The 72,089-nt window shown below is 37.2% G+C and overlaps 1 long non-coding RNA gene across 1 annotated transcript; it reads right to left on the bottom strand.

The window, feature by feature from the left end:
- Positions 1 to 18,711: 18,711 nt before the first annotated feature.
- On the bottom strand, positions 18,712 to 69,222 carry LOC122910575. Its single transcript, XR_006385244.1, has 3 exons — positions 69,206 to 69,222; positions 32,090 to 32,186; positions 18,712 to 18,767 (listed from the first exon to the last, which is right to left on the bottom strand). It is a non-coding gene; the product is annotated as an uncharacterized LOC122910575 (long non-coding RNA).
- Positions 69,223 to 72,089: the final 2,867 nt, after the last annotated feature.

Here is a 72,089-nt window from a genome sequence, read left to right as displayed (position 1 = left end):
CTAAGCTGATTTCTAAAACAAAAATATCAACACTCTTTAGAAGAATATAACAAAATTTAGTCTTTCTAACATAATATTCAGAATGTTAAAGATAGAATCCAAAACAATAAAAATATACAGAACCAAGAAAATATAACTCATTCTCAAGAGAAAATAAAGTCAAAAGAGGAAAACTCCAACACAATTCAAATGTTACAATTACTAAGTAATGAGATCAAAACCTTTACAATGGATATAAGTAAAGGTACAAAGGAAAATATCATAATGATTGAAAATATAGGACATTGAGCATAGAAAAAGGAAATTTATCCAAAAAATCAAACAAAAATTCTAGAAGTGTGTCTAAAACAGAAAACTCATTAGTAAAATTGAAATGATTTAACAGCAGAATTGAGATGACTGAGGAAAGAGTCAGTGAACTTGCCTTTTGCTTTTCAAAATATACTAATAAGAAAATTAAAAGACAAGCCATAGAATGGAAAATAGCACATATTCTGTAATATCATAATTACTACATACATGAAATTTGACCAAAAGTTTTCTATTCCAAATATATGAAGAGCTAGCTCTTAGAACTCAATAAGCAAATAAATAAAAATGGGCAAAAGGTTTCAATGGAAACTTTATAAGAAAAGACATACAAAAGCTATTAAGCATATAAAATAGTGCTCACCAGAATTAATCATGAAGAAATTGTTGAGTAAAGCCACATAAGATACACAACCTTAAAAGATGGATAATACCAAGTGTTGGCAAATGCTGAAGCAACTATAGCTCTCTTATATTGATAGTGAGAAAGCAAAATGATGCATACTTTTTGGAAAGTTGTTTGACAGTTTCTTCTAAAGTTAAACGTGAACCAACACTATTCCACTGTACATTATACATTGTGCATTCTATAGCTATTCCATACCTAGCTATTTATCAAAAATAAATAAAAACCTGTTATCACACAAAAGTCATATGCAAATGTTCATGACATATTGTTGTGCCCAGATTCCGAGACCCCCAATGACGACCACCAGAGTCCAGAGTCAAAGCCAAACAGCAAGGGTCGTTTATTACGAGTTCGAACCGGACCTCCGCGCACTCGTTGCTGGTGACGCTAAGAGGTCCTGAGCTCAGGATCACAGCACTTTTTATACTCTATTTTGGGGAGGCAGGGACTTAGCATACATCATAGTCTCTCGTAACAAATCACTACATACCACGGGAAAATCAAACAGCAACTCTATAATATGACTGGCGTGCTACAGAGCGGGAAAAAGCTGAGAATAGATTATTGGTTAGGTCACAGGGCTGTCATTCTTTAAACTGCTTGGTTGGCACCGCTAGGGTACGAGCCCCCTCAGGATTGGCCGGGGTCTCCCTGTCAAGCCGCGGGGAGCCAGATGATTATTATCTCCCGTACCCAAAACTGGGTGGGGGGTCCGGGGACAGTCACTTTGTCACGTCGGATTCTGGGTGGGGGTTTCTCTGGCACCAGATGGCTGTTATCTCTCGGCCCAGAGCCGGGTGGGGGTCTGGGAGCGGCCACTCGGCTAGGTTCGATTCTGGGCAGGGGTTGTGTGGTTATAGAGTGCCTTTGGAAAGTTTGCTGGTAATTTTCCATCTCCTCATGGGTTAGCAAGCAAAGGTACAGAAGCAGATATAGCGGTTATGGTTATAATTTAGGCATCTCAATATCTATTCACAAAAACCAAAAACTAGAAAGGACCTAGATATCCATCAATAGGTCAATGGAAACAAATGCCAAAGGCAGTAAACACATATGATGGAATACAATAGTATTAAAAGAAATGGACTCCTTTTTGCCCAAAAGTATGTATGAAAATCATAATTATTATATTGAGAGAAAGAGGCCAGTTACAATAGTGCATACTCTATGATTCTATTATATACAATTCTGGAAAATGAGAACAAACCTACATTGCCAAACAAACTCATGGTTACCCGGAATTGGGAAGGGAGGAGAGATGGTCAGCAAAGACGTACAGTCCTTTTTTTATAACTGATGAAAATATTCTGTATTTTTATGATGACAGTAGTTTTATGACATCTTCAAAATTTAGTTGTTTTGTGTACAGCAGTTTTATGTACATCTTTAAATTTTATCTAATGGTATGCTTTAAATGCATACAGTCTGTTCTATGTAATTATCCCCTAAAAATATTGATAAAAAAGACAAAAGACAAGCTATAGAAAATATCTATCATGATAAAGTACAATGTTCTGTTTCTTATTTTTTTAATATTTTATTTATTTAGTTGGGAGAGAGAGGTTAAGAGAGAGCGCATAGAGGGGAGAGAGACAGAAGAAGGAGACTTCCCCCTGAGCAGGGAGCCCGATGCGAGACTCAATCCCCAGACTCCAGGATCATGGTCGAGCCAAAAGCAGTTGCTTAACCAACTGAGCCACCCAGACACCCTGTTTCTTATTTATTTATTTATTTATTTAAATTCTACAGGTGAATAAGAAAAAGTAAGGGACTCAAAAAGGAAATTAGCAAAATGTATGTATGAGGCTTTATAGAATATACAATATGAATGCTATTATTAAAATGTCCTTTTTCACTCAAATTTTTTAAAAAATGCAAATGAAAACAATGAGATACAACATTATGTCCACTGAATTGACAAAATTAAAGGTTCATGATGGTCCAGAAAGCGTGAGAACCAATCTCACACACACCATGAATCTGTGCAGGCTTTCTGAATAACCAATTGGCAGGAGCTGTACAAACTGAAAATGAACAGATCCTTTAACCCAGCAATTCTACAGCTAAGAATATACTTGTAACATTTTACCGCTATACATTTACAAAGATGTTAACTGAAGAGTTTATAATGCCACAAATTTGAAACAACGTAACTGTTGAGTCACTAAGAGACTAGTTATATAAAGTGTGACACATAAAAGATGAAAATCTTATTTAGCCACATTTGTAAAAATGTGATTCACTCATACATGTTAAAATGAATAGATTGCTAAACTATATTATTAAGTAAAAAACAAAAGCAAGGCACACAAAATGCATATAGTATGATACAATTTGGGTAAATTAAAGGAAATCTATATGGGGGACTGTGTGTGTGAGTAGATGTATATGCATACAAATATATTTGTTTATATGTAATATATAGACAAATTTAAGACACACTTACACAAGCTGTCCATTGTAGTTACTTTGCAATAGTGGTACTGACAATAAGAGAGGGGTTCTGGTTTAAGAAATTGACCTATATTCCAAGTCACAAAGTTTTACTCCTAAATTGTCTTCAAATGATTTAAATACTTTTTAGTTTTACTTTTAAGTCTTTAACCCATATGTAAATTATTATTGTATATGCTAGCAAGTAGAGATTCAAAATTTTATATGCGAGGCTATATTCAGAAATAATATATTTTTGTCATTCAAAATCTCTACTGAATTTTAATTTTTAAAGTATTTCTTGAATCTCTTTTTTAATTTCTCGAAGCTCTTATTTTGTGTTTTAACTTTTAAAGACCATCTTATTCTTACTTTATGGATATACTGCTTTATTAAATCCTCTTTGAAAACACTAATTAATGTAACAAAAATGTTTTCTGGGGTCAGATTGTCGGTCTCTTTGTTCTGATCCAGGCTTTCCTCAAATGTTTCATGGCCTTGGCAACCCAATCATGGGTGTAAATGATGGAAGATTGCCTGTTGGCTGTGGGGACTTGGGTGGAGCTTGTCAATGGCAGGTTTCTCAGAAGGAGTAGGTAAGGAGACATCTATTATGACTCTGATGCCCATTCCAGATGCCAGAGTGGGAAGATTTTTCATTTAAGGTATTTTCACCCATTCACATTGTATATGTCTAGGGCTTATACAGACTTTTTTTTTTTTTTTAAAGAAAATATTCCCCTGATCTTTTGGTCTGGGAGCAATTGTTCAGGTGCCTATTTTCCACCTCTATAGGTTGTAAAGGGAGGTGGGAGTTGCCTCTTCAGACTTTGCATTCTCTTGTCTCATTTTAGCTACGTATTTCACTTCTGCTCCATGTACTGAATCTTCATTGGGATTCAGCTGGGAAGATTGTCCTTCCCACCATTTTGGAGCTCCCCAGTGTTCATTCAAGGCAATGGCTTCCTCCACCTGGTTTCACTTATCATCACTCTTGACTCATTTTTGAATCACAGTAATGAACCGATGTTTTTATCCAGTACAGCACTCCTTTCATTCTCTTCACTCCTGTGAGCTTTATACCTTTACTGTGACTTTAATGTGAAGGGGTGAAAGGTAAATGCACTTTCTCAATTAATCATCTTTACTTGGAAGCCGAAGAACCACTTTTTGAACAAGGAAAATTTGGCTGTCATATTAGAGACGATCATTATGTGGTAGTGAGAAGAACTGAGAAGGAAAAATTAAAAAGGTTTTCTGAAAGAAGGGACAGGAGCAAGAGTGAAACTGCCATTGCTTTGGGAATGTTGCTGGAAACCCATGGAGGGACAGTTTGTCCTGATGAGAATAGATCCCCCCTTTTTTAAGTGTATGACTAAGTTATTAGTGTCCACCCATGAATGGCAACTTTAAGCTCTTACTTTTGTCCCTACGTACCAGCCAACACTCTGAAAAACCTTACTTCTGACATTTCTCTTTGAATCATTTCCAGGCATTGCCCCTACCTTTTAGAATTTCCAGATACTGGTTTTAAGATTGTTTTTCTATTTTTATTTTTGCACAGTATGTTGAAAAATGGCCCTAATTTCTAGGTTCTATTTGTCTACTGCTACAATAAGGTACACGCCTATTTGACACAGCTCAGGACCCAGCCATCCTCACCTTCCAGTTAGAATCCCCACCACACACAAGGTAACTGGGATGATGTTCTTATCCATCTTGTTCCAGCCCCGAGAGAGAACAGAGGAAAGAGTGAGGCAATGGAGAAAGAGTGATTATAGGTAAGTATATTGAGTAATAATGTAATTATAATCTTCTTAAGGGCCTTATGAGGGTCTTGTATTTCTTCATACCCCTAAGAACTTAGCAAACACAATAAACCAATTAAGCAGAATTCAATTGAGTGGAGCATTTTCTAACTCTGCAGTACTTAAAGCACCTAAATAATCCTCTCAGCACACCTACCGGGCAGGCAATTATAAACGCTTCTCATTCTAGTAACTAAAAAAGGCAGAACACACACACGCTCTCTTATTTACTGAGGTTACCTTATACGTCCTATTCCTGGTTTAGCCAACAGTGTTAAATAACAATTACTTCATTTTTACTCATTTCTTCCACAGATATTTATGGAGTAGCCATCACATGCCAATCTCTGCTCTAGGTACTGAGGATACAGCAGTGAATAAAACTGACAAATCCTTGCTCTCACAGGAATAACACTATATTTGGGTTTGGGTGATCCACATGGCCCCCAAATGGCAAGTTTTTTGTTTGTTTGTTTGTTTGTTTATTTTTGTTTTTTTTTAAAAGTCAAATTATTTAAATTCTTCTACTTTGGAGAAAAAAAGGATTCTTTGATCCCTGGACTAAAAAGAATCTGTAAAACCACAGGTGCCTCTCTAGAGAAGAATCTATAGGGAAGAATCTATAAAACCATACTCATGGTCACAAGCTATGGTGCTGGCCATGCAGAGCTGCCATGGCTGGTGACTTGGGCCAAGCAGAGACCCCAGGTCTGCTAATGGGGGCACCAGGTCAGCAACTCCAGAAAATGGCAAGTGCTGAGCTAGTTAACCATGTCCATAGGCTCCACCGTTCAGGGTGCTCATGGTGTTTAGCTGCGAGTCAATCATTCATACACCTTTTGTGGATCTACCTGCTAGAATACAGAGAAGTCATGATTGACTTGGAGTGTTGCTCAGTTCTCCACATGGTGCAATATGTAACCTAGTCTTGACATACACTGATTCAAAGTGACCTGAAGACCACAAAATAGCCAAATTTTTCTTTTATCCTGCCAAAGATGACTTGATTTTTGTTTTTTCCTTGCAATCTTACAAAGATAGTCAATGATTCTGTAAAACATCTACTATGTTGGACAAATTAAATCAGAATTGCTCAGGAGCCTTCTTATGGTGCATATCTTACACACTCCCTCCTTCTCAGAAATGTCCATATTTAAAGAGAACAAATTACATATAACCAGAAATACTTCTAAAGAATCTCATATTTTTCATCCATATCCTTTCAATTTGTGCCAGTCATAATGTAGCCTAAAACAATTAACTCATAAAATATAGTCACTCCTCAAATTATACTAAGTAACTTTTATTTTTATATTTATTGTGTTTACTTTCAAAAATATGAAATCATAAATCAAAAATATAGTTATCTTAGTAAAACCAAATGTCACCCTGTTCATTTGGTTCACAATAATGGCAGAAATAAATAAGGAGATTGGAGGAAAATGAATCAGATCTATACAGTGTGGTGCATTCACTTTTTCCATTTGTCTTATCATGTCAGCTCATACCCTGCAAAAATGTTGCTATTAAATTGTATGGAGGAATATCTGTCAATATAATCTTGGAGGCAACTACAAAAAAATTTAATCAACTGAGAACAAGGGTGACTAATAAACTCCAATGAGAATTAAGAAGCTGTTCAAGAAACAGAATGAACATTGATGTATTGCTTGAGAATATGACTATCACTTTCCTGAAAAGTCTATTCATATCATGCTCTTTAGATGTCTGGATTTTGGCAGCAGCTCCCAGAAACTGAGTGGAGGTAATCACATAAGCAGAATGTAATAATTCCATCACCCATGGTGGAGGGGCAGTCAGGACTTGAGGACTGGTGTTACATGCAGAGCAGACAAAAGAACAAGAAACAGAAGAGAATGAAAGCTGTTGAGGACATGTTCTCTCATTTCTCTTTGTTTTCTCATTCACAGCCATCTGTTTCCTGTCTATAGGGAATGAATAGTGCAATTAGAGTGGGAATTAGGTGGGAAAAGGTAATAGCTTGTGTGTTCTAGCGTGTTACAGTTAGAATAAACTTTCTGCTGTCTTAAATGCTGGAGGGTGGGATTCTCTCCAATCAGACCATATTCAGAATTGACTCATATCTTTAGAAAATTGGACAGGTCTATATGAGGTTCAGGGACTTACAAGAGAGAACTTGGACTGGTGCACACTTGAGGGAAAACCATCTGTTGGAATGGGATTCCCCAAACATGCCAGGTTGACAACAGAGACAATGTGGTCACTGAAAGAAAATCCAGTAAAATGAAGAAAACCTCTGGCACAGCAGACCGACTTAAAGTTAAAGGCAGAATTTACAAAGAGGCAGTGATTTCAAGTATGGTATAAGACTGTGACTCCCACCCCACTATCATTCTTCCCCTTTGTCTATGAGTATGCTCTGGACAGGAGAAAAATGAGGCATTGAACAGCCTTCCTTTAACTCTAGGGAGGAACGGGAGTTCAGAATCAACTGGAGTTTTTGTTAAAATGTGTTCTTATTCAAAAGCCTGGGAGAGTGTGGAGAGAAGCTGAGATTCAGCACTTTTAACACCTCCCAGGTGCTGATACGTGGACTCACTTGGAATAGTAAGGATCAAAAACTTGTGTCGTGGGGCGCCTGGGTGGCTCAGTGGGTTAAAGCCTCTGCCTTCGGCTCAGGTCATGGTCCCAGGGTCCTGGGATCGAGCCCCACATCTGGCTCTCTGCTCAGCAGGGAACCTGCTTCCTCCTCTCTCTCTCTCTCTCTCTCTCTCTCTCTGCCTACCTGTGATCTCTATCTGTCAAACAAATAAATAAAAAAATCTTAAAAAAAAAAAAAAAACAAACAACTTGTGTCGCTTAGGATAACAGCTCTAATGTGTGAAAAGGCTGCTCCTAAAAAGCAGAAATGACCTTCCTTGGTCTGGAAAACACAGAAGACTGATAGCCCAACAGTGATCACTAGTGTCCAGGAAGACTGCACTGCCAAGGGTAGTTCACTGAAGGTTGGCCTGTAGGAAGCAAATTGTTATGACCTCAAGACTTAGTATGAGATTGACCTGAGTTAGAGTCCTGAATCTACCATCTTTCTAGCTATGTAATCCTAGACAAGTTGTTCAACATCTCTGAGACTATTTGCTCATCTGTAAAATGTGGGCTATGACTACCTACTTTCAATGGATGTTGGGAGGATTTAATGAGACAATGTAAATACAGTCCAGTATCTACTTAGTGTGCAGGAAGTTGAGATGTTGGTTACTTATCTTTGACTCTCAGCTCCATTCCCAACTTTTTAGCCTCAAAGTAGTAGTACCCAGACTTCCTTGCCAGCTAGTTTGTGATTGGCTTCTATTAACCATTGGGAGATATTGGTGGAGGAATACAATCCAGGAGAAGGGATAAGCCATTCTTCCTTCCTTTGCTTCTGTCTCTGGAAGTGGAAGCAGCAGAATCCCCAAAGCCTCAGAAACATGGGCTCATTGATTCTGATTGCAGCAGCTGTAACATGGCAAACAACTGTAGGTGACTGCCAGGTGCTACATGTGTGGTATATTTATGGCAGCTGTAACAGCAGAAATAAACAACTATGGGCTCTGGAAATCTTAGCAGCAATTGTAACAGCATCAGCCAAAATGGGCTCCAGGGCTCCTGCAGAGTCTGCAGGAGTGCAAGCTCCTGGCTTCCTATAGAATGACTGTAGTGGTGGTTTTGATAATAGCTATGATACTAATGACACTGTGGCACCCTTAGCAGCACAACCCATGAAACAGCACTGACCCTACTGTTGCTCCAGCTCTAGAGCTATACTAATCTAGAAATTAGTACCTCTCAGTACTAATCTCTGAATAACAGCTCGCCCTTTCCCTCGTTGATTTCCTGGTCCTTCCAACACTTAATCTGCAATTCCCTTTGTTAAATTCCTTCTGTTTGAAATAACTAGAATGATTTCCATCTTCCTGAGTAGACTGACAGCTATCACTGTTATTATTATTAACTGTAACAATTTTGGGGGGCTGGGAGTGAGGTGAGCTATGGGGGTAGGTGTGGCTACTGAATCTGTCAATAGGAGGTATACATCTGAAAACACATTCTTGTTTCCTCTTCAATGACCTTCCCTTTAAAAACACACATACTTAGATATCATAATTTCAGGACATCTGGTTTTAGTGGTAGATACCTGAAATCAAACATGATGTCAGATTTAAATTAATGGAAATATTCACAGAGTTGAGAAATTGTCTCATAAATTAATAAAAGAATTACAAAAAAAGTTTAAAATAAAGGGAATTTTAGAACTAGTCAGGAGTTCAAACATACAAATAATGAGAGCTTCAGGGAGATAAAACAAGAAAAAAAAAGGGAGAAAATATAAAGAAATAACAGTTGACAGATCTGAAGGATAAGAGTTACTAGTCATAAGAGTTCCTTGAGAGCCTAGATCAATGAATGAAGAAACAATCATATAAACCACATCAAAGCATATAATCATTAAACTGTAGGAAATCCAGTTAAAGATTCTGAAGTCTTGCATAAAGAGAACAGATCATATGCAAAAGTGAAATTATAATGATGTTGACCTCCTTAAGAACAGTCCTGGAAGCTGGAAAACAATGGAATGATGCATTTGAAAGTTGAACAGATAATAATTTTAGAACTTATTATAATTTGATATAACTATTATATATAATATAATGTTTATCACTTCAGGCAGATAGCTAAATTATAAATCCAGCATGTGGCTATTTTTTGACACCCAAGATCTCAGAAATTATTCCTTCTACGGATTCTTTCTAGAAAGCTGCTAGATTTTTGTATTCCAACAAATTAAGAGAGTAAAACAAGAGAAAGAAACATGAGATCTAGGAGAAATGTATTATCCGAGTTTGTGTGGTCCAGAAGCTGACTCTGATTGAGTGCTGGTTAGGGGAATGAAGGTAGTAAGATGGGAAAGAAAAGGCAACTGATATGGGGCATGTTATCAAACAAGGTGCCGTTGTGGGCCACCAGAGCTTGATCCTCCTGGAGAAATCCGGAGACACAGTGTGAATCACATGACCCAGAGTTATCCCACTTGAGGAATAAGGAAGATAGGTTTATACCCATCTTGTCAGGTATTTGTTTATAGCTATTTCCAAGGGATGCTAATTTCCATGTGCTTCCAGTGTGCTTATGTGAGTGGGCAAAGCACGCCCTGGAGGACAAAGTCTTCAGGAAAGAAATGCAGGTGCTAACAGCTAGAAGTTGGATGGATATGTACTTAAGTGCAAGGGGTACCAGCAGTGACACATATCACTTCAAAGCACGTTCTGTTGCTGAGAATGAGCCACATGGACTCACCTGGAAGCAAAGGAGACTGGGATATGTAGCCCCTGGCCGGAGAGTCACTTTCCCCTGACAATTTTACATCATGAGCAATAGGCAGTGAGGAAAATGTAAATCATTGGTGAACATCCACCTTCTGCCACTTGTGATTTCTGTTTTTACCTCCTGAGAGCCACTAACAAGAACAAGTGGCACTGGGTGGGGGGGGGTTGTGATGTCTTCCTTGCTATTAGTTTTTCCCTTCTAAATTGATTCTGTTTCATTAGAAGATATAACTAATGGCATAGCACTTATCACCCTAAGTTTCTAGTTATCTCCAAGAAGAGCATATATGAATCGCAGAAACCCATTCAATCCAACAAATATTTATTGAGTCCCTTCTATGCTGTAGACCTTGCAAGGTATAAATAGAACACTCTGTCACCTTCTAAATTCTAAATGCTGGGAACTAATAATGCCAAGTGATGTCTGACATTGCTGCTCTACTATATTTAGCTTCATGTGTCTCAGGACATTTTGTCTGACATAGGTGATAACTCATGATCAAAACAATAGCTCAATCTTTAGCAAAGCATCTCAAATCTCCTATGCAGAAAATCTACTCCTCTGCCAGTACCTGGATCAAGTGCCATCTCTTGGCTGAACAGGCTCCCAGAAATTCCAACTGCAATGACTAACTCCTTTCTGAGTGTCCCCACCATATTCTATAGAAAACTATAGAAAAGGAATACTGGATTATATGTTAGTGACAATTTTGCCTCAAAATATTCCCCAGAAATATATAAACTCCTCCAGGGCAGAAACTTAACAGTTCCTCACTGTGCCCTGAGCACCTAGCATAACGTATACATCAAGTGTGCTTTCATATGGATTATGAATGACTGAAATAGGATTCACCAGTCCCTTCAATTTTTATAACACCTAGAATCAACCAGGGGCTATGGTTAACAATTAACCCAGATTTCACTGCTGGACATCTTCTTAGAAAGTATTGTAGTTTTAAAGGTTTTTTGTAGGTATCTCTAAAGAATCCCCCTTGAAAGCCATTTTACTTAGTTGCTGGCACCATTCATCTATAGATGTTAGATAGGAACTCATAATAAATGGTAGATGATGGATAATAATGACGATGATGCTATGCGGTAATTTTGGTTTAGCAAACTAGTAGGTGTGCACAGAGAAATCACTCCATAAAAGTCAGTGATGTACTGGAAAAACCACAGGATCTCACACTGGAGATTCTGGGCCCTTCCCCCTCTGTGCTTATTTGACTATTGCAAGCCATTTAACTCTCTCCAGCTCTGTTTCCTCTTCCATAGAATGGGGAAGATAACTGTTTATACAGTGGTGGTAAGAATCACAATACTGTAAATATTTTTAATTATGCAAAAACTGCTCAAATGTATTAACTCCTGTGCTAGGAGTTAAAACAAGAAATAAATGACAAGATCTCTCTTAAGCAGCTTCTAGTTCTGCTATAAATCAACACAAGAAAGACAAATAGTCCTTTAGGGAAATCTGCAAAGGGTTTTGAGCAATCAGATTATAGAAAAGATATATAAATGGCTAAAGCCATATGAAAAAGACACCCAATCTCACTCAAAATTGTAAATATGCAAATCTAAACAATTCAAGCTATTTTTCACCAAATAGGCAGGAAAAGTATTAACAATTTTATAATACCTAAGTGTCCAAGAAAATGAAAATAGTGCAAGAAACAAATACTATCAAGGAAAAGTCAGTAGAGCTATAAAGTACCAGAGTTTTTAAAATTATATACTTTTGATCCACAATTCTAGTGCTGCAGATTTATCTTATGGAGATACTCAGAAATGAAGACATAAGTACAAGTTTATTCATAATATCATTAATAACAAATGCTGCTAGCAATTTAAATGCCTATCAACAAGGGATAGCTTAAATAATGGTTCTTGCAAACAATAAACTATGTTCTCCTTAAAACAGTCAAAACAATTAATTATCTCTGCTTGTGTGTACAGGTTTGTAGTAATACTAACTGCTGACACTGATCCCAGAACTTCAGTGTCTTAGCACACTGAAATTGATTTCTTGCGCATGTTACAGCCTGATGAGAGTGTGCTAGTCAGGAGCAGGGGAGGGGGTCAAGGGGATGTGGTCCTTATGGTCCTTCACACATCCAGGCTGATGGAGGCTCTACCATCATCAATACCTGGTTTCCACAGTCATTAACATCCAGCTGGCACATCAGAAATGAGGGGAGGCTCATGCCTGGGTATTTTAATGGACTGGATACAAAAGTGGCGCACTTTACTTGGACTCCCGTTCCACTGGCTAGAACTCACTCAACTGGCCACTCCTAATTCCTAGGGAGTACTGGAAGGTAGCGTGGCTGTGAACCAAGGAAGGAGAGGAAATGGGTTTGGTGATGAAGACCAACTCACAAGAGGGGCATGATGGTTTAAAGTCACTCAAATCCCAAAACAGAGTTAAGAGAAAAACGCAGTGTACAGAATTCCCACTTCTTTAGAGATTTAAATATAGTTTTAGAAAAGCATATACCAATATGTATATTCTGTTTTCTAAATGAACACTCAAGAAAATAATAACTGATTATTTCAATGAGGGAGACTAAGGTTGTAATAAAGAAAGAGGATTTATTTTTTCTTTTTGGTGAAATTTTAAAAACTTATGTGTGGATGATTTGTGTTTTAAAAAAATAACTTTAAGCAATGACAAAAATATCCAACTATATTCCTTTTACCACTTTCCATGTCTTAGATAGAACATGATTTGGTGATAAACTGAAGCCACATTTGACCTATGGAAAATGCTTCTTAAAATGTTGAATGAATGAAAGAATGAATGAATCAACAAACTACGTAGATAATATGCAGGTACTAGGAATTCAACTATGGGAAGAATCAGAAGATGTTGTAGTTGTCATGACTTGAAGGATACAGGATATAAATCAGGTCTTAAAGCATGCCTTGATTTGGAACAATCAGCTTTGTGTGTGCCAGAGCAGAGTAGTAGCAAGAATATTCAAATATTCAAAGATTAAGAAAAAAAAGGCACAGGTAGCCTCCAGTATTTCTGGAACAATTTTGTGTTCACCCAGTTTAAATTGGCTCTACTCGGTTTCCTCTATCACAGATTTTAGAACATTATATCCTGCTGTGTTGTTTTATTTTTCTGGCCCTTGATATGGCCCCAAGATTTTTCATTCTTGTTCTGTTTTCTGGATGCCTGATCATTTGCTATTTCTCAATGCACCTTGGGTTTCTGCTACCTCTTATAAGAGATTTCATGCTTTTATGGACGTCATCTTTCTGTGGCCCATTACCAAGAGAGGGCTTTGGGATTTCTACCTTCACTGCTTTCTCCTACCTTCAAGTCTCCTGCTTGTAATCATGTGAGTAATGCAATTTTACTGATGGAGGTATATTTTCCTTCACTTCCTTTGTTTTGTGTACCATAGTTAAAAAAAATATGTACAGAGTTATGGCTATTGTATTTTATCAGCCAGAAGTAAGAGCATTATATGGGGAGGAACAGGTGGCTTATAAAAGATATTATACTGCGTTCTGCTTTTGCTCTATATCCTGCAGGTATACTGACTGATATTTTAATTTCCTCAGACTCTTTTGAAAGCTCTCTAAATGAATGTTCTGAAGAAAATATATAACTTTGGTTATCATACTTTATGGTTATTACTGTGTACACATTAAATGTGAATTAATGCTATAAAACAGTACATTTCACATAAAAATACTATGAATTTCACTGCTGCCCCTGACATAGCACATGTATCAATGTAATTATGGGTTACAAATCTTTGTCAAGAGAGGGAGTAACATTTATTTGATATTCACTTATTGTAAGAATTCAGAACAAGTAATGCACTTTGATACCACACTTATACCTTTTCTGTTCCCTTTACCTGAGGTTCCTTTTTATAAAATTAGCATTTTCTTCAGACTTAGCTTTAATTTGATAACAGGGGGTGACATGGGAAATACTTAGCAAAGACTGGTGCCAATGAAAATTCACTTGCCACTAACTATGGATAAGTAATTCTCATCTTTGAAATTTAAGGAGATTCTGCTATCTTTTCCAGCTATCATCAATTTTAACAAAGTATTGTATCATATTACTCTAGATAGATAAAACAATATGTATATTATAGCAAATGCTTAAATGTTAGCTATTGTCTACCAAAGGCACTAACAATTAGTAAGTTCATTCACAGAAGTTCAATCATAAATTTTATATTTATATAATAAATATTACATAATATATAAAAATATTATATTTATATACTTATTTATGCATTAATAGAATATATTATATAATATATATTATTATATGCCTATTCATTATACTTTAAATGAACTAGCTAAACTTATTAAAAATCAATAGTATTTCTCATAAATGAATTTCATATATTTTGAAGGAAGAAAAAAAGCTAAGGTCATATTTAGATTCATGAATTATAAGACTACTTTAAAGATGATTCTCTAGGTTCAGATTCTAGTTATGAAAGAATTTCTCCATATTTCCTGTAGAACCTATGACAAAAAGTAGATGCTTATAAGTACAGGCTGTCATGATTTCTCTGAATTCCTTATTCTTATTTCCTGATAGAGCTATTATACATTGCCCAAATTAATCACTGTGAGTCTGAAAAAGAGAGTGCATATATGTGTATGTCCCAGAAGGAAAGAATTATAATATATTTATACCAGCAGCTGTTTGCTCTGATAACATGTTTCTCCATATAAGTTATTTCCATAGCCTTTATCCTTACTAACAGAACATTCCTTTATGTTTAGGAATTAGGAAGAGAAGACTTGATTTCAGGGAAGGTGCAGCCAGTCCTTGGTCTAGGAATGGGCACGAGCCTAGTTCTGGACAATGATCTAACTAACATCTTGACGCTGTTGAGTCTGGAATTAACCTACTGCTACCTGCCTCCAGATTTCTTAGCATATGAGAAAAGTATGGCTTTCTTTTTTACATATTATTGATAGTTTGGTTTTTCCATTATTTTTGTTATTTGCATGCCTTTTTAAAATTTATGACCATTACCATAAATTGAAACCAGTCATATGAATTTTGTGATTCTTTTTTCAGTAGTATTCAGATGAGTCAGTTTGGATGTGAGCTTGGGTTCAACAAGGGCTGGGGTCTTATCAGTTAAGTACAATAAAGGGAGAGAGGAACAAGGAAGTTGAGGGTATCTAAAAAAAAAAAAAGATTATAGTGAGAATTTTTTAAATGTTTGTTAGAATTCTCCAGGGAATCCGTAGGTCCTGGGCTCTTGTCTTTTGGGAGGTTTTTGATCACTGCTTCAATCTCATTACTAGATATTGGTTTATTCAGGTTGTCAATTTCTTCCTGATTCAGTTTTGGAAGTTTATGGTTTCCAGGAATGCATCCGTTTTGTCTAGGTTGCTTAACTTTTTGAATATAACTATTGATAATAATTACTTATGATCGTTTCTATTTCCTTGGTGTTAGTCACGATCTCTCCCTTTTCATTCATAATTTTATTACTTTGAGCTTTCTCTCTTTTCTTTTGGATTAGTTTTTCCAATGGTTTATTGATCTTATTGATTCTTTCAAAAACCCAGCTTCTAGTTTCTTCGATGTGTTCTACTGTATCTCTAGTTCTATCTCATTGATTTCTGCTCTAATCTTGATTATATCCCTCTTGTGTGTGGGGTTGGCTTAATTTGTTGTTGATTCTCCAGTTCTTGAAGGTGTAAAGAGAACTGGTGTATTCTGGATTTTTCAGGTTTTTTGGATGGTCATTATGTATTTCCCCTTTAGTACCACCTTTGCTGTATCCCATAGGTTTTGGACTGAAGTGTCTTCATTCTCACTGGTTTCCATGACTTGTTTAAGTTCTTCTTTGATTTCCTGGTTGATCCAAACATTCTTAAGCAGGGTGGTCTTTAGCTTCCAGTGTTTGAGTTCCTTCCAAACTTTTTCTTGTGGTTGAGTTCCAGTTTCAAAGTATTGTGGTCTGAGAATATGCAGGAAATAACCTCAGTCTTTTGGTATCCATTGAGCCCTGATTTGTGACCTAGCATGTGGTCTATTCTGGAGAAAGTTCTGTGCGCACTTGAGAAGAATGAGTACTCTGTTGTTTTAGGGTGGAATGTTCTGTATATGTGAGGTCCATCTGGTCCAATGTGTCATCCAATGCTCTTGTTTCTTTATTGATTTTCTGCTTGGATATCCGTCTATTACTGAGAGTGGTCCATTAAGATCCCCTACTATTAATGTATTTATATCAATATGAATACATTAGTTGGCTGCTCCCATACTGGGGGGAAATATTTACAATTGTTAGCTCTTCTTGGTGGATAGACTCTATAAGAATGAGGTAGTGTCCTTCTTTAACTCTCACTACAGTCTTTAGTTTGAAATCTAATTTATCTGATATGAAAATCACTACCCCAGCTTTCTTTTGAGGCCCATTGGCATGACAGATGCTTCTCTATTTCTTCACTTTCAGTCTGGATGTATCCTTAGGTTCAAAATGGGTCTCTTGTAGACAACATATGGACGGGTCCTGTCGTTTTATCCAATCTGCAACCCTGTGCTGTTTTATGGGAACGTTTAGGCCATTCATGTTGAGAGCGATTATTGAAAGATACTTTTTTTTGACATCATGTTGCCTGTGAAATCCTTGTTTCTATAGATTGTCTCTGTAAATTTCTATTCTATGACACTCTAGGGTTCTTTCGTCTTTTATAGTACTTCCCCTCCTTAATATTTCTTGTAGTTCTGGCTTGGTGGTTACATACTCTTTTAAACCTTGCTGGTCTTAGAAGTTCTTTATCTCTCCATCTATTTTATAATGTGAATTTTGGAAACAAACAAGATGAAGAAGAAGTAAACCTGGAAGGGAGGGAGGTCATATAAGATCATTTTAGGTCTTAATGACATTAGGGAACTCTTGAAATGGGCATATTAGAGAAAACATACTGGAAATATAAAAGAGGGTGGTTAAGCACTGAAGTGCTTTAAATTTGAATAAGAAGCTGGGGCTTGCTGATAATGAAAAACCCCTGGGTATGACTCTGAGAGTGGTGGCTAAGTGAGGCAGAGCAAAGGAACATGAAACGTGAGTCAAAGCCCAGAGAGATCAAAAGCCCAGAGAGATCAAATTGACATCAAAGAGAATTCTCTCCCCCACACATGAACATGTGTGATCTCATTCATATGTGGATAATATATTTAAACATCCACTTGTCATCCTCCCTCATATCCATTTTCTACCATTCTCTGCCTTGTTTTATGCCCTGTGGTGATTGAGCTCTGTGCACTACATCACTAGGGAATTCATGTTCCCTAGTTCTGTGGTGTTCAGTTGGATTGACCAAGGGAAAGTGAAGGGAAAACTGAAGTTGGAATATTTATCCCCTTCACCATCTCTTCCTTACAGGGGTTCTGGCAGTGGCTGAGTAGCAGGGTTACAGCTCCTAATGGAGGGATGTGCCTCTTGCATAGCTCAAATCTCCCTCTAGTTTCCTAAAATGCTCCTCCCTCATCATTGCACCTTCCATCTTAGGGGTAACAATAATTTCATGCAGGGTTCTTGACCATTCCATGTTTGTTCTCTTATCCCAGATCACACCCCTTAAAGTATGTCCTTCATTTAACTTTCTTCAGTTAAGTTTTTGAGAGTGTTACATCTCTTCCACCAGGACCTAGACTATGTCAGTCAGCTTTACAACATATATTTATGTGACAGTGAGTAATGGGGAGGGGGAGGGCATATTAGGGAAAGTATCAAATATTTTGAAATCTAATATCAAATAATGAGATATCAAATAATATTTTGGATTCTAATTAAACTGCAGTTTTCAAAACTAGAACTGTCCTTAGAAATCAACACCCAATTTAAATGCTTTACACTGCAATTTTTTTTTCTCAATACAGACAGGTTAAATGACGTACCTACTGGGAAATTTTGAATCATGGAGATCACATTCTATTTTGATTTGCTCAACTGGCCCTTGTGGAACATGAGATTTCACAACTATCTTACTCCAACCTAATTTTAACTGGAGAAATAAACTATATTATATATAAAATGGAACTTACAAAACTTGAAAATTTGCTCAAGGAAGTTACACTGAAACTGTTTATCTGTTAACTTATCTTGATTTCTATAGCAATTGGCCCTTTGATGTATTTCTAAAGCACATAGATTCATAAAGATCATCTAAAAATATCTATTATGTATCATTTCACAAAAGTAAAACTGCTTACAGATGATTTTATAAAGATAATGTCATATCATCCAGAAGCCCATGGGAAGGCCCACATAATTATATATGATACCATGCAGCTACTTAGTTTTTTAAAATTTTTAAGTCTTTTCCTTTGCCACTCTAGTTCCAAAAGTGTAGTTCATTATTATTTCTGACAGTCACAAACATGAAAATTTACCTTTCCAGTGGTTAAAAACTCCACTCAAGGCTATTATATCTTCACAGGAAATACTTCTGTAAAGATAGAATTTTGATAGGAATGTTCACATATACTAGGAGACAGAAGAATAAATACCATGAACCTTATCTTTTCTATTTGTACAAGCAGCAGAAAACATTTGACTATAAACATTCTTATTTCCATTTGTCACACAATGCTTTTAACAACATATTATCCTCAGCTCATATACCAAGAGGTTGCCATTGATGTTATGTGTCAGGAAGATGCTTTTCTGATGACCTTTAAATACCGCAATCCCAAGTGATGATGCAGAATGGTTTTCTTTCATTCCAAGACCTTCTTTAAAAAATTCAAATGCTTTGGGGTATGTCATTGGGCCAATGATGCAGTGTTACATCTTTTGCAAGATGTTATAGGAACGAAAGCCTGTTAAACCTTGAATGTCAATTGTCATCTCCTACTAAGATATTTTTACCTTGTATATTTGTAACAGTTTTCTTGTTTAGAGCACAAAGAACTTTGTACAGAAAAAGTACAAAGGACCCCCAATACTGAAAACTGTTGAGAAAAGGTGGGATGTGTGTGGGTGGGGGTGGTTGATAGCTGTGCATCAATATACAAGTTTTTGAAAGGAAGTCATCTCCTGCAGTGATGGCAATGAGGACACATTTTAAACTAGTCTGTTCCATCTGTTAGGTACCACACTTCATTTGTGAGTCTGAATCTGTGACTCTCATCAAACCATCACACACAGATCAGTTCCTTATACCTCCAACAGGTGGCCTTGATATTGAGCCAGCTGTCAGTATATGCATACCATGTGGGAGAGGATATTTCCTCCACTTATGTAAGCCAGATCCTGGCGATAATAAAAGAAGTCTCTTTTCTCTCTACTAAGACTCCTAATTCCTAATCCGTGGCATATATTTAATGACAGGGATAAAACTATGACCCAGAATTCCTTACAGGGAAAATACTGTGAGTATTTGGAAAATATCCTTTATTAAATCACTTGAAATCCAACAGGCATACCGAAGGCAATATATGGTCAAGAAAATATCACCAAAAGTGAAGAGGAGGGATTTTAATTATTGAACAGTGTGGTGAACGGGTCTCACACATATGAAAGCAGAACAGAACCATTCCATGTAATATGAAGATAATAAACATTGCTTAAAGAAAATTCAGGAAATAAGAGGGTCCATGAAAGGCAGCTGTCTAGTAGGATTTCTGCAGACTGAGCAATGTAATGTAAATATAATTTCAATGTACAAGAGAAGCCCTTTCTTCTCTATAAAACCAACATGAAACTTTATATTATTCAGTAATAATTTTGATGTAATTGGGTCATCCAAGTAGAATGTAAATAATGGTAGTTACAAGGCAAAACCATGGACATTTCAACATCTGGTATCTTTTAGATAAGAGAGGGATTCATTTTTTTCAAGGACTTTTTCTCTACTTTCCTCTGTTAAGCAAAATCCTTGGTTACTTTTACTTTCTTCTTTTCATGATGGTGCAGTGGAATATGTCTACAACCTTTTATAGTCAAAGGACATAAAACAAACAACAAACAAAGCACATGCCTGTGGAACAGCCTTACCATTTTTTTTTTTTTTTTAGTAGAGCTGTGTCCCTATTCCTCTAGCTAGAATCTCATTCTCCAACAGTTAAAAATGCTTTCTTCCCAGTAGCTCTACCTATTCTAGTCTGAACCTAACTTTAAAAATTATTTCAAGAGTCAAGAAACTTCTAGTTTCCACTTGGGTGTAGTAATCTGAGAATATCTACACTCTCAAGCTTAAAACAACAAAAAACTGAAGAAAAAAAAAACCCAACCAATAGCAAGTTCATGACTTTTCTTGAATATATCAGAAAACTGATGTTTCTGGAAACCTGGCAGCTGGAATCTAATAAGAGACAGATACATGCAGGGAGAGATGGGACTTCTGTATTTGTTTACCTGGGCAGATGCATGTGGACACTGGTAAGAAGAATAAGGCTAGAATGATTAATGGATTGGAAGAGGCTGAGTAAGGCTCATGAGAAACTGTGGAGCCATAGAAGATGTGGAGGAGTTCCTCCTTTTTTTCAAGATTTCCTCCACAGACTCCATCTCGATCTCATAAAAATGACTGGGGAGAGTCTCAGGAAAGCATACAGGCCTAGGAGAGGGAACAACGGCCACCGTGGAATAAGCACACCCTCTCCCTGTATCTTCTATGTAAAAAAGTCTATTATCTATGAGGTGAAGAACAGCCAACACTCTCACCCTGAGGGCAATGGTAAAAACCTACTGTAGCCTGAGAAAGGAAAAGAAAATAAAGCCCTCTATCCTTGGGAAAAGATCAGAAATAAGTGTTGGACTACACATATCTCAACAGTCAAGGTCTCCTCCTGTGATCAGCAAACACAGCATCTGCTATGACTGAGACTGAACCAGAACATAGACAAGCAAGCACATATTGAAAAGTAACAAAAGAATGCTGTTGAAGTAGTTGAAAGAATATGGAGACAGACACTATCTCAGGCATAGTACAAAAGGAAGTTCTAAAGCTGAGGATGAATCAGATATTAAATAAAACCTATTAGCAAACCAGTCTCCACCTAAAACCAAGTATCATTATAGGAATTTGAAGTCTGTAGAACATTAAGAGTAACTGTAATAACAACAAATCTGGAATACATTTGACTCTTGGCTGGACTAATTTAAACATGCATATAAAGAACCAGAAGAGGAAAGAATAAAAAGGCCTAGTAGAAGGAAAGCCATCATAGCCATTTGCAAGCATAAAAGCTATTTATCTCTTCCTCTATTGTCCAACACAAGATGTCCCATTTTCAAAACAAAACCCCCCAAAATTGAAACATACAAAAAGGAAAAACAAAACAGTATATTGTTAAGAGACAAAGCAACCAACAGAACCAGACTGAGAAATGACACTAATGTTGAACGTGGGAGGTGATTCAAATGTAATAATTAATATGTCAAATAATATGATTAATATTAATTATGATTAGTATGCTAAAGGATCTAACGGAACAGGAGGAACATGTATATACATGATCAGATGGAAATTTCCGCAGATATTCAAAAACTACAAGGTATCATTAAATGGAAATACTAGTAATGAAAAGCATGGTAACAGAGACAATGAAACAAAAAGGTTCATGAGTAGTCTTGATATAGACTATGAAAGAACCAGTAAAGTGGAAGACAAATCATTACAAATTATCCAAACTGAAATTGAAAAAAAAAATAAGACTAGAATAAAAATCTTAAAAAAACAGAGCATTCAAGAATATGAATAGAAACGGATTTAATAGGGACGCCTGGGTGGCTCAGCTGGTTAAGCAGCTGCCTTCGGCTCAGGTCATGATCTCAGCGTCCTGGGATCGAGTCCCACATCGGGCTCCTTGCTCAGCAGGGAGCCTGCTTCTCCCTCTGCCTCTGCCTGCCATTCTGTCTGCCTGTGCTCGCTCTCTTCCTCTCTCTCTGATAAATAAATAAAATCTTTAAAAAAAAAAAAGAAAAGGATTTAATATATATTAAATACATATCAAATATATTATCTAATATCATATATGTGACATATATCCCATAGTCATGAGATTATTGGCCAAGGGAGTCTGATGCAAACATCACTCTCTCAAACCCCAAATCAAATGTCCTACAAAATAATATTCATGTTGCTAACTCTTATAAAGAAAAAAGAGAATCCTCTATATTTTGCAGCCCAACAGGCATTTATTTTTCTATAAAGGAAATAACTCAAAAGGATAAAATAACTTCATTTTGAAGTAGTTTTTATTTTTTATTTATTTTTTTAAAGATTTTATTTATTTAACAGACAGAGATCACAAGTAGGCAGAGAGGCAGGCAGAGAGAGAGGGGGAAGCAGGCTCCCCTCCGAGCAGAAAGCCTGATGTGGGCCTTGATCCCAGGACCCTGAGATCACAACCTGAGCTGAAGGTAGAGGCTTAACCCATTGAGCCACTATGCTGATCAAACTATAGCTTTGAATTTATGATGGGATAGGTACCATGTTTTGTATCTAAATACAGTGAATCTCTGATAAGAATTAAAAATGAAATATTTCCTTATTTCCATAATTGTAATCAACGTTAGGTAGGTCTCAACCTTAGGTAGGTCCTTCCCTACTTCATTCTATTACTTCTGGGAACATTGCTCAATAGAAAATTGAATCCCCCCAAAATGGAGAATTTAATGTATCATCTGACCTTTGGGGAAGGAAAATACACTGCATCAGTTCAAAACAAGTGTCTAGGGATATATTTTCTGTCTTCTAATTATTTAAACTCAAAAAAGGCCATTTTAAACAGTTTCTTTCATATATAATTATATATATTAGCTCCATATAATAATATAAAAGACAATTGATGTAAAACTCATAAAATATATGCATTATTAAATTTAAAATAATTTCTAAAATTTCTATATTTTATACTTTCTAACCCTACTACAATCCATTATCACCAATATATATGATTCCTATTTATAATTATAAAGTATTTGCTAATGATTTCATTAATAATAAACCATTTTATTAGTTGTTATTTGCTATAGTAAAAAAGACTATTAGGATTAGAATTATGTAATGAACTTCCCTTCTGTTAAATTTTTCTGCTCATCTAAAATATGAGATGAACAAAATATCAATGTATTGTGTGTTTATAGCAAACATAAGTCTAAAATGTGTGAAATAAATTACACAGAGTTTGAGAGGGAATAATACAGAATCTACTTTTTAAGGGTCTTAAAGTCCTTAATTAAACATAAAGTAGTATAATAAATTTGAAGGTAGATACTTACTAAAATTATAAACCCTACAGAACCCCCTGAAACATCTAATAAAATATATAAATAATAAGTTAAGAGTTGGGATTAAATAGAATAATAATAAATACTTACCTAATCCAAGACAAGGCAGAAAAATAGAGGAAAAAAAGAAACAAAGAACAAGTGTTCAATAACAAATTGAACAAATTATTGAACAAATCAATAACAGACATCAAGAAGATAGATTTTAAACCAATCTCATTAATGATTACATTGAATGTAGTCTAAACACATACACTTTCTTTTTCAGATTAGGTAGAAAACTAAGTTCCAACTGCATACTGTTTCAAGAAATCCACTAGAAATATAAAAATACAGATAGGTTGAAAGTAAAAGTATGGGCAAAGATAAAACATGCAAACTCTAATCAAAAGAAATTGTAGGGCACCTCGGTGCCTCAGTTGGTTACGTGTCTGCCTTCTGCTCAGGTCATGCTCCCAGGATCTTGGAACAGAGCCCTGCATTGGGCCCCTACCTCAGTGGGGAGCCTGCTTCTCCCTCTCTTGCTCCCCCTGCTTGTGCTTTCTCTCCTTCTCTCTCTCTCCCCACCCACAACTGTCAAATAAAAATGAAATCTTTAAAAAAATAAAAAAGGAAAGAAAACTGAAGTGGCTACATTACAATCAGACAAAGTGTACTTCAAAACAAGTAAGATTATCCAGGACAAATGTTACAGAAGGATAAAGAGGTCAATTCTCCAGGAAACATAACAATTCCATACTGGTATATACCTGTAACAACAGAATTCAACATGCATAAAGCAAAAAATTTCTAAATTTCTGGTTTGTAAAAATATACAAATCCACAATGATAATTAAATGCTGTAATCCTCTTCTTTTAATATGAGTAACCAGAAAATTAATGATATAAGTTAATAACTCTGTGAACCAAATAACTCTGCAAACCAATTTGATCTAATTGATATTTATAGAACACTTGAACCAACCACAAAAGAATATACATTATTTTCAAGTGTACATGGAACATTCATCAAGATGGACCATATTCTATATCATAAGCAAGTCTTAACAAATTTAAAAGAATTGAAATCATACAAAATTAAGTTCTTGGGCAATAATGGAATTATACTGATGATCAATAATGGAAAGATATCTGGAAAATCCCTAAGTATTTCTAAAAACTTAACAAAATTCAAAGTTCTTAACCCATAAGTAAAAAAAAATGTACTTCAGGCGAAATTGAAAATTTTTTTTACTCAATAAAAGTAAAAATTAAACATATTAAAGTTTGTTGGCTAAAGCTAAAGTAGTGCTTAGAGTGATGTCCATAAGATAGGAGTTTTGCATTTAAAAAAAAAGAGTATGGGCTATGGTGAGTGCTGTGAATTGTGTAAGAATGATGAACCACAGGCCTGTACCCCTAAAACAAATAATACATTATATATTAATAATAATAATTTTGAAAGAGTAAGTAATCAAAGCTTCCTCTTCAAGAGACTAAGAAATTAAGATCAAATTAAACCCATAGGAAACAAAGAGAAGAAAAGAATAAAAGCAGAGATCAGTGAAATTTGGGGTGCTTTGGGTGGCTCAGTCTGTTAAGCATCTCCTTCAGCTCAGGTCATGATCCCAGGATCCTGGAATCGAGATCTGCATTGGGCTCCTTGCTCAGAGGGATGCCTGCTTCTCCCTCTGCCTGTTGCTCCCTCTGCTTGTGCGTGCTCTCTCTCTCTGACAATAAATAAATAAAAATATTTTTTAAAAAAAGAGCAATCAGTGAAATTGGGGATAGAAAAATAGAGAAAATCAGTGAAATGAAAAGTTGTTTCTTTAAAAAAAAAATCATTGCATTTAATAAACCTCTAGCCATCCTAGCCAAGTAACAGAAGAAAAAGAAACAAGTTATTAATGTCAGAAATGGAAGATAGAAGGGATATTATACAAGATCCCTTAAAGTTAATAAAAGGACAATAAGAGAATACTAAAAGAATTCTATGCCCTTAAATCTAAAAACTTAGATAAAATTAACCAATATCTTGAAAGATATAATGTGCCAGTACTTGCTCAAAAAATAAGTAGGTATGGGTATTTACCCCAAAGATACAAATATAGTGAAAAGAAGGGCCATCTGTACCCTAATGTTCATAGCAGCAATGGCCACGGTCACCAAACTGTGGAAAGAACCAAGATGCCCTTCAACAGACGAATAAATAAGGAAGATGTGGTTCATATATACTATGGAGTATTATGCTTCCATCAGAAAGGATGAATACCCAACTTTTGTACCAACCTGGGCAGGACTGGAAGAGATTATACTGAGTAAAATAAGTCAAGCAGAGAGAGAGTCAGTTATCATACGGTTTCACTTATTTGTAGAGCATAAGAAATAACATGGAGGACATGAGGAGATGGAGAGGAGAAGCGAGTTGGGGAAAATTGGAGGGGGAGGTGAACCATGAGAGACTATGGGTTCTGAAAAACAATCTGAGGGTTTTGAAGGGGCGAGGGGGTGGGAGGTTGGGTCAGCCTGGTGGTGGGTATTATAGAGGGCGCCTATTGTGTGGAGCACTGGGTGTGGTGCATAAACAGTGAATTCTGATACACTGAAAAGAAATTTTAAAAAATTAAAAATTAATTAAAAAAAAAGAAAAAAAAAGAATTAGGTAACTGGAAAACCCTAAATCTCTAAAAATATTAAATTCCCAGTTTAAAACCTTCAATAAGGAAAACTGATGGCCAGGTGATTTCACAGGTGAGTCCTACCAAGCCTTAAAGGAAAAAATAGTACCAATTCAACAAAACCTCTTCTAGAAAATGGTAATGTAAGCAACACTTCCAAACTCATGAAGTCATTGTTACCCTAGAACTAAATCTAGACAAAGTCATTATAAGGGAAACTAAAAAGTAGAACAATATTCCTCACAAAGATACAAATATCTTCTATAAATTATTAGCTAATCAAACCCAGCTAAATATAAAAAGGATAATAAATGACTAAAAATGGAATTCTCCCAATAATACAAGGCTTCCTCCATATTAAAAGAAACAATGTAATTTACCATATTAACAGACTAAAGAAGAAAATATAAGTAATTATATCAATAGATGCAGAAACAGCATTTGATAAGTTTTAACATAATGGGGAGGGGGACATTCAGCAAACTAGGAATAAAGGGAATCTCCTTAACCTGGAAAAAACCATTTCCACAAAATCTGTAGTTAACATCATTTAATGAAAAACTGAATGTTTTATCCCTAAGATGGGTAAGAAGATAAGGATATCATTTCTCACCACTTTATTCATCATCTTACTGGAAGACCTAGCCAGTGCAGTAAGACAAGAAGACAAAGTAAGTTGCAGTAAGACAAGGTAAAAAGGCATAATAACAAGAAAAGAAATAGTAAAACTATCTCTACTTACAGATATGATTGGTCATATAGAAAATCCCAACAAAGTTACAAAATTAGGACAGTAAAGTTGCAGGATACATAAGAAATGGATCTTATTTTTAAATAGTAGCAGTGAACAATGAAATTAGAAGTTAAAGAACAACTTATAACTAGCAACAAAAATGACATATTTAGATATAAATGTTTAAAAAAATTATGTAGGATCAGTAGGCTGAAAATGGCAAAACACCAAATAAATAAATTTTTTAAGACAGAGAGATTTTTAAAAATTTGTTTTAATTTTTTAAATTATACATTTTTTAAATTAAATTTTTAAAATTAGTTTTTTTAATTAAAAAATTTTTTAAAATGTTTTAATTTTTTAAGACAAACTCCAGAGATGGAGAGATATTTGTGGATTGAAGATGGAATAGTGTTAAGATGTCAATTCTATCCAAGTTGATCTATAGATTCAATACAATTCTAATCTAAACCTAGGAGGTTTTTGTAGATATTAAAATTCCAATTCTAAAATTTATGTGGAAACGTGGCAAAGAATGGAGAGCCCAGAAATAAATCCACAGACATGTAATCAACTGATTTTTTTTTACAAAGGTGCAAAGATAATTCAATAGAGAGAATATAATCTTTATAACAAATATTATGAGAGTATGTAAATATATGTGTGCAAATAAATGATCTATACCCATACCTTTTACCTTAATAAACATTAACTCAAAATAGACCATAGATTTAAATATAAAAAATAAAATTATAAAAACTTCTTAAAGAATATATATAAGAAAATAGTTGTAACATTGGGCTAGGCAAAGAGATCTTTAGATATAGTACCAAAAGCATGAGTCAAATTTTTTTTTGAAAACTGATGATTTGTACTTATTAACAAGCAACACTTTTTGCTCAGCAAAGGCACTGTTCAAAGAATGAAGAGAAAAGCCATGATAAAGAAGAAAATATTTGCAAACTAAATCACATTTCTGACAAATAACTGCTGTCTAGATTTTTTTTTTTTTTTCTTAACTTGACCAGAAGAAATCAAACTACCTATTTAAAAATGGAAAAAAGTTCTGGACAGACTTCAGTAAAGAAGGTATACAAATGGGAGATAAACACATGAAAATATGCTCAATGTCATTAATCACATTAGGGAAGTGTAAATTAAAATCAAAATGAGATACATGTCTATTAAATAGCTAAAATTTCAAATAATTATAATACCAAGTGCTGGTGAGGATGTAGAGGAACTGAGACCCTGATGAACTATTGATGAGAAAGCAAACTAGTTGAGCTATTTTGGAAAAATAATTTGACAATTTCTTAAAATATTAAGCATGTAATTACCAATGGTCCTATAGATCTACTAGGTATTTCTTCCAAAGAAATAAAAACATACATTCACATAAAAACCTATATGTGAATGTTTACAGCAGTTTTATTACTAATTATCCAAAGTAGAAACAACCCTGATGTCCTCTAAGTGATGAATGGATAAACAGAATGGTATATTCATAAGATAAATAAACAACATAGAGTGATAAGAGGTAAGACATTATTGATACATGAAACCACCTGAATGAATCTTGAATACATTTTGCTAAGTGAAAGAGGCCAAACTAGATGGTTCAAGGTAAATTGCAAAAAGAACTGAACATACTTAATTTATCCCAAGGAAGTATTTTTTTCTTCCTAACTAGGACATGGGCTGGGAGTTCTAGAGCTATTTTATGAATATATCAGAGTTGGACAAATAACTAAAAATACTGTAGGCTTCTTATTGTTGGAAAAAGAAGTTAAACTTAAGAACAGGGGAAGCTAAACTGAGCTCGAGTTGTTCAATTGGGATGGGCAGTATCAATATAATTTTCTGTTTAGTATTGCTATTATGTAAGCAGGTAGGTACTGAAATTAATATACGTGTGTGTTCTCATGGATTAGTACATACACATATTCTCACTGTGTCTGCTGAGAGGATCTAGAAGTAGCTACACCTCACTAGTAATGAACTTATCTAGCTCCCAGATCTTGGTTTCTAAATAAAAGGATCCAAGACACCTTACTACATAGCTGATTCCAAGTCTGGGGTTCAGAAAACACTAAATGAGCCTGGTGTATCTATTGTCAAAAATTACCAAAGGGCTTACAAAAAGATAGTGCATGTAGAAAGGACCCAGGAAACAGCCAGGAAGAACTCTCATCGGCCAAAGCTAGAATAATTTGAACAAAGAACAACAACAACAACAAATAATAAGAATATTGCAAATAACCTATAGAATGAAATAAATATCAACACGGTCACACTGGCATCAATAGATAAGCTAGTAAGGAAGTAAATAAATGGAATAGATTTTCTTTGCAGATGAATTCAAATTACTAAGTTTAGAGGGAATGAAGAAAACTGAAAATATAACAGGCAAGGTTCACCGATGAATGCTAAAAAAAAAAGTGAACATTTGCTCAGAGGCAGGGTGTTTCCATAAATCATATTATGTCTCCCCCAGAATAGTTATTAATTGCAAAGGGAAAAACAGAAACTTTACAGTGGAGACACCCAGCAGGTATTACAAGCCCAATGAGGAAGGCTCACATCACCAGTAATAAAACACATTGAATCATGCATTTTGTTATAGGATGCACTGAGAAGAGCAGGTCATGTCTGTGATATTCTTGTCAAAGAAGTCTGTCTACTTTCTGCCTTTTTTATCCTTCACTAACTTTTAGTCTTTCTAACCATAATTGTATGCTCAGATTAGAGCCATTTTCTCATCGTTCTTCCTTTGTCCTAAACACATATTTTCAACTTTCACCTTTGAGTTGCTAACTTCTTAACCATGGTTTGTCCAAGATTTACTCGATAGTAAATAAAAGGTGAGGAATGTCTATCTCTCATTTCTGTTATTTCCCCCCGCCCCCCTTAGGAAACACAGTAATTCACAGTGGTCAAGAGCAGGGCTCTAGCGCCCTCTGCCTGGGGTCACACATAGCTCAGCCAGAAAGCCCAGTGGTTCTGCATGCATCATTGAATTTCTCTGGCCTTCCATTTCCGCATCTGAGAAATGGAGATAAAACAGCACCTATCTTACAGAGTCATGTGAGGAGTAAATGAAATAATACAATTAAAGTACTTAGAAAGCAGAACGCCTTGAATGTGGGCAGTCCTTAATAACTGTTACTACTTATTTTATACCTAGGTTCAGAGAATTAGATTCCATCATCATCAATTTGGATAAATCTGCTTTCTCATTTACTCCCTCAATTGATACTGAAAAAAATCCTTATTATCCTCACTCCTCTATGAAAATCATGCTACCCTGATTAATATGTTTTTGGATATATATGTATATCCATATATATATATATATATATATATGCACACACACATACATATGTGTGTGTATGTGTGTATCTCCTTGATTTATGTATACCCTGTATTGGGTTTTTAAGGAATGTAAAATATAGAAGATGTTGTTTAATTTTTTAAATATGTACGCACACAGCTGTATGATCTAATTCATTGTTTTTCAACTCTAAAATTACTCAGGAAACTTTTTAAGTATCAATCTCCACCCTAAGCCAATCAATTCAGGTACAGGGACTTAGGTATTAGGAATTTTCAAAATTTTCTCAAGTGAGCAGCCAGGGTAAGAACCACTGATCTACTTCATTTCTTCCAATCGTTCCATAGCATACTTCCACTGCCGTTCATTCATTCATTCATTCATTCTGTGGTGATGGATGCCTCATCTTCTGCCCGTTCTCTACTTCTATATGTAGTGTTTTTTTTTTTTTAAGACTTTATTTATTTGACAGAGAGGTCACAGGTAGGCAGAGAGGCAAGCAGAGAGAGAGAGAGAGAGAGGAGGAAGCAGTCTCCCTGCGGAGCAGAGAGCCTAATGTGGGACTCGATCCCAGGACCCTGAGATCATGACCTGAGCTGAAGGCAGAGACTTAACCCACTGTGCCACCCAGGTGCCCCTATATGTAGTGTTTTAATAAGCATCCTTATACATGTTTTATGGACCGAGATGTTTTCTGGGTTATATATGCAGAGGAGAATTACTGGGTTGTTGAATCTGTACATCTGACTAAATAACAGTTTTTCTCTGGGATGTGTGCACGTGTTGATTCTTATACAACAGTGTGTGATAAGTCTACTTTCCTCACATCACAAAATCCAGAACGGCTTCATGGGTGTGCAACGTTTAGAGCCAAAAGAGCTCCATTCTTGACTTACTGTTCTCCTATCACCATCTTGAAATTATTTTATCTTCAACTTGTGTTTTGTAAGTGAAGTCAGATGGGATGATGTAGCATGCCTGTGAGCAGAGGATATGCGCTCAATGGCAGTGCACTCTGAAGCAGTAGCCCACACAAGCATGTACTCAGGCTCATGGCTGTGGCATAAACACAGCAGTTTGAGTGGGATAGTTTGGGCTGCTTTCGGGGCCCAAGAGTCTGCTAGGTCCAGACTGGTGGCAGCAATGGCAGCCACCAAAGTGGCCAAGGTTCTGGCAGGTGCTAAGGCCTCAGAAGAGAGAAGAAAGTCTGCATGGGAGCCCTGATCTGTAGCCAGGTAACCACTGATTTGCTTTTTGTCAATATAGATTAGCTTGAACTTTTGATAATTTTATACAATCATACAATGCATTCTCTTTTTTGTGTGGCTTTTTTCACTCAACATAATTATTTTGTAATTCACCCATATTGTTGTCGCTATCTTTTTTTAATTAAAGGTTTTTATTTATTTATTTGAGAGAGATTTAGTGAGAGAGCACAAGCAGGGGGAGCTGCAGTGGGAGAAGGAGAAGCAGACTCCCTACAGAGCTGGGATCCTGACATCAGGGTTCAATCCCAGGATCCCGGGATCATAACCTGAGCAGAAGGCAGATGTTTAAGTGACTGAACCACCCAGGCACCCTTTGTTATATCTTTCAATACTTTAAAAAAAAAAAGATTTTATTTATTTATTTGACAGACAGAAATCACAAGTACGCAGAGAGGCAGGCAGAAAGAGAGAGGGGGAAGCAGGCTCCCCACCGAGCAGAGATCCCAATGTGGGGCTCAATCCCAGAACCCTGGGATCATGACCTGAGCCAAAGGCAGAGGCTTTAACCCACTGAGCCATCCAGGTGCCCCAATACTTTACTTTTTGTTGATGCTGGGTAGTATCCATCACATGAATAAGCTGCAATTGGTTTCTCCATCCTCTCCTTGGTAGGCATTTATGTTGTCTCCAGGTTTTCCTAAGTACAAATAAAGCGGTCATGAACATTCATGAACAAGTCTTTGAGTGGACATACATTTTCATTTCTCTGGGCAAATAACTAAAAGAGGAATTCCTGAGTCAAGTGGTAGGTATAGGTTTAATTTTTGAATTAACTGCCAAACTATTTCCCAAAGTGGTTGTATCTGTTTACATCCTCACCAGCAGTGTAGGACAGTTCCGGTTGCTCCATATCTTTGCTGACACTGTGGATGGTCACCCAGATTCTGATGGGCATTGCAGTTTGTTTGTTTGTTTGTTTGTTTTTTAAAGATTTTATTTATTTATTTGTTAGAGAGAAAGAGTGTGCGAGCACAGGCAGAGTGGTAGGCAGAGGCAGAGGGAGAAGCAGGCTCCCTGCAGAGCAAGGAGCCTGATGTGGCACTCCAACCAAGGACGCTAGGATCATGACCTGAGCCGAAGGCAGCCGCTTAACCAACTGAGCCACCCAGGTGTTCCGGGCATTGCAGTTTTAATTCTCATTCATATAATGACTAACGACATTAAGCATCTTTTCATATGCTTATTTGCTACCTCTCTATCTTCGTTGGTGAACTGTCTGTTCAAGACTTTTGCTTCAAAAAAAAAAAAAAGACTTTTGCTTCTTTTTTACTAGATCATTTTCTTATGACAAAATTCAGAGAATTCTTTATAGATTCTGGATACAAGTCCTTTATCTGACATATAATATGCAAACATGTCCTCCTAGTTTGTGGCTTGTCTTTTCACAGCGTTTTACTCTGAATGACATGCAATACCATTTCAGCTCTGAGAAGAAGGGTAGCTGATCTACCACGAAGAAGATCAGCTTAGTTACTGTGTTCAGATGGGTAAGAGAGAGGGAAAAGCTTAAGTAACGAGTCCATTTACAAAGCTGGGGTGCAGAAGCAATCATCCAGGTAAGAAATAATGGCTTCCTGGATTAGCCAATAGCACTAGGAGTGGAAAAAAGTTGAACTCTATCTATAATCTGTGCTGGCATCCCAAGACTGGTGTGGTGGGAGCCATCTGCTCCAGGTACAGGCGATAAAGTGAGGGGATTGTCTGTTGAGAACTCAAAAGTGACTTTAAAACTGACTAAAATCAATCTGCTTTTTATTGTCACCAAGGCCTTGCAATTTTCAACAATGCCAGTGATAAAATGCCCCTCAGAGGAAAGAATCTTTTATTATTTCAAATCCTAAACAACTGCTATAGTACCGCTGAGTCTTAATAATATACCCGGGCGCTTCCGTTGAATATATTTTTATTTCTTATCCTTTAATAAATGTCGTATGCCAGATGGAAGTTATTTCAGAGACCTCTGTTACACAATTGGGCTTCAACACACTTGGATAAACCCTGCTGCCTGCACTGGTTTTGAAAGGACACTTTGCACACAGGGTTTGGGAAACACCTGTGCTCTCTTAGGAACACTTCCTGTCTCCATCGCTGGGTGGGACGGGGGCACCACCTGTTCCTACAGTCCAACAACAGATTTGAAAAAAACAAAAGTGTCATGAATATAAAGATGAAAAAGCAGAACTTGAATGACTTTAAGTCTGTCATTCAGTGTGACCATGTGAAGTTCTTGCATTTAAAATTTCTGGGTTTTATTGTGAAATGAGATTCTATGTTTAAGACTTCTGTGGCCATACGTGCAGTTACTAATTCATCTAAATTAAATGTATAAAGTGTTCTTTGTTCAACTATAAAGATTGACAAATCTGGCTCTATTCTAGAAAACATGAATGGATGAAGAAAATTAAATTTGTTGAAGTCACTGATGAGTTTGCAAAAGCTGAGACAAAAGTTCATTAATGCAAAAAAATATGTAGTTCTTTGTCTTTTAAATTTTTTAAAGATTCTATTTATTTATTTGATACAGAGAGAGAAAGAAAGAGAGATCACAAGTAGGCAGAGAAGCAGGCAAAGAGAGAGGGGAAGCAGGCTCCCCACCGAGCAGAGAGCCCAATGCAGGACTTGATCCCAGGACCCTGAGATCATGGCCTGAGCCGAAGGCAGAGGCTTAACCCACTGAGCCACACAGGCACCAACCACATCATTTAAAAAATTTTTAAAAGATTTATTTATTTTAGAGAGACAGAGTGCATAAGACGGGGGAGAGGTAGAGGGAGAGGGACGGGGGAAGCAGACTCCCCACAGAGCATGGAATCAACTCATGGCTCTATCTCACAACCCTGAGATCATGATCTGGGTGGAAACCAAGAGTCAGTGCTTAACTGAGCCAACTATGTGCCCCTAGTTCTTTGTCTTTTTTTAGTACATCAAATAGTATTAATCCCCCCTTTTTGTAGTATAATTTTTATTTTGTTCTTTACTTCTTAACTTGTAATATTTATTTCTGGCATAAATTTATATATGAAGGTCAATGAAAGAAAAAGAAATAACTGCATTTCTTTTCTAGCCATTACTATTATTCTTTTTAGTTCATTCTTATTATCTTTTTATTCAGTGACTATTACTGAAAACAATTTGGGGAGGCAACTATGGGATGTTAAAAAAATCCACTTTGGTTGTCAAACTTCAGGGTGCCATTAATAATTGAAATCAGGCATGGTGTGTGTAAGGTATAAGGAGGTTTTCATTTATACATATATTTTATTTTGTTTTGCTTTTTGCCTGAACAACAGGAAGGATGGTTGTGTCATTTATGAGCTTGTGGAGAAAAAGTAAATATTTGGTTTTAGGACATGCCAATTTCAAGGTGTCTGTTGGAAAAATCAGCCTGGGGTTACCTGGGTGGCTCAGTTGGTTAGGCATCTGCCTTCAGCTCAGGTCATGATCCCTGAGTCCTGGGATGGAGTCCTGCATGGGACTCTCGGCTCAGTGGGGTGTCTCTTTCTCCCTTTGTTCCTCCTCCCACTTGTGCTTGCTCGCTTGCACATTCTCTTTCCTACTTGCAAACATGAATATATATATATATATATATATATATATATATTTTTTTTTTTTTTTTAAAGAAGAAAAATAAGTGTGGATGTTAAAGCTACTGCAGGTATACAAATCTGGAGTTTAGGGGAAAGACTCTACTGCAAGGTATAAGCATATGGCTGGTATTTAAAGATAATAACTCAGGCACAAGAGGAGTAAACACAAAGAAGGAGGTGGTCTGGATATGAGTCCCGTGCTATGCCAGATTTAGAGATTGAGCCTTTGTGGCCCTGCATATGGTCACACTTTATGAACATTCCATGTGTACAAAAAAGCACATTCTCTTTTTATTCTGCACATATGTGTTGATTAATATCTGTCTGCTTGATCTACAAGTTTCTTGAATGCTTTAAAGTATCCAAAGTAATTTTTTTCCAAAGTAAATTTTTTTTAAAGATTTTATTTATTTATTTGACAGATAGAGATCACAAGTAGAGAGGCAGGCAGAGAGAGAGGAGGAAGCAGACTCCCCGCTGAGCAGAGAGCCCGATGTGGGGCTCGATCCCAGGACCCTGGATCATGACCCGAGCTGAAGGCAGAGGCTTTAACCCACTGAGCCACCCAGGTGCCTCCCAAAGTAAATTTTTGACGTATTTGCTTTACCAAGTAGAACTGTTATTTGTTGCTTTCTTTAATAAACTTATGCTTTGAAAATGTATAGATTTACAGAAAAATTGAGAAGTACATAGAGCTCCTATATATACCTGCCTAAGGTTCCCCTACTGATAACATTTTATATTAATATGATACATTTGTTTTAATTAATGAGCTAATATCGATGCATTATTAACTAAATCATTCAGCTTTCCTTAGTTTTTACTTAATGTCTTTTCTTCTGTCCCAGGATTCCATCCAGGATTCTACATTGTATTTATTTGTCGTGTTTCCTTAGGCTCCTATAGACTAACAGTTTCTTAGACTTTCTTGTTTCTCATGACCTTGACAGTTTTTGTGTCCCTTTATTGGATTTTTGTCTCATTAGTCAGGCATTATGAATTTTTTGGAGGAAGATCATAGTATAGAGTGATATTTTCATCACATCATATCAACATGATTCATGACTGTTGATATTGACCTTGATCACCTGGTTGAAGTAGAGTTTGTCAGGTTTCTCCACTGTACCATTACATAATTTCTACATAAATTATTTGGAATTATTTGAAATTTTTTGCATGGACAATGTGTCTTTTCTCTTCCTTTTGTTAATTTATTCAATCACTTAGTTATAACAGTATGAACTCAAGGATATTTATTTTATGCTTTGCATAATAATCCAATATTACTTTATTTCTGTTGCTCTGGTTGTTTCAGCTTTGGCTATCGATACTCTCAGTTGGCTCTTGTGCCTCCTGACGAACCCACACCAGTTGAGGTCATTGGTTGGTTGTTTCGTTTAGGGAATTCTTAAAGCACTTTCTTATTTTGTGGCCCTACAACATACTCTAGGCTCATCTTGTATATTTCCTTCCTCATTCCTACAATAAGTCATTGTGCCTCCTTTTATGGAAAAAGGATATTAGAAACCAAGATATGGAGGCAGCTGTGTGGCTCAGTCAGTTAAGCATCTGCCTTCAGCTCAGGTAGTGATCCTGGGGTCCTGGGATCAAGCCCCAAGTTGGGTTCCCTGCTCAGTGGGAAGTCAGCTTCTCCCTCTGCCCCTCCCTTCTGCTTATGCTCTCTCTCTCTCTAATAAAATCTTAAAAAAAAAAAAAAAACCAAGGTATGGACACTCTAGTGGTGGTTGTTACTGGTTTGTAACATCATTTGTTACATCATTTGTAACATCATGGTTTTGTAAATCATTTGTTGACTTTTATATTTCGAGGCTGTAGTTTATTTATGTATATGGTCATATTGATTATCACAACTTCTTTAATTTTATTTTATTGTAAGCAAGAGCATTTAACATAAGATTTACTCTCTTAACAGATTTTAAGTGTAAAATACAATATTATTAACTATAGACAAAGTTATACAGAAAATCCCTAGAAGTGATTCATCTTTCAATACTAGAAGTTTATAATCATTAATTAGAAACTCCCCAGCTCACCCTCCCCCTGTTAACCACTGTTCTGCTCTCTGCTTCTATGAATTTGACTATTTTAGATACCTCATAAGAGGAGTCATACAATAATTGTCTATATGTGACTGCCTTCACTGAACATAATGTCCTCAATGTTTACACAAGTTTTCAAATATTGCAAGATTTCTTTAAGATTTTATTTTTAGATAATCTCTACATCCAGTGTGGGGCTCCCATTCATGACCACGAGATCAAGAACTGCATGCTCTACCAACTGTGACAGCCAGGTGCCCCAGGATTTCTTTCTTTTTTAAGGCCGAATAATATTTCATTGTATGTATATATCACATTTTCTTTATCCATTCATCTGTCATTGGACATTTAGGTGGTCTCCACACCATGGCTATTATGAATAGTGCTGCCATGAACATAAAGGTGCTAATATCTCTTCAAAATATTGATTTCAGTTCTTTGGATAAATACCCAGGAGTAGGATTGCTGGATCATAATGGTAGTTCTATTTAAAATTTTTTGGAGAACTTCCATACTGGTACCCATAGTGGTGGCACCATTTTGCATTTCCAGGCACTGTGTCCAAGGGTTCTCTTTTCTCCACATCCTCATGAACACACATTGCCATTTTTTGGTAATAGCCATCAGAACAGGTATGAGGTGGTATTTCATTGTGGCTTTGGTTTACATTTCCCTGATGAGAGCGATGCTGAGCCTCTTTTTTTTTTTTTTTTTAAAGATTTTGTTTATTTGGGAGAGTGCACATGCATGATCTGGGCGGGGTGGGTTACAGAGAGGACTCCCAGCTGAGCACAGAGCCCAAGGCAGGGGTCAATCCCAGGACCCTGAGATCATGACCTGAGCTGAAATCAAGAGTCAGACGCTTAAAAACTGAGCCACCCAGTTGCTCCCTGAGCATCTTTTAATAAATCTATTGGCCATTTGTATGTCTTCTTTGGAAAATGTCTATTCAAGCCATTTGCCCATTTTTACAATCAGGCTGTTTGTATTTTTACTTTTGAGTTCCTGTATATCACTCTGTTGATAATTTCCTTCACCAGGCAGAAGTTTTTTAGTTTGATGTGGTCCCATTTGTCTATTTTTGCTTTTGTTGCCATTAGTGTTATAACCATTAATGTTATATCCATTAATTCATTGCCAAGACCAATGTCTGAAGATTTTCCGCTATGTTGTCTTTTGGAAGTTTTACTTTTGGGTCTTATGTGTAAGTCTCAAACCATTCTGAGTTGATTTTTGCATATAACTTAAGGAAAAAGTCCGATTTCATACTTTTGCATGTGGATATCCAGTATTCCCAGCACCCTTTGTTGAAGAGATTATCCTTTCCTTTATGTGATTCTTGACACCACTTGTAACATCTTAATATACTAGTGTATGTGTATATATATATATACATACATATATATATATATGTATCAGTTTTTTCCCCTACTATAATATGATTCTTTTACTTACATGGTTTTAGCCTTAAACTCCATATTGTATGATACTAAAATTGCTATGCCAGATTACATTAGATTTGTGTTTATCTGGCATTCTCTATCACTTTATTTTCAAACCTTCTGAATATTATTATTTTGAATATGCTTCTTATAGGCAATATATTAGTGAATTTTTTTAATGTACTCTGAAAATTTCTTTGTTCTTTTTTTTAAAGATTTTCTTTATTTGACAGAGACTGAGCACAAACAGGGGTAGTAGCAGGCAGAGAGAGAGGGAAAAGCAGTCTCCCCACCAAGCAAGGAGCCCAATGTGGAACTCAATCCAAGAACCCTAGGATCATGACCTGAGCAGAAGGCATACGTCTAACCAACTGAGCCACCCAGGCACCTCCTGAAAATTTCTTTAAATTGTGGGTTTAAACTTTATATTCATGATAACATTATATTTATAATAACTTGACATAGTGGGGCATTTTTTGACATTTTAAAAATTCTATTTATCATGTTCTTGTGTTTCTTCATCTTCTTTTTTATCCTCTATATGGAATGATTGAACTTCCAAGTCCTGTTTGGAAAGTTACATCCTTTTAGTCTTTATGTGTTTACCCCTGACTATTAAGATACACGTTTTTATTCTTTTATACTTTTTTAATTCTTTTCTATATATTTCTTAATCTTATCAGTTTCTAATTTTAATTATAAACTAGGTAAGTGTTGATTTGTGTGCTCTCAACCCCTCAGATCTCTTACACTTTTGACTCTCTCTATTCATCCCAATCTCACTATGTTGATAGCATCTAGAACTTCACTAATATACTAGCTACTAGCCACATGTGACTAGTTTTTTTTTTTTCAAAAACAAAACTGGAAATTTTTATTCAAATAGATGCACACAAATGTACATTATAAACTGTTGAATCTATAAAATAATGGCCAATTAACTATTTTTTTAATTTTTAATTTTTTATAAACATATATTTTTATCCCCAGGGGTACAGGTCTGTGAATCGCCAGGTTTACACACTTCACAGCACTCACCAAAGCACATACCCTCCCCAATGTCCATAACCCCACCCTCCTTCTCTTAACCCCCCTCCCTCCAACAACCCTCAGTTTGTTTTGTAAGATTAAGAGTCTCTTATGGTTTGTCTCCCTCCCAATCCCATCTTGTTTCATTTATTCTTCTCTTACCCCCTTAAGCCCTCATGTTGCATCACCACTTCCTCATATCAGGGAGATCATACAATAGTTGTCTTTCTCCACTTGACTTATTTTGCTAAGCATGATACACTCTAGTTCCATCCATTTGTCGCAAATGGCAAGATTTCATTTCTTTTGATGGCTGCATAGTATTCCATTGTGTATATATACCACATCTTCTTGATCCACTCATCTGTTGATGGACATCTAGGTTCTTTCCATAGTTTGGCTATTGTGGACATTGCTGCTATAAACATTCGGGTGCATGTGCCCCTTCGGATCACTGCATTTGTATCTTTTATTTTTTTTTTAAAGATTTTATTTATTTATTTGACAGAGAGAGATGACAGCAGGCAGAGAGGCAGGCAGAGAGAGAGAGGAGGAAGCAGGCTCCCTGCTGAGCAGAGAGCCCGATGCGGGCCTCTATCCCAGGACCCTGAGATCATGACCTGAGCCGAAGGCAGCGGCCCAACCCACTGAGCCACCCAGGAGCCCACTACATTTGTATCTTTAGGGTAAATACCCAGTAGTGCAATTGCTGGGTCATAGGGCAATTCCATTTTCAACATTTTGAGGAACCTCCATGCTGTTTTCCAGAGTGGTTGCACCAGCTTGCATTCCCACCAACAGTGGAGGAGGGTTCCCCTTTCTCCTCATCCTCGCCAGCATCTGTCATTTCCTGACTTGTTAATTTTAGCCATTCTGACTGGTGTGAGGTGGTATCTCATTGTGGTTTTGATTTGTATTTCCCTGATGCCAAGTGATATGGAGCACTTTTTCATGTGTCTGTTGGCAATCTGGATGTCTTCTTTGCAGAAATGTCTGTTCATGTCCTCTGCCCATTTCTTGATTGGATTATTTGTTCTTTGGGTGTTGAGTTTGCTAAGTTCTTTATAGATTTTGGACACTAGTCCTTTATCTGATATGTCGTTTGCAAATATCTTCTCCCATTCTGTCAGTTGTCTTTTGATTTTGTTAACTGTTTCCTTTGCTGTGCAAAAGCTTTTGATCTTGATGAAATCCCAATAATTCATTTTTGCCCTTGCTTCCCTTGCTTTTGGCGATGTTCCTAGGAAGATGTTGCTGCGGCTGAGGTCGAAGAGGTTGCTGCCTGTGTTCTCCTCAAGGATTTTGATGGATTCCTTTCTCACATTGAGTCCGTCATCCATTTTTTTTTTAAAGATTTTATTTATTTATTTGACAGAGAGAAATCACAAGTAGACGGAGAGGCAGGCAGAGAGAGAGAGAGAGAAGCAGGCTCCCTGCTGAGCAGAGAGCCCGATGCGGGACTCGATCCCAGGACCCTGAGATCACGACCTGAGCCGAAGGCAGCGGCTTAACCCACTGAGCCAACCAGGCACCCCCGTCATCCATTTTGAGTCTATTTTTGTGTGTGGTGTAAGGAAATGGTCCAATTTCATTTTTCGGCATGTGGCTGTCTAATATTCCCAACACCATTTATTGAAGATGCTGTCTTTTTTTCATTGGACATTCTTTCCTGCTTTGTCAAAGATTAGTTGACCATAGAGTTGAGGGTCTATTTCTGGGCTCTCTTTTCTGTTCCATTGATCTATGTGTCCGTTTTTGAGCCAGTACCATGCTGTCTTGATGATGACAGCTTTGTAATAGAGCTTGAAGTCCGGAATTGTGATGTCACCAACTTTAGCTTTCTTTTTTCAATATTCCTTTGGCTATTCAAGGTCTTTTCTGGTTCAATATAAATTTTAGGATTATTTGTTCCATTTCTTTGAAAAAGATGGATGGTACTTTGATAGGAATTGCATTAAATGTGTAGATTGCTTTCGGTAGCATAGACATTTTCACAATATTTATTCTTCCAATCCAGGAGCATGGAACATTTTTCCATTTCTTTGTGTCTTCCTCAATTTCTTTCATGAGTACTTTATAGTTTTCTGAGTATAGATTCTGTGCCTCTTTGGTTAGGTTTATTCCTAGGTATCTTATGGTTTGGGGTGCGATTCTAAATGGGATTGACTCCTTAATTTCTCTTTCTTCTGTCTTGTTGTTGGTGTAGAGAAATGCAACTGATTTCTGTGCATTGATTTTACATCCTGACACTTTACTGAATTCCTGTACAAGTTCTAGCAGTTTTGGAGTGGAGTCTTTTGGGTTTTCCACATAGAGTATCATATCCTCTGCGAAGAGTGATAATTTGACTTCTTCTTTGCTGATTTGGATGCCTTTAATTTCTTTTTGTTGTCTGATTGCTGAGGCTAGGACTTCTAGTACTATGTTGAATAGCAGTGGTGATAATGGACATCCCTGCCGTGTTCCTGACCTTAGCGGAAAAGCTTTCAGTTTTTCTCCATTGAGAATGATATTTGAGGTGGGTTTTTCATAGATGGCTTTGATGATATTGAGGTATGTGCCCTCTATCCCTACACTTTGAAGAGTTTTGATCATGAAGAGATGCTGTACTTTGTCAAATGCTTTTTCAGCATCTATTGAGAGTATTATATGGTTCTTGTTCTTTCTTTTATTGATGTGCTATATTACATTGATTGATTAGCGGATGTTGAACCAAACTTGCAGCCCTGGAATCAATCCCACTTGGTCGTGGTGAATAATCCTTTTAATGTACTGTTGAATCCTATTGGCTAGTATTTTGGTGAAAATTTTCGCATCCATGTTCATCAATGATATTTGTCTATAGCTCTCTCTTTTTTTTTTTTTTAAGATTTTATTTATTTATTTGACAGACAGAGATCACAAGTAGGCAGAGAGGCAGGCTGAAGGAGAGAGAGGAAGAAGCAGGCTCCCTGCCGAGCAGAGAGCCCGATATGGGACTCAATCCCAGGACCCTGGGATCATGACCTGAGCCGAAGGCAGCGGCTTAACCCACTGAGCCACCCAGGTGCCCCTATAGCTCTCTTTTTTGATGGGAACCTTGTCTGGTTTGGGGATCAAGGTGATGCTGGCCTCATAAAATGAGTTTGGAAGTTTTCCTTCCATTTCTATTTCTTGGAAGTTTCAGGAGAATAGGAATTAGTTCTTCTTTAAATGTTTGGTAGAATTCCCCCGGGAAGCCGTCTGGCCCTGGACTTTTGTTTGTTTGGAGATTTTTAATTACTGTTTCGATCTCCTTACTGGTAATGGGTCTGTTCAGGCTTTCTATTATTCCTGGTTCAGTTGTGGTAGTTTATATGTTTCTAGGAATGCATCCATTTCTTCCAAATTGTCAAATTTGTTGGCATAGAGTTGCTCTTAGTATGTTCTAATAATTGTTTGTATTTCTTTGGTGTTGGTTGTGATCTCTCCTCTTTCATTCATGATTTTACTTATTTGGGTCCTTTATCTTTTTTTTTTTTATAAGTCTGGCCAGGGGTTTATCAATTTTATTAATTCTTTCAAAGAACCAGCTCCTAGTTTTGTTGATTTGTTCTGTTGTTTTTTGGTTTCTATTTCATTGATTTCTGCTCTGATCATTATGATTTCTCTTCTCCTGCTGGGTTTAGGGTTTCTTTTTTGTTCCTTCTCCAGCTCCTTTTGGTGTAGGGTTAGGTTGTGTACCTGAGACCTTTCTTATTTCTTGAGAAAGGCTTGTACCGCTATATATTTTCCTCTCAGGACTGCCTTTGTCCCACAGATTTTGAACCATTGTGTTTTAATTATCATTTGTTTTCAAGATTTTTTTCAATTCTTCTTTAATTTCCCGGTTGACCCATTCATTATCTAGAAGGATGCTGTTTAGTCTCCATGTATTTGGGTTCTTTCCAAACTTCCTCTTGTGGTTGAGTTCTAGCTTCAGAGCATTGTGGTCTGAAAATATGCAGGGAATGATCCCAATCTTTTGATACCGGTTGAGTCCTGATTTAGGACCGAGGATGTGATCTATTCTGGAGTATGTTCCATGTGCACTAGAGAAGAATGTGTATTCTGTTGCTTTGGGATGAAATGTTCTGAATATATCTGTGATGTCCATCTCATCCAGTGTATCATTTAAGGCCTTTATTTCCCTGTTGATCTTTTGCTTGGATGATCTGTCCATTTCAGTGAGGGGAGTGTTAAGTCCCCTACTATTATTGTATTATTGTTGATGTGTTTCTTTGATTTTGTTATTAATTGGTTTATATAGTTGGCTGCTCCCACGTTGGGGGCATAGATATTCAAAATTGTTAGATCTTCTTGTTGGACAGACCCTTTGAGTATGATATAGTGTCCTTCCTCATCTCTTATTATAGTTTTTGGCTTAAAATCTAATTGATCTGATATAAGGATTGCCACTCCTGTTTTCTTCTGATGTCCATTACATGGTAAATTCTTTTTTTCACCCCCTCACTTTAAATCTGGAGGTGTCTTCGGGCTTAAAATGAGTTTCTTGGAGGCAACATATAGATGGGTTTTGTTTTTTTATCCATTCTGATACCCTGTGTCTTTTGATTGGGGCATTTAGCCCATTAACATTCAGGGTAACTATTGAGAGATATGAATTTAGTGCCATTGTATTGCCTGTAAGGTGACTATTACTGTATATTGTCTCTGTTCCTTTCTGATCTACCACTTGTAGGCTCTCTCTTTGCTTAGAGGACCCCTTTCAATATTTCCTGTAGAGCTGTTTGGTGTTTGCAAATTCTTTCAGTTTTTGTTTGTTCTGGAAGCTTTTAATCTCTCCTTCTATTTTCAATGATAGCCTAGCTGGATATAGTATTCTTGACTGCATGTTTTTCTCGTTTAGTGCTCTGAATATTTCATGCCAGTTCTTTCTGGCCTGCCAGGTCTCTGTGGATAAGTCTGCTGCCAATGTAATATTTTTACCATTGTATGTTACAGACTTCTTTTCCCAGGCTAGTTTCAGGATTTTCTCTTTGTCACTAAAACTTGTAAATTTTACTATTAGGTGATGGGGTGTGGGCCTATTCTTATTGATTCTGAGGGGCATTCTCTGCACCTCCTGAATTTTGATGCTTGTTCCATTTGCCATATTGGGGAAATTCTACCCAATAATTCTCTCCAGTATACCTTCTGCTCCCCTCTCTCTTTCTTCTTCTTCTGGAATCCCAATTATTCTAATGTTGTTTCATCTTATGGTGTCATTTATCTCTCGAATTCTCCCCTCGTGGTCCAGTAGCTGTTTGTCCCTCTTTTGCTCAGCTTCTTTATTCTCTGTCATTTGGTCTTCTATATCGCTAATTCTTTCTTCTGCTTCATTTATCCTAGCAGTGAGATCCTCCATTTTTCATTGCACCTCATTAATAGCTTTTTTTATTTCAACTTGGTTAGATTTTAGTTCTTTTATTTCTCCAGAAAGGGCTTTTATATCTCCCGAGAGGGTTCCTCTAATATCTTCCATGCCTTTTTCAAGCCAGGCTAGAACCTTGAGAATTGTCATTCTGAACTCTAGATCTGACGTATTACCAATGTCTGATTGATTAGGTCCCTAGCCTTCGGTAGTGCCTCTTGTTCTTTTTTTTGTGGTGAATTTTTCTGCCTTGTCATTTTGTCCAGATAAGAGTATATGGAGGAGCAAGTAAAATACTAAAAGGGTGGCAACAACCCCAGGAAAATATGCTTTAACCAAATCGGAAGATATCCCGAATTGTGAGGGGGGAGAAAGGGGATAAAAAGAGGTTCAGAAAGAAAGAAAGAAAAAAAAAAAAAAGAAAGAAAAGAATTTAAAAAAGAAAATGAATAAAGAAAAGTAAGAAAAAGAAATATATATATATATATTAGATAAACTAGTTAAAAGACATTAAAAAAAGAAAAGGATAAAAGTTAAAAAAATTTTAGCAGAAGAAGAGAAAAAATGGAAAAGAAAAAAAATTAAATTAACTGCAAGACTAAAAAATCATAGGGAGAAAGCCATGAGTTCCATGCTTTGCTTTTCCTCCTCTGGAATTCTGCTGCTCTCCTTGGTATTGAAACCGCACTCCTTGGTAGGTGAACTTGGTCTTGGCTGTATTTCTTGTTGATCTTCTGGGGGAGGGGCCTGGTGTAGTGATTCTCAAGTGTCTTTGCCCCAGGTGGAATTGCACCTCCCTTACCAGGGGCCGGGCTGAGTAATCCGCTCGGGTTTGCTTTCAGGAGCTTTTGTTCCCTGAGCGTTTTCCGTAGAGTTCCAGGGGACGGGAATAAATGGCAGCCTCCTTCTCTCCAGCCCGGAGGAGCCGAGAGCCCGGAGGAGCCGAGAGCCCGGGGCCCCACTCCTCAGTGTGCCCTCAGCGAACAGCTCCTAGTAAGTCCCATCTGCCTGACCTCTGGCCGCGCTCTGAGCTCACCGAGCCTGCGACCAGTTCAAGGTAACCCCGAGCTGCGAGCTTACTGTCGGCTCTGTCTCTGCAGCCGGCTTCCCCATTCTAATACCTGTAAGCTCTGCAACACTCAGACAGCCCGATCCTTCTGTGACCTTGTGGGACCTGAGGCCACGCTTCACCCCGGTTTAGCCTCTGGAGCGATGTCCCTCAGCGGAACAGACCTTTTTTTTTTTTTTTTTTTTTAAAGATTTTATTTATTTATCAGAGAGAGAGAGGGAGAGAGAGTGAGCACAGGCAGACAGAATGGCAGGCAGAGGCAGAGGGAGAAGCAGGCTCCCTGCTGAGCAAGGAGCCCAATGTGGGACTTGATCCCAGGACGCTGGGATCATGACCTGAGCCGAAGGCAGCTGCTCAACCAACTGAGCCACCCAGGCGTCCTGGAACAGACTTTTAAAAGTTCTGATTTTGTGCTCCATTTCTCCGCCGCTTGCCGGGAGCCAGCCCCTCCCCCGGAGTCTATCTTCCTGTCGCTTTTGATTCACTTCTCCGCCAGTCCTACCTTTCAGAAAGTGGTTGATTTTCTGTTTCTAGAATTGCTGTTCTTCTTCTCTTCGATCTGCCGATGGATTTGTAGGTGTTTGCAATCTTTAGATAAGCTATCTAGCTGATCTCCTGCTAGCTGAAGTAGTCTCAGCCTGCTACTTCTCCTCCATCTTGACTCCTCCCCGCAACATGTGACTAGTTTTAAATTTAATTAAAATTACATGAATTAGTTACATGAATTATTTTCCAAGGTTTCAACAGATATATAGAGCAGAGATATAGAACATTTTCATCATCTCAGAGGCTTCTTTTGGATAGTGCTGATCTAGAGTTTTATTGTGTATTGTTTTGAATATAATTTTGATCATTGTTTACTCTTTAGAAAATAGTATATTCTACTGAATTATTTTCTTATTCTTACTTTTCATATGTTTCATAGTATCTGCCTGAATCTTTCCCTCTACTTTCTGGAAAGCTTCCTCAAAGAGCTCTGCAATGGAGGTCTTCATATAGAAAATTCTTTGAGACATTTTACAAATAAGGCTACTTGTATTTTGACTGCATTTAAATGACAAATCATCTGGATATGAACTCTAGATAAAATAGTCTTCCTTTGGGTCACTTGGGTGACTCAGTGGGTTAAGCCTCTGTCTTCGGCTCAGGTCATGGTCTCAGGGTCCTGGATTTGAGCCATGTATTGGGCTCTCTGCTCAGCAGGGAGCCAGCTTCCCTCTCTCTCTCTCTGTCTACTTGTGATCTCTCTCTCTGTCAAAATAAATAAATAAAGATCTTTAAAAAAATACAGCCCTCCTTTGTCATTCTGCTAATTTTATTTATTTTTTTTTAAATCCAGGATTGCCACAGATAACTCTAGGATTATCCTGACAATATTCCATGTAGATGTTGTACTATTCTTTTTTGTCTTTAGCAATATGGGTCTTAGTATTATTTGCTTATTTTTAATTGTTCTGTGAATTCTGTTCATTTTTGCCCAGAGTCTTTCTTTATTTGGTGGAAAAACATCAATGTTTTTTTCATATATTTCTTCCTCTTTATATATTTTCTCTATTTTGGGTATCATTATAGTCAATTTGGAATTTTATTGTTCTCTTTGAGTATTGTATGTGTTTTGGGTTTTTTTTTTTTAAGATTTTATTTATTTATTTGAGAGGAAGTGAAAATGAGAAAGATCACAGAGGGACAGAGAGAAACAGACTCACCACTGAGTGGAGAGCCCAATGTAGAGCTCAAGTCCAGGACCCTGGGGTCATGACCTGAGCCAAAAGCAGAAGCTTGACCAACTGAGCTACGATAATACAGGTGGCCCAGTATTATGTGTATTTTAAATATATTTTAAACTGGTCCTTTTTTAAACTTTTCTAATTGTTTGATTTATTATAATAAATCAAATTACAATAAAATATAAAATTATTTTATAGTGCTTTGTTCCTCAGATGTCTGAATTACCTTGTGAGCTTCTACTCAACATAGAATTTACTAACTTGACTAATAATGAATGGCTGGAGAGACACTGAAGTCTAGATTCTATGCTCCAGCTTATAGGGTCTGGTCCAGACCTCACTCATTGAGAAAGCTAGGAGGATGTTCCTTGGGTCTAGGAGGTTTGTGAGTGTGTGTAGGTTGGGAAGGTAGAAAAATGTTCTGTCTGGGATATATTAAGCCTACTTATCTTATTGATATATTTTCTATAAAATCATTACCATAAGATGTTTTGGACTGTATCAGTTATTGTTTACTGCTTTAACAAAGCATTCTGAGAAATATTGGCTTAAAACAACAATTTTGTGTTTTAATTTTATGTGTTGACTTGTCTCAGGAGGCCAAGAAGGAACAGAGGGCCAAACTAGACTGTATATCTATTATGGCTCTTTCCCACATCTGTTGGCTGAGATTATCAACCAGCAGGATCTACATATGGCTTTATCTCTGTAGTTTGGATTTCTCACAAAATGATGAATGGATTCAGGAAGAAAGTACTCTAAGGACCAACTTTCCTAGAAACTTCGGAGGAAGTTAAAAGGGTTGTTATGGTGTAGCCTGGGAAATTTCAGAATGTTGTTCCCACTGCATTTGATTAGTCAAGCAAATCACTAAAGTCAGCTTGGATTCAAGGAGAAGAGCAAGACATACAGGAAAGGAAGCAATTGATGATGGTCACCATTGGAAATTAGCTTCCGCATACACTATACATTTCTCAATACTCTGACATATGTCAACATGAAATAATTCCCTTTGTGATCATAAATTCAAACCACTGACTATTGTTCTTCCCTAGCAAAGCAAGTGAGCTCTACCTTTGCCCATCAGCTTTTTTTTTTTTTGGTTATTAAAAACCAAAATCACCATTATATCAGTGGGGTATCTGCATTTCTACCATGGAAAGTTGCATTCTCTACAGTGTGTGTGTGTGTGTGTGTGTGTGTGCGCACACACACACCCACACACATGCTTGCGCACATATGTTTACACACAGTCTCTCCCTTTACCCATGGCACACAACCACACACACACAATCAGCATGCCAATATTCTAGCATGCTAGATATTTTACTCTGCCTTTTTTTTTTTAGATCTAACTAGATCTAAAGCTACTTACGCTAATAAGCCTTTTATCTTCATAAGTCAGATACAATTTAAAGAAAACACTTTCTTCTCAATCACAGGCATCTATCACGTGGAAGTAAGTATCTCATTCATTTATACTGCATCATGCCAAATAAAAATCACATGAACCCTAAAGAATGTTTAAGCTTAAGAAAAAAGAAAAGCTTAAACTATGGGAAATTCTATAAGTAACTTTAATTTCTTTGTTTGGTTGAGAAGAAATATGATTTGCTATAATTTCAGTGAAAGAGAAACATTCACTTTAAAGATATAAAATCCTAATTTTTAGCATGTATTCTCTCTCAAAAATCTTTACTTATTCTTTGCTAATTTCCATTGTCATAGGTGCTTCTTTATATTTTAAAACCATAAAGCACATAAAAGATACTAGCTATATTCTTAGGGCATTCTATGTATCCTCCTCCATAAGAAGCTAAGTTAGTGGGAGTAAAAATTATGATTGAATATTCATACTAGAATAATACAAATAAAGGGCATAACCAGTTTAGTTAAGAATTTCAGCAAAAGCCTATTTTGAAAAGTAAATAGAGGATGTTAAGAGACTTCAGAAAGTACAAATACAGGCAACCAATAAACATGGGAAAAACTGTTCAACCTTAACAGTTTATAAAAAAATGCAGATTAAAACAAAAACAGACATTTCCCTTAACAAATTGACAAATTTTAAATAATATTATGTTGTCAGTTTATACAGGAATAATTAGACAAAAACTAAGAAATTAAGACTATCCCCAAAAGTTTAATGTGACAAAATTTCATATTTTGCAGTTTAGAGACAATTTATTTAAATAGAAAAAACAGAGCTGAAAGGATACCAAAAAGCATAGAGCCAGATAATCAAACAGAAGTTAGAAATTATCTCCTTCAGTTCTCTCCTAATATTTTCTGGATTTTGTGTTGTTGTTCATTTTGTTTTTGTTTTTTGTCAACAGTTTAAACAGAGTTTGAGATGGGCCCCGTAAAGAAAACCATCATTCTGTTTATTTAGTAAATAGGGTTATGTTTGAATAGCTCCAACCTAAAACAGCAGATATTTCCATAAAGGACCAAATTGTAAACGTCTGAGTCTTTGAGGACTGTAACGGTCTCTACTACAACTACTCAACAGTTGCCACAGAGTGAAATCAGCCACAGACAGCATATAAATTAATGGGCATGGCTATATTCCAATAAAACTTTATTTACAAAAACAGTCTGTTTTTTTATTTACAAAAACAGCATGCTGTGTTTGGCTGTGGGTTGCAGTTTTCTGACCACTCCTTTAGAATATACCTATACATTGTCCCTTAATCATAGCATATAGTACATTTGTATTTATTCATTTGAGGAAGGAGCCAGAAAACCTGAGAGGGAAGGGAGGATCTGGAGGCCAGACTTAACTAAACATTAGCAGAGAAATAATGGCCGCCTAGAAGGAGAATCTATGTCATCACACTGGCATATGACTTAAAAATATCTAAATATTTGGCATAAACAAAGGAAAAAATGTACTGCTGGTGGTGATTATACTCCATTCTTTGAAAAACTTTTTAGTCCCTAGATCTCTAATGAACTGAGCAGCTAAACACAGAGTTTTGGACTAAGGAAAAAACATGTCCAGTGTGGGAGGATGCATAGCAGAGAAGAAAAATCAGAGAAGGTAAACTCTTACCTTCTCTTGAAAAAGAAAACACGGTTGGAGGTTTAAAATGTAATGTTAGAGAAAATACATTCAGATAGTGTTGATGATAGTCGCTCAAGTACCTGCTGTGAAAATAACCTTCACAGAAACAGGAAAAAAATGTCTGTGGTTTGGGTCAGCACTTTTTCCTTCCCCTTGTCCCCCTCTTTTCTTTTTTCCCTCCTGAAGCTGCACTGACCTTCCATCTCCTGCTTTGGGGGTGATGATTGAGCCGATGGGCGAACCCCAATCAGAAGTCCCTGACCGTTGAGTCCTGTCCTGGGTTATTTAACCGAGCGTGATGGGTATTTCTGAGAAGGTCATCATTTCTTTCCATCGCAATGAGTGATTGGCTCAACAAGGAGTTCATATTGCACCAAATACTTTCAAAAATGATTCATGTTAATGGCATGTCTCTGGGGATTGATGCTAAATAGAAGCTACAACTAAAGCTTAAAAAATGATTTAGCAATATGAAATCCCACAGACCACGGCGCATGTAGGCACAGTTGATGGTAAACATCAAAGAATAAATACAACTAAAAGTCATAAAATTGGAGAGACAATAAATCTGACAGTTCAAGACCTTTTGGGGGCTTGAATCATAAAAAATAAAATGACTTACTCAGGCATTCCTGGCTTTATTTATTTATTTATTTTTATTTTTTTGCCAGACATCTTTTACAGGGCAGTGAACTGAAGACAGTTTCATATTTCTGACATGTTAGTGTGGTTTACAAAGGTAGTTGCCTCACAAAATAAAATCAAATGGACATATTGAAGAAATACCCTCTTTTGTCCATAATACTGATCACTCCTTGAGGGGGGAGGTTGTTGGGAATTTATTCACCAAAATCAGACTTGAAGCTTTTATAGTCTTCCCATGGCGGCCACAAAAATGTAGCAAAAAAGAGAACTGATATATCCAACCCATTCTAGTTTTTTTTTTTTTTTAATCTCCCTAAAGCCCTTTTACTTTTTAAGGGGGTTATAATTGGTTCTTTAGAATCTATTTTATAGTAAAGAGGGAAAAGAATTGTATGTTTTAGATGAACTGGAAGGAGAAAAAAATAACTAGGTTCAATTTAACATATTAAATTGAAGAAAATATTAATGTCAAAGAGTCTTTAGCTTCAAATATAAAATGTTTCTTTAGAAAAGTTTCTTTTAAAAGACCTACATGTAGGCAATTCTAAAGGTATCTTTAAATAAATGAAAAAGGAAAGAAAAAGGAAAGAAAAAAGCCTTATACCTTTCTTTCTTCTCAAGACTTTCTATCTTAACTATTAATTCATAATTCTAACAATATTCAACCACATTTAGCCGACATTGTGTAAAGACCTCTAGAGTGCTTAATAATGAACCAGACAAGGTTCCATCCTCAAGCTTTCCTCTGGGAAGCTCCTCACAGGAAGGATTAAATCTGCATTGAGTAAACAAAAATGACCTTGGCTGCACCTGGGTTCCTTCTGTCTCTTGTTACTCCTCATGCACAACTCTAAACAAGCTCATGAATACTTTCACTTTTACATGTCTTATTCTCTTTCCCCTAGCAGACATTAAAATCCTTACTAATATATTCAGTTGCTTATTTTGTATCAGAATCCATTCAACAATGACTAAAAGAGCTATACTTCTGCTATCACAGAGGTTGCAATTAAGAAATATATTAGAGAATAATTATAACTGAATTATTTAATTTTATTTGTTATAAAGACAACAATGGGCATTGGCTGATAGGTTAATCTTATGTGGGTGCCTATACTCTCAGTACAGGCAATATTACCCGTGTTGGGGGAGAACTTATTTTGTTTGGAGATAAAATAATCTTACTCTTTCAATATATAAAACACAGATCTATGTAATACAGATATAGAGATAAACAGAGATAGAGATACATATAAAATCTCTATATGCATATGTAGATATTATATTCACACACAGAGCACAGAACCAGATACATATCCAAGATATTAAAATTTCTTGGGGAGCAATTAGAAAAAAAATGTCTAAAAAGGCCCCTTAGGGGGAGATGATAAAGAAAAGGAGATTGGGGGGTGCCTGGGTGGCTCAGTGAGTTAAAGCCTCTGCCTTTGGCTCAGGTCATGATCCCAGGATCCTGGGATCAAGTCCCACATCGGGCTTTCTGCTCAGAAGGGAGCCTGCTTCCTCCTGTCCCTCTGCCTGACTCTCTGCCTACTTGTGATCTCTGTCTGTCAAATAAATAAATAAAAATCTTAAAAAAAAAGAAAGAAAGAAAGAAAGAAAGAAAGAAAAGGATATTAAGAAACACTGGTCTGACTGGCATTTACTGCTCACATACAATCCATTTGTGTATACCATTCTATATGATATGCTCCCACTCTTTGTTCTCAGCTGTGGGAAGTGCTATCTTCAGCCAAATCTCTCACCCTTTTGACCCTGCTTCACTAGATCCTGAGTGTAAGGCTCCACAGAGATGAGGGCTATAATTTAAGACAAATTTAGGGTTTGGAGTTCTGGGTTTACGAGAACCTACTTCCCTCCCTTATTAGTACTAGAGATTTTCAGGGGGTAAAAATAATACGATTAACATTTATTGGGCATTTATTATATTGTTAGGCTCTCTGCAGAATTCTTTAGGCAGATCATCTCATTTAATGCTCAAAACTCTGCCATGAGTACTATTACCATCCCCATTGTATAGATGATAAATCCAGGACTTGGACCAGCCAATAACTTGCTCAAAGGCAACTTGAGACTCAACCCCACACGATCTGATGTCAAAGCCTCGTCTCATGACCTTTTTATGTTTCACCCTTTATACCAACATTGTGTTTCTAAATATCATTTGCAAAATGGTTTCTATGGGAAATGTCCTCTGAATTCTAAACACTGACTCACAAAAAGAATGATCAGAACATGCATGTGTATAACAAATAGATGATCTGTACTTCTTGGTGAATTAAAAATAGCCACAAGTACGTGGCAGTGCTTACATAGAAAGCTGTCCTAGTCATACTATTAAACAAAAAAAAAAGAGCAGGCTAGAGAATAAAATAGGTGATAAATTCATATGAAAAAGGAATAGGAGCCAGCAATCCCACTTCTGGGTATATACTCAAAAGAACTGAAGGCAAGATCATGAAGAGATATTCATATACTCATGCTCATAGCAGCATAATTCATAAGACTTAATGTGTGGAAGCAATCCAAATGTCCATCGACAAATGAATGGACAAGGAAAATGTGGTCCATCCATACAATAGAGTATTATTCAGCCTTAAAAAGTGGGGGAAATTCTGACACACATTACAATGTGGATGAACCTTGAAGACATTATGCTAAGTGAAATAAACCACTTATAAAAAGACAAATACTGTGCAATTCCACTTACATGAGGTATCCAGAGTAGCCAAACGTAGAAACAGAAAATAGAATGCTGGTTTCCTGGGGGCAAAGGGAACATAGAGAAATGGGTAAAGAATTTAATGGGTATAGAGTTTCAGATTTGGAAGATGAAGAAGTTCTGGAGAGTAGTTGTGTAACAATGTAAATGTACTTAACACCATTGAACTGCACATTTAAAGTGGATGGCAAACTTTGTTAGGTGTATTTTACCACAATTAAAAACTAAAAAATTAAAGATAGCCACAAGTTCTTTTTTTATCCCTGTGCCTGCCCAAGAGGTAGCCCTTTTTTCACCCTCTTGCCTGTGGCCTGGGCCCAGTGACTATTTGACAGAGAGAATATAGTAAAAGTGATGCTGTACAGATTCCAGGTCTAGAATGTGAGAAGGCCAGTATCTTCCTTCTTCCTGTTGAAATCCAGTTGCCATTCTGGGAGGAAGCTTAAGCAGCTACGTGAAGAAACCTGCGTAGAGTAGAGCCAAGGCTGCTAGTGAACCACCTCAGATGAGCCTTCCACTGACAACCATCACTGACTTGTCAACCATGTGAGGGAGGCCACCTTGGAAGTGCAGCTTTCAAATTCAGGCCATTGGCACAAGCAAGCTTCCACCACATTAGGCCCGGATACGCTATCTCTGCTGAGCCCTACTCAAAAAGCAAAATCCTGGGCAAAGGCATGATTAATAACTTTTCAACCACTGAGTTTTGGGCAATAATCAAAACTGTACCCGCAATACAAAGTGGAATGCTAAAAAAATGAGTGATAACTAACACATAAAACTGAAAAAAATTCTCATGTTATCATATCATGAAGCTTAAGTTTACAAAAGGTGAGAGTTTGACCACCCTTTGTCTTTTCACCCAGAAAGAAAGGTTTTTGGTAGACTCTTCCAGCACGAGTCCTTTCTAGAACTCCAAATGTGTGGGTTTTTTGTTGTTGAGGCACTCACTGTGCAGCAGTGCTTGCCTAAACATTACCATAGTGAACAGAACTAGATTTGGTCTAATTTGTTGTGACCTTTAAAGAAGTGTTTAATGGAAATTTATGAAACAAAGCAATAATTTTAGAATAATTTGTACTGTAGGAAAAAAGAAAACATTTCACTGAACAAATAGATTAAAACTCATTTTCGGTATTCTAAAGAGTTGTCAGAGTTAAGTACTATTCTCTCCTTTTCAAGGAGGTGCTCATATTTCTTCAACTTTAAATGAACAGGCCAGAGTCTCAGTCCCATTCTTTTTGTTATTGTAGCCTTTATGACTTGTCAGTTTTTGTCAATTTCATACAGAAAATGATAAGCTATGGGCTGAGCTATGTCCCCCCACAAAATATGTATGCTGTAGCTCCACTCCCCAGTGCAATTGTAATTGGAAATAGGGCCTTTAAGGAGGTAATTAAAGTTAAATGAGGTCATAAGGGGTGGAGCCTGATCGTGTAAGATTAGCACCCTTATAAGAGGAGACAGCAGAGATCCCTGTCTTTCCGTGTGTACACACTGAGGAAAGGCCATGTGAAGACACGGTAAAAAGGCGGCTGTCTATAAACCAAGAAGACAGCTCTCATCAGAAAACTAGTCAGCCAGCATCTTGATCTTAGACTTCCAAGCTTCTACAACTATGAGAAAATAAATTTCTGTTTAAGTTTGAGCCACCCGGTCTGTGATATTTGTTATGGCATCCTGAATAGATTAATTCTCTATGTTCATAGTGTTTAAAGTGAAAAGAAATCTGTAGGTTATCAGTCCCTCCACATCTGCTGTCTTTTCTTATGCAGTAATAGAGGTTTTAGTTGGGCACATGGCCCCACTAGAGATAAAATCCTCCCTTGTAGATATGGCCATTTTATAAAGTATGACTTGAACAGAAGTGAAACATTCAACTGTCTGTGCCCTTTAAGAAATAAGCAAGCCTTCTGTGTCCTCTCTCCCCTTCCCAAGGGCTGGAATGTGGAAGCCATATAAAGTGCTGAAGGAGCCATCTTGGACCATGAGCAGGAAGTCATCAGGGAAGATGGCAGAGTCATGAGTTCCCTTGTAAAGGAGAGCTACCCTACACGTTCAAACTTCTAATTCACTGAGAAATCAACTGCAATATTACTTTGTGCATGGCTAATTTTGATTCTACTTTACAGAAATCAAACTGATATTCTAATCATACAATCACCCATTGCAGGGGTTATTAATCATTATCTGCAAAGGACCATATAATAAATACCTCAGGCTTTACATTCTCTGTTGCAACTACTCAACATTGTGGTTATAGCATGAAAGCAGTCATAGACTGCTATGAATGAATGAGCAGTACAGCTGTTTTCCAGTACGATTTTATTCATAAAGGCAGGGGATAGGCTAGAACGGGCTCTTGGCTGCAGTTGCCTACCCTGACCTGTTGTAATAATTCCTTTATCTTAACACTGATGGATCTGCTACATGCAGAGTTCAAAGTATGGTCACACAGCAAAGTCTTCACAAATATCAAAACTGTTCCCTAAATTCCCAGGTCAGTATTCTATCCATTTATCTCATTTTCTATAACAGGGGTTTGTAGATACCTCTCTGTAGTTATGTAATGTTTGCTCATTATAAGAGCCTTACTCATAAAAAATTCTCTGCTTTTTTTGTCTCTTTACTATCTTCATTGCATTTCCCTTTTTCTTTTTGTTCATTTTTCATGCTAAAATTCATGCTTTTTATTATATGCCCATATCCTCTGCTCTCATGGGTCACTTGTGCTATGTATTAGACATTGAATTTTATTAGGCCAAAGATACCCAGACACTATCTTTACTATTATCAACTGCCTCAGCTGTTTTAGAACTAAGGTTCTGAGTAGAGAAACTTCATTTATAACAACAACAAATATATAATGTTGTTTATAAGAATGAATAGAAAGCTCAGTATGTATACAATCTTATGTAGACTCTATGTTCTTCAGGCTCATATTTGTACTGTCAAAAATTTGTACTGTCAAAAATTACTTAGGTGCAATTACGAACTTCCTGATCTTTCTTTAGTCAGGGATCTGAGATTAAAAAAAAAAAAAGAAAAAAAGTCACATTCTTATTACAGAGACACATTTACTATGTTTTTATGGAATGATAAATGATCTTGATTACTCTATACCAATCACTCCTTGAACCTAAGACAGGAAAGTTATTTGTCTCTAACAAATGAACACCTTTTTTCTTAAACAATGAAAAACATGTAATTCAATGTATTTTCTACTCTTCCCTGTGATTCCAGAAAATTCAAAGCTGCTTCCAGCTTGTCTCTTCTAGCTAGGCATCCGAGTCTCCAGGTAACAGCTGCTTTCCTTCAGCTGGTGTTCATTCTTTATATAAACCGTTTTATTCCCCAATTGCATACTGTGTTTGATACTGCTAATCTCTACAATTACACTTTGGAGTCTCTTGGGACCTACATCAATTGTATAAACAGCAACACGAAGTAGCTCTCAGGTGACCAGCTGGAGAGTGTCACATTCCAAAGAAACATTAAAAGAAGGATCATTTCAGTAGTATCCTCAGATTTTCTTGAGTCTCACAAAAACAAAGGGGTGTGTGTGTCAAATCAAAAGGAAAAGGCTCAAATGAATGCAAAGGAAGGCAAATGATTGTTCCATATAGGTATGCCATGTGTGGCATCCTCCATTCAACTCTCTTCTAGGGCTTTCCACCTCCGGGGGCAGTAATTCTGGAAATATGGCCCCTATGTTGTTTTTAAAAATGCCGTTTCCTTAATCCTATCCCAGACCTACTAAATCAGAATGTCAAAGAGCAGAGCCCAGTAATCTGCATGTTCATCAGTTCTCCAGGTGACATGAATGCCTACCAAAGCATGGGCTGCTAGCCTTTGAATTAAAGCCAGATTCCTTAAAGTTTAATACCCTGCAGATCCTTCTGTCACACCACCCTACAAATATGATGCTCCAACCATATGGAATCTTCTGAGGTTCTCTGGATTGTTCCTGATTCCTTAAGCAGCACAGCTTCCTGCACTCTCTGCTGAGAAGTTCCACCCTGACCTTGCCCATGTGAGATACTGCAAAGTGTCTAGTAGGAAATAACTCATATATACCTTCTTCTGACACAGTCTTCCCTGGTTTTGCCCAAGCCACACACCCTAGGCCCACCATCAGGACCTTTCCCTCTCTGCTCCTTGATTCTCTGCTCATTCTGCCACAGAGCACTTAGCTAGGGCACTATATCATGATTCTGGGTTTTTAGTCTTTTCCTATTAAACTAGAAATTCCTCAGGGTGCCTGGGGAGCTCAGTCAATGAAGCGTCTGCCTTTGGCTCAGGTCATGATCCCAGGGTCCTAGGATCCAGTCCCACATAGGGCTCCCTCTCAGTGGGGAATCTACTTCTCCCTCCTCCTGCTTGTGTGTGCTCTCTCTCACTTGCTCTCTCTCTCCTTTTCAAATAAATAAATAAAATCTTAAAAAGAAAAAAAGAAATTTCTTACAATCTACCTGGTTATTTACTCATTTTCCCTCATGTACAGAGTTTAATCTAAAAATATACATATTAAATAAATGAGTAAAGAACATGAAGTATGTTCTCTATGTGTCTGGTGGCTCTAATTACATGCTAAAGTCAAATTAAAAGTAAAATTCTGCTTGTTTAGCCCCCCTACTCCTATACAGTCAGAAGCACAACAATAACTTAGTAAACTAGTGCATCAGCCTCTTTGCTTGGCATGTACGTGCTCTCCTTGAGAAATAACAGCACCTCTAATTTATGAACTGCCACTTTGAACTAACTCCTATTTCAGTCCCAATGTCTCAATGGCTATTTGAATAGCTCTATAAGGGTTCAAGACTTTTTAAAAAATGATGCCGTGGCTCATAGAACTATGGTGAATACGGTTATAAATTTCAGAAATGAGACCTCGGTTCTTTGTGCAGCCACATTTGGGGTCAGGGAATATTCCAACGATGGCATCTCATTTCTTAGGAAAGAGTGGATGCCCATATTCTACACTAATTATCAGGCCACATCAGACTCTCCTCCTCTGATGATAAAAGCTTTGGCTGCCTTTGAATAAAGAGCTTCAAAGTCTCCCTTTCATAAGATTTTTGAAATCTCAGCTCATTGAGACTGTCACAGCTTGACATACTCGTGAATTTGTCATACTTTCTGGAAGCCTTTCTCCAATCCTAAACCTGGGCTAAGCCAAAAATCTTCTACTGATAACACTCTCCTAAAGGGGAAGAGGCAGGGAGAAAGATGGCAACATGTCATAAAATAAGGAAAAATCACTCCATTTGGTCCAGGAATTTTAAATGTGTGTATCATTTCCATGATTTCAGAAGAAAAGGGTTAAGTTTATCTGAGATGTTTCTCTGGGCAATGCAGTACCAGGCCCCAAATACAAAGTAGGTTGGTGGAAGTATGTCAGCATCCTGAAAAGAAATAATGGGATATTTGAGAAGAATTTAATTAAAACTTAACAATTTACTAAGGTATTTAGGGAAATCAAGTCAGGGTGGTGTAATACCCTGGGACTATCTACAGGGGGAGAGCCATTAGCATCTCAGACCTGAAGAAACAAGGAAAAGAGAGTGGTTCTAGAAACCCAAGAGACAATTAAAAGGAGCTGACCCAATACTGAGGGGCTCTGGCCTTCCATTGAGGGACATAATCACCCCATTACCACTTAGCAAGGATGCAGTTATGGAAGTTAACACTTCAGACTCATTCCCCATCTTCCAAATCCTGCTGATGTTTCCCATACTTGAATTGCAGCCAAAGGGCAAGGAAATCTACTGTGTGTCATGTGTGTCAGCCTCAAGGGCCATGAGGCAGGATGGAGAAGAAAAAGGTGAGTTTCATGAGGCACACAGAAGACATCCCAGGCTAGAGAGTCATAGGGAGGCTGGAAGTGAATATTGAACAGCAGAATTTCCATTGCTTTTGTTGAAGGAATTGACATCGGCTTTACTGGGTACGTGTACACTGTAATAAAGATTTCTGACCATAAGGACTCTAGTGACTTACACCTTCTCTGCTTTAGGTTCTGTTAAGGTTTTAAGAATCTGGATCAATGACAATACATGGATACTGCAAAAGTATTTTTTTTAAAGATACGCTGAAAGGTAACAATAACAAGTGCTTAACTTGGCAACTATCTGAGAATGGACAGTGTCAATTACATGTCAATAATGCAAATAAAGGGGTCCCTGGGTGGCTCAGTGGGTTAAAGCTTCTGTCTTTGGTTCAGGTCATGATTCCAAGGTCCTGGGATCGAGCCCTGCATCTGGCTCTCTGCTCAGCAGGGAGCCTGCTTCCTCCTCTCTCTCTACCTGCCTCTCTACCTACTTGTGATGTCTGTCAAATAAATAAATAAATAAATCTTTATTAAAAAAATGCAAATAAAATTTTTAAAATGTGTGCAAAAACAACAATTATTCGTCTATATCACTTACATCTAGAAATGGTTATGGTGGGATCCACTCATCTCAGGACCAACTCCAGCCATAAATCAAATCAGTGACAATCTACATGGTGTGACTCAAGGTGTGAGCATCCACAGTGCCAGCTGGCCCCAATCTCCCCAAGCCAGTCACTCTTAGCTAGAATTCTGCCATTATAGAACAATCTTTGTGTTTCAGATGTCCTGGATTTGCTGGCACCCCTTCTTAAAATTTGTGTTCTCTTAAAGCACTATCAGAGCAGTTATTAGAATATTGAGTTAATTATGAGTAATAGAAATTAGATACTAACCCTATTTTACCCAACAACTACCTATATTTTTTAAAGGGAAGAAAGCAGACTTGTTGCACAGGCCACTGTCTGAAGTAGACTGAGATGAGATGTCACCAGATAGTGAGACAGTCTCTGGGTAGTGAGGGGACAGAAGGTGGCAGCTGGAAGTCAGGGTCAGAGGTAGAGGAGAGAAAGAAATCTAAAGGGAAGGAAGGGTGTCAAATACACTCAGTACACTGTATTTGTTATATATTACATATTTTGTGCAAGACGTCATGCTAAGCTGTCTCCATACATTGTCTCATATAATCTTTACATCACTCCTGTGAAGGAGGCCTTATTAACCTGCATTTTCCCAGATGAGAAAAAAGATGTTTAAGGAAGCTCAGTAAATTGCTTAAGGTCACAGAGCTAGTAAATGATGAGAAAGAGTGTGGATTTCACATCCCCTGCCTCATTTCATCTGAAATATGTTCATGTCCTCTCTAGCCCTCTCTGCAAGAAATTTAAAGAAGGGTGAATTAGGAATTAAAATAGAAGATTTTTTAAAAAGCCAAAACCAGCCAAACAACCAGCCAAACAAACAAAACTTAGAATAGGCCTGCATACAAAACACACACACACACACACACACACACACACACACACACACACACTGTCCCCAGAAGAGATATTCATTTATCAATTCATGTCTAACAAAGTTCTGTTGAATGCTTACTCCAACTTGGGCTTATCCTTAGTTCGGGGATTGCAAGAGTGAGAAATATTGCCCTCCTTCATAAGCTGGCAGTGGTGAAGACTCTGATCCATGTGTGTACTCAGAGAATACAAGAGCTGAGTTTGTTAGGGTGTTATAGACCAGAGAGTAAGAGTTTATGAATATGCAGACTTCTTAAGTAAATTTGGTGCTGGATAAATATGAAGCAAAAGAGGAAGCACTTATATCAATTAGTGTAAGCTACACCATGCTGAGGTAACAACAAAAATCTCAGGGGCTTTACAAGGTAACAGTTTATTTTTTATGAATTCAAAGTCCACTGTGAGGATTCTTGGGGAAAGCCATTCTCCAAATGACTTCCTTTTTTTGGAGGATGGGAGAGGGCTTTCATTATTCCAACACAAGACCTCCTTCACTATTGCCAGAGCAGAGGAAAAGTGAGATGAGAATAATGCATGGCATTTTTCCTAACTTGATCTGGAAATGAGATGCTTCACTTTTGCTAAGATTTTATTGGCCAGAAATAGTTCCATGGAACCACCCACCTACAAGTATTCTGAGAAGAAGAGAGCCATATATTGGGGAAACCAAATAATGTCTACTGCAGTACTTAACAGCAAATGCATACTGACTGTCTATGATAATACAGCCTATTATAGTTCAGAAACTATTTGTGATGTCTCTGACTATGACATGGAAAATCTCTTCTTAAGGGTGCCGAAGAAAACCAGGTAGGAAAATAGACCAGATGCTCATAAGAGAGGCATGGATATGGCCTAGTTCAATCTCCATCCCCGTTAGACAGTGGGCTTCTCTTGAGAACTGACTCTTATAGACAAAATAAAAAATCAGAGAGAGAGAAGCATCATTTTGCTTCCTTGCTGCCATCAGAAATCTGTGGGACTTCCCTTGGCAGCAAAAGACTTCATCTTCAAGGGTAGGATTTTAAAAAGTGGTTTAGCTTTGGTCAAAGTGCATAGAAAAAAAAAAAAAAGGAAAACTCCAAAAGTTGCAATTCACAAATCAGACACATTAGAAGCTTGAACATACTAATTAGTTCTTAGTCAATACACTGTAAGGCTACCCTGAAATTATGGCTAAATTGCATAAGAAGAAACATGTTTGGAACTGAGAGTAGAAATTGAGAATTTGGGAAATTAAACTCATTACTCTATATACTCCAGTTATGACTCAATTCTTTTTCATTGCCCCTTTTTGAACCTTTTCTGTGTCTGTTGTGCTCCTGAGCTGAGTAATGGAATTTAATATTAGGTTCTTTTTTTTTTTTTTCCAAGTGCAGGTGTTATTTGGTCTTGCACAGAGTAGCAGGACATTTAACAACCTACACAAAGAGGCTTAGACAATATTCAAGAAAATGTTCCTTCCTAACAGGCTGGGGTAGAGTCATTTCGAAGGAGAATGGTAAAGAGCACGGAAGGGTTGACAGGGGGATAAAGTGTACTGGAAGCAATGGATGAAGAGGCAAAGTGGGAATGGTTAGATGATTGGTTAAGAGCCTGGAGGTTGGCATGTCCCAGCTGCTCTGACAAATAATGTGTGACCTTGGGTAAATCACTTCCTGTGGTGAATGCTGTGATGTGCTACCCAGATTCTCTCTTCATGACTGAAGGACCCATTTCCTTCACTGCTGGGAATAATCCAGGCAGAGAGCCTTAGCTGTCAACACTTTCAAAGATTGCTTCAGGTGAAGGGTACAGCTTCTCCCAGGCAAGTCCACATCCAATGACTAGTCTATGAAGAAGCCTGGCTGGACCTCTTGCCCCAACCTGGGATGGCTTGGAAAGGCCATTTTACCTCCAGGGGTAAAGCTGGGGCCTTTGAAGTCAGCTGGGGCCTTTGTTAAGAAGGCATCGCTTCTCACCTTCTCCCTTTGCCCAGTTCTGCTTCTTTCCTTGCTCACACAGGTGTTGATCCCAAGAACATTCCCTGATAAACGTCCTGCTCCTAGTCTCCACCTCAAAGTCTCTTTCCTGGGAAATCCAATCTGCGATTATACATCCAACTGGAATCTATGAATCTAGGACTCAGTTTCCTGTTCCAACTAGGGGAAAAAAAAATAAAAACGATCTTGAAAGAGCTGTGGCCTTTCAACATGAGGCTCATGTATGGACATGAGAAAGACTATGGACAACCTGAAACTATACATGAAGTTTTGTGTGAAGGAGCCATTTCCAGGGGAGATGAGTTGACCTTGACAGACTGCCTCAAGTGTTTTTCACTGTAACAGATTAGGAGTCACTGATAAGAGATGACCTCTTGCAGGCACTTTAATAGCAATATTCCAGGATTTCACAAGGCACAGGGTGGGGTCTTCAAGGGCTGCTCTGTGTGCTCCTAACTTGCCACTATGAAAGTCAATTCAGGAGCACCTGGGTGGCTCAGTTGATTAAGCAGCTGGCTCTTGATTTTTGCTCAGGTCATGATCTCAGGGTTTTGGGCTCGAGTCCAACAAGTTTGGCTTGGTGCTCAGTGGGAAGCTTGCTTGAAGATTCTCTCCTTCCCTCTCCTTCTGCCTCTCCCCATGTTGTGCATGCTCGCTCTCTCTCAAATAGATAAATAAATCTTAAAAAAATAACCCAATTCATATTTATGAGTTAATGACAGAGGTCTACCCTCAGAGAAAATGTATTCATTTTGACAGTGTTCCAGAAATAATTGCCTAGCCTTAACTTCTGAAAGCGCTCTAAGCATAGGCATTTCATTGGTGGAAAAGTGAATCCAAACTGGCTGGTCAGAGAGACAATGTGAAATAGGCTTGTAATCCTGTTCCTACAATTCTAGAACCAACCTAGAACCAGTTCTAGTAACACAGTGACCTGCTACCCTCACCATAGCCCACTACTATGAGAAAGAGATTTGTCCCAAAGAGAAGAGCAGAAGCATTCACTTGTATGTCTACTATATGCCAGGTGCTCTTATACACTGATTTTATTTAAAGCTCAGGCCAACTCAGGCCAAAGCTCAGGTGAGCAAGCATTATTATTTCCATTTTCAATAGAAGGAAACTGAGACTTGAAGTTTGCAAAATTTTGTTCAAGGTCACAAAATTAGCAAAACTGACTTGCATTGAAACTCAAGTTTGTCCGGTCCACCTCCCAATTTTGGACATATTCTGACATACCACTTTGCCTCCTTAGACTATGTCAGACCCTCATTCCAAGATCCTGGCAGGAAACAGCTTCTCAGATAAAGCTGGCTACATATGGAAACAGCAGCCAGAACACCAATTCAACTACCAGTGCCTCTGCTCTCATCTACCTGATGCCAAGAGTGTTCACAGAAGATTTCTGTGAAAATAGCAGTCGGTGGTGGGGGGGGGGGCTTGGCCACTGTTATTCAAAGCTCCTAGAAGTACTTAAAAATTATATTATACATGCATTTATAGATTTTCATCTGTTTCATAGTCATCATTTATATTTATGTATTTATTATTTCTCCCCTAGAATATGAGTTTCATGAAGGCAAGAATTCTCTCTGCTTTGTTCACTGTTAGATCCACAGTATCAGACTTAATAGTTCCTGGTTAATAAATACTTGCCAAATTTAAAGTGAGTCTTATTGAAAATATCGGGTAAGTAGTTGAGATTATAAAGAGCAGATTATAATTTTCATGTTTGCTGCTGTGGGCACTTCCTTTCTTTTTAACTGGAAAGGTCTTTGTGAAATACATGATGTAGTATAAGGCTTTGATGAGAAATGGCCCCATCCTGGCTTTATCACTTCCAACTCCCAGCTTCAGTGAGTTATTTAACTTTGCTCCTATTCTAAAACTAGATTTCCTTATCTGTAAAATGGACATAATTGTAGTAGTTGTAGTAGTTGTGGGAATCAATAAATTACATGGGGGTGCCTGGCTGGCTCAGTGGGTTAAAGCCTCAGGTCATGATCCCAGGGTCCCGCATGAGCCTTCAGCTCACGTCATGATCCCAGGGTCCTGCATCAGGCTCTCTGCTCAGCAGGGAGCCTGCTTCCTCCTCTCTCTGCCTGCCTCTCTGCCTACTTGTGATCTCTGTCTGTCAAATGAATAAATAAAATCTATAAAAAAATAAATAAATTACATGCAAAAGGCAAGAAGTTTCTGACACACTGGGAAGTGCTGAATAAATGTCAACACACAAATGGATAAAGAATATGTAGCCCATATATACAGTGGAATATTATGCAGCCATCAGAAAGGATGCCAACTTTTATATCAACATGGACAGGACTGGAGGAGATCATGCTGAGTGAAATAAGTCAAGCAGATAGAGTCAATTATCATATGGTTTTACTTACTTATGGAGCATAAGGAATAACATGGAGGACATTAGGAGAAAGAAAGGAAAAATGAATTGGGGGAAATCAGCAGGGGAGATGAACCATGAGAGACTGTGGATTCTAAGAAACACAGTGAGGGTTTTAGAGGGAAGGGGTGTGTGTGGGGGAGCCTGATGATGGGTATTAAGGAGGGCACATATTGCATGGAGCACTGGGTGTGTGCAGACACAATGGATCCTGGAACACTGAAAAAATAAAATTAAATAAAAAATAATAAAAAATTTTAAAAAGTAGAATTATAAGAATTATGAAGAATTATAAACATAGGTCATTCCAATTATTTATTTCCTCATTCTTCATTCATGTACTAATGAGCTAGGCACTGGAGGAGCATGAATGAATAAGATTTACTTCATGCTTTAGGACAGCCTGGGACTGGTAGTGGGGAGAGGGCATATATAGTATCACTTTCTCCCCTGGCCTACTAGAAGCTTCTACCATATACCATATATATATATACCATATACCATTTATATATGTAAAATATTCTGTGAAATAAGTTGTAAAAATAAATTATTAATTCATGTAATCATTATTACATTTTTTTCTCATTTAATCCTCAACCACTGGAGACATGGCCACAGAGAAACAAAGAGTTGAACCTCAAAAACTGTGTGGAAAGGAAGGCAGATATTTGTCAACTCAGATACTGACCCTGGCTAGGGACCTGGTTAGTGGTGCCTGCACTGTATCATGAAGATGCTAGAGTCTTAAACGGGCACACTTTCAAGAAGATCCTACCTAAAAATTCTGGTTCCAATTTCTCTTGAAAGATTGGCTGGTCTAGCAACACTGGAGCTGCATTTCCTTCTGACTACCAAACTCAAGCTGAGGAGTGGCTGCCCCCCCCCCTTTCAATCAACTCTCCAGATTTTATCAGTTGTGAAGTTTTTTTTTTGTCCTCTTTCCAAGAGGCCAATGTTAACATCTCCTACAATGATTGGAGCTTTTTCATTTTCTCCATCTAACCATGTCAGTATTTGTTTTATATATATTTAAGGCTGTGTTGTGAGATTCATATACTTGACTGTAATACATTCTCAGTAAATTGCTCTTTTTATTATGATTGAGTGTCCTCTTGTTGTTCCTAGCAATTGTATTGCTTTAAAATCTGTTAGTATTGCTACCATGGTCCTCTTTCAATTATTACTTGCCTATTGCATTCTTTTCCTTTTTCTTACTTTCCTTACCCCTCACCTCCATTCCAGCCTTGATTCTTCCCAGAGCTGCAATTTTTTGAGGATCCCTTCATGTGCTCCCTCAACCCCAAAGCAGCAGATCTTACCTTAGCATCTGGAGCTACCCTCTGATAGGCTCCTGGGAATTCAGAAGACCATCCATGTTGCCTGCAGAAACCAGGGGAATGGCTGGGTCTGAATCCTATGGGACTTGATTTGTATCTGGCTATGGTTCTCTTTCTTTTTTAAGTTTTCTCTTTCAAAACAAACATTTATCCATCCTTACTATACGTAAAATTCAAAGTTGGTTGTGACTACTTTTCAAGGCATGGGCTCTACAAAACATACAGACTGAACATATCACATATCCAGGATATGTGATAAAGATGGTGCCAGATAAATAGAGGCAGTTCGTAGCTCTGGGAGGGGTAAATGAGATCTTAAGACCTTTCCTCAGCAAAATCAGCAGGGCCTAGCATTTAAATTCCATGAGCAGCTCCTTCTTCTATCCTTCATAGCTGGAGAGCTGGCAGTGGAATATGAGTATTACTCCCAGGGTCACAATAAAATTAAAGGACAGATGCCTTTAAATAAGTTGTAGATCATGAGTATAGGAGTTATGTGAGTATATATGATGATTATATCCCCAGCCTCAATGGCATATCTCAGATACTTTATCAAACCATCAGCATGTTATTTTATTCATCAATAATGCAGTGATATTAGAGAGGGAAAGAAACAGAAAAAAAGCAGAGACTGAGGTAAAAAGAGCTGACAGATAGGAAAAAATAATTTACCATAAGTTTAAAAATGTGCATCTGATTTGAGAGTCTAAATTTAAAACAACACAATGCTTCCCACAGACCAAAAATCAGCCTATCCTGCTATGTCCATTCAGATTTCCCTAATCTAACCACTTCAATTTATTGTTCACTAATTAGATAGAATTGTTGTCCAGAATAAAGAAATCACCACCCAGTAATTACTTCATTGTAAAATGTAATGAGCACCCCAAACACTGACACATACTGTAAAAATCGCAGCACAATAAATAGAACACTGTTTTCCAACAATAACCCGGCAGTGAATTCTGCTAGTGTATTTCTTTGTGAAACATGTTTATGTGATAGTCTTCCAATTTTATGGTGGAAGTTTATCACCATAAGGTGCATTTCATGACAGCCGAATAACTACATTCAGTTAGGCTTGTCACCATGTGCCTTCCGTATCAAGACACATGCTGATTGTATCAAATACTGTTGACTGTCTTAGTGCCACAAATAGAAAAGATGATTATACTGTTCTGTGTAGATATGATGCAATATTATTCACATTGCAAGAAATCGAAGGTCAAGGTTGTCTAATGACATTAGAAAGATTGGGTATTGAAAGCTTCTTAATGCAGTGATGATTCACTAATGGGCAGATGACAGGTGGACCTTAATGTGTGGATGATTCTTTATGTAACGGGAGGGCTAGAGGTATATGCATATCAAATCACCGAGTGTTATTAGAGTGGGGATATGGGTTGTTAATTTATCTTTTTTAAAATAAATCAAAGCAATGTTTTAAGCACCCCCATGAAAATGTGTTTATCGCAAAGGATTGTACTAGAGCACAAGAGATCTAAAATTTTGCCTCTATCCTGCACACACACATTCTGTGATGGCATTGGCAAGTAAATGACTATGCCCTACACCTTGGCATTCCTTATGTTTTGGGTTTTGGCATAGTGCTGTTGGCTTTTACTCTCATCTAGAATATAGTGCAAGGCATATCTTCTTTAAGCTCTACAATCAGATCGATGTCTATAAAATAGCAAAGATTACTAGCTATTTAATCAAACTTGAAATTTATTTACACGCCATTGTCAAACAGCTGTTAAGGTCTTATCCCAGCTTTGTAACTCATACAAAGTAGATGACCACAGAAGTTTAACTTCTCAAAATCTCATTTTGATAGTTTATATGCACTAACCTGTTACCTTGTTTGGGTCTCACAGTTATTTCATAATCATGTAGTATACCTTAAAAAAAAAAGAATAAAAGATATTCACCAGAATGGTTTTTACAATAACATATTCTCCATTATTTTTTCCTTCACATCCACATACTGATGAGCTAATTTAAAAAAATCATAAAATTGTGATTTCAACACTTTACCAGATCAAGGTACAGTTATTGTACAGTTAATTTAAGAAACTGAGCAAATATTGAATGTCTGTTGATACAACAGCTATGTCATGGGGACTAAATTAGCTTTCAACAGCTATGTCATGGGGACTATATTAGCTTTCAAAGGATAAAGGTTAGTTTGGTATAATTAATAACACACATGTGTTTATTATTTAAAGGATATCTGCAATTCGATAAATGAATGGCCTTTATGAACATGATCCACAAAGTATCCTGGAAAGAGCCTATTAGTAATAGTCAAAGGGCCAAAGTGAGAGGCACCTTGATCTGTAATTAGGGCAGGATGCTGGATGAAGGTCCAGCTAGTAGAGAGAGAAGAATATATTCAGACGTATCAGTCATGAGGAGTAGGAAAGATAGTATTTTCCATTAGGTGGTAATTGGAAATAGTGTCTTCAAAGAGTTCCGAGAGCAATAGCAGGCTATTCCAATAACTGGACAGGACTAGGAGATCTGAGAGAGGGACTGAATTGCAGTTCCAGGCTCTTGACTTGTTGCTGTTGCTACAGACCATTATGGGTATCGAGGCCTCAACCAGTCCTACAGTCACTCAGCACAAAGAGGAAGAATACACAGGGCAGATAAAAAGTACACGTATGACTACCCTTTGGATGGGATTGGGCAATGATGTGCATTATTGCACAGGACAGGCCCAAGAAAGCTGGGGCAGGGGAGAAGATTATGGAAAGGAAACAAGGAAATAATCTTTGTTCTACAATGAAAAAGATGGATGGATGCAGAAAAAAGAATAAAATTGGGCTTTAGAAGAGTAAAAACTACACAGACTAAGGCTCCAGGGATGGGTCATGGCCCACAAAACTCAGTGGGGGGGGGTGTCTATGTCAGACGATGTTCCTTATTCCCCAATGTCTGATATAGGTGCTCTTAGGGTGGGCTACTTGGCTAAGTGGAATCAGTTAGCCAAACATAAATAAAGAATCGGGTTATTTATTTCAATTGTCCTAACAGCTTAATTGTACATCCATTTGGTGATTTAATAAATCCTTGCTCATTTACCATTATGCCAACTACCATTAATCAAATTAACACAAAACTAGTAATAATGCAATCAAAGGTGCAATATGATCATGATATTTGGGTATTATGGGATATATGAGAGCAGGTGAACTTGAACCTTACCAAAAAAATTATTCTGAACTTAATATGTGGTGGGGTATCTCCTCATTATTGATAAATTAGAAATGCCTGGTTTTATCCAATAACCCAAGAGTTATCTCTTGATTAATTGATGCCACTACGGTAGCTTCATTTTTATGCTTCAAAATAAATGCAACCTTTACTTTGTATAGAATACTACATTGGATAGTTGCTAGAAAAGAAATCTTTAGTTAATGGGTTCACAGTCCCTAAAGCCTCAGTTAAGAAGTATATATTAACTACTGTCTAGGTGATTCTACAAAGCATTTTTGGAGAGTTTTAGCAAAATCTGATCTAGAAATGATATTCACAATTTTAAATTTATAGCTCAGAAAACATTTGTTGCAAGCTTAAACAAATACATTTAAATTAATGATTTTTGGTGATGCCTGGGTGGCTCAGTGGGTTAAGGCTCTGCCTTCGGCTCAGGTCATGATCTCTGAGTCCTGGGATCAAGCCCCAAATCGGGCTCTCTGGTCAACGGGGAGCCTGGATCCCCCTCTCTCTCTGCCTGCCTCTCTGTCTACTTGTGATCTCTCTCTCTGTCAAATAAATAAATAAAATCTTCAAAAAATTGAATGATTTCTGTATCGACTAGATTATTTTTTTCACCTGAGGGTAGAAGTTTCTTCCAGTGGAGTCTGCCAACCCAGATAATTCTGTGATGTAATGTGGACTTCTCAATCTTGTTGCTTCTCCTTGGATTAAAAATATCAGTGTTTGTGTATTTGATCAATGAAGTGGAAAGAGCTGGATTGGGAGAAAAGAAGTGACCAGGATGGTTGAGATAGGAGGTCACTTGGCTCAGCCACCACCAGTCTCTACCACCAGCCAAGCTGAGGGAGAAGCAAGATTCTGATTACCTTCATCATTATCGACCCTGAAACACACTGACACCAGTGTGAAGGGGGCAAAAACATGAAAGTATTTGTTGAGCCTGGCTCGCTGGCGTGAAACTGCAACACAGTCATGAATTACATCAACCTTCTATTCACTTTTAACCACTTATTATCTTTTGGAACTTCAGTTTCCTCAATTTGTAAAATCCGAGTTCTTTGAAGTTAGATATTTTATACATTTCATTATAATTTCTGGTACTAAGAATCTCCGAGACATTTAAATATGGGAGTAGAGTTGCAAAGAGAAATATAGCAGATTGTTCTATTTAATACTTATTCCTACAACAACCAGCTCTGGGTCATTAACTGATAACAAGGATCAATGATTTTCCACCGTGTGTTAGTGAAATATGTCCAGAGCCATGGAGTGAATGTTTCCAGAACACGAGAATTCATTAAGGAATGTTGTGGGAGAGAAACTACTTGTGCAGAAAGGAAAGGGGCAAATAATAACCACAATAACTGCAATAAATAGAAACAGAAACTTCTTAACTCTTGCCTAAGGAATGATTATTCAAAGAAGGAAAGAGAAAAAAAAAAAAAAACAGGGATGACGAAGAGAAGGTAAGCAGAGAGAAAGACAGAAAGAAAAAGTGAATTGACAACAAA

The sequence above is a fragment of the Neovison vison genome, chromosome 6 (assembly GCF_020171115.1).
Source record: "Neovison vison isolate M4711 chromosome 6, ASM_NN_V1, whole genome shotgun sequence".
Lineage (NCBI taxonomy): Eukaryota > Metazoa > Chordata > Mammalia > Carnivora > Mustelidae > Neogale > Neogale vison.
The sequence above is the reverse complement of the archived record's forward strand: the minus strand, read 5'-3'. Positions and strand labels throughout refer to the sequence as shown.